Below are 72089 nucleotides of genomic sequence, written 5' to 3' on the forward strand. Positions count from 1 at the left end.
TATAGAGATGTTTAAAACGACTGAGACTCATAATAAAAAGCGGAAAATTTCTCCTAACACCTATCTTTGGCACCTCAGGCTTGGTCACATTAATCTCAATAGGATTGAGAAATTGGTAAAAAATGGTAATCTAAATCAGTTAGAAGACATTTCCTTACCACCATATGAATCATGTCTTGAGGAAAAAATGACAAAAAGATCTTTTTCTGACAAAGGTCTTCGCGCCAAAGTACCTCTCGAACTATACATTCAGACCTATGTGGTTCGATGAATGTTAAAGCTTGAGGAGGATATCAGTACTTCGTCAGTATTATTGACGATTGTTCTTGATATGGCTACATTTACTTAATCAGTCACAAGTCTGAAACTCTTGAAAAGTTCAAAGACTTTAAGTTGAAGACTGAAAATCAGTTAAATAAAAGAATTAAAACATTTCGATCTGGTCGAGGTGTGAGTATATGGATTTTCAATTCTAGAACTATCTAGTAAACCATGGAATTCAATCCCAACTCACAGAACCTTGAACACCACAACAAAATGACGTTGCAGAAAGGAGGAATCGAACCTTGTTGGACATGGTTCAGTCTATGATGATTTATGCTCATTTACCTCAATCCTTTGGGGGGTATGCAGTACAGATTGCAGTATTTATTCTGAACGTTGTTCCATCTAAAAGTCTTTCAGAAACACCATATGAATTATGGAAAGGACGCAAAATGATTTTATATCATTTCCATATCTGGGGTTGTCCAGCACACTTGTTGGTACAGAATCCTAAGAAATTATAAACACGTTTGAAATTATGCCTATTTGAAGGATACCCCAAAGAAATTAAAGGAGGATTGTTTGATGATCCCCTAAGAAGATAAAGTATTTGTATCGAAAAATGCTACGTTCTTGATAGAGGATCATATTAAAAATCATCTATCTTGTAGTAAACTAATATTGCAAGAACTGACTAAAGATACTACAGAATGATCAACAAGAGTTGTTGATCAAGCTGGTCCATCAAAAACGGTTTTTTTCCCATCACGTCCATCCCAAGAGTTAGGGATGCCTCGTCGTAGTGGGAGGGTTACTTAACAACTTGAACCCTACATGGGTTTAACAGAAACTCAAAACATCATACAAGATGATGGTTTAGAGGATTCATTAACCTTTAAAAAGGCAATGGAAGATGTCAACAGGGAACAATGGATAAAAGCCATGGACAATGAAATGGAGTCTATGTACTTCAACTCTGTCTGGGAACTTGTAGATCAACCACATAGGGTTACACCTATAGGTTGTAAATGGATCTACAAGAGAAAACAAGACCAAACTGGCAAGGTACAAACCTATAAAGGCAGACTCGTAGCAAAGGGTTTTATACAAAGAGAAGGAATTCATTAGGAAGAAACTTTTTCTCCTGTTGCCATGATCAAATCAATAAGAATACTTCTTGCCATTGCCACATATTATGACTATGATATATGGAAAATGGATGTTAAAACAGCTTTTCTGAATGGATATCTTGATGAAAGTATTTTTATGTCTCATCTAAAAGGGTTCATCGAAAAAAAACATGAACAAAAAGTCTATAAGCTTAATCGATCCATTTATGGATTGAAACGAGCATCCAAACCTTGGAATATAAGACTTGGCACTACGATCAAATCTTATGGCTTTGAACAGAATGTTGACGAACCTTGTGTATACAAGAAGATAGTCAACAAAACTTTAGCATTCTTAGTTCTATATATTGATGATATCTTGCTCATTGGGAATGAGACAAGTTTTCTTGCTAACGTAAAGAGATGGTTAGAAACACAATTCAAAATGAAAGATTTGGGTGATGCTCAGTATGTTCTAGGAATACAGAACTTTCGAAACCGAAAGAATAGAACATTGACACTATCTTAGGCATCTTATATTGACAAGATGTTGTCAAGGTATAATATGAAAAATTCCAAGAAAGGTTTATTACCTTTCAAGCATGGAATTCATTTGTCAAAGGAACAATGTCCTAAGACACCTCAAGAAGTTGAAGAGATGAACAGAATTCCATATGTATCTGCAGTTAGAAGTTTAATGTACGTTATGTTGTGTGCACACCCTGACATATGTTTTGCAATTGAAATCGTCAGTAGGTTCCAATCCAATCTAGGACATGCTCATTGGACTGCTGTAAAAAATATCCTCAAATATCTAAGGAGAACGAAGGACTATGTGCTTGTGTATGAACCTAAGGATTTGATCCTTATAGGATACATTGATTATGATTTTTAGATTGACGTAGATTCTAGGAAATCTACCTCAGGATCAGTTTTCATTCTTAACGGAGGCGCTATAGTTTGGACAAGCATCAAGCAAAGTTATATCGTTGGCTTCACAATAGAAGCGGAATACGTGGCTGCATACGAAGCTGCTAAAGAAGCAGTATGGCTATGTAAATTCTTGGCTGATTTGGAAATCGTTCCAGATATGCACCTGTCTATCACACTGTATTGTGAAAATAGTGGTGCATTTGCCAACTCAAAACAACCGAGGAGTCACAAACGTGGAAAACACATTCAAAGAAAGTACCATCTCATTCGGGAGATAATGCATAAAGAAGATGTGATCGTCACAAAGAGTTCCTCTGAAGACAACCTTGTTGATCCATTCACAAATTCCCTCTCGGCTAAAGTATTCAAGGCCACCTAGTTGGACTACGACTCTAAGTAGTGTAATCTAGGACAAGTTGGAGAATGTCTATGATATTAGAGATGCCCTAGTTTATTGTATTTTTCCCATTATGTTTCTCAACATTATATTGTATATATTTGTTCTCACTGGAGTTTTAGTCCAATTGGGAGATTGTTGGAAATGTCCTAGAACTCGCAATTTGTATTCAACATTCTATTTATCAATAATAATGACTTGTTGATTTTGCATCTTACTATGAAAATCCAATAAACATATCCATGGCTATAGTCTAAATACTATAACTTTATGTAGTGACATAAACAGGATCAAGTTGACAATATATAGCCTAAATGGTCTAATAAGTATATGGATGAAATTGGGTATCTCATCCTGATAACACTATTAGATGCGGCCTAGTCTGTAGTTGTTACAAGAAGTTGTAAAGTGTTACAAGCGATTTGATCCACAAATCGTTCATGTTGAGACATCATCCTATGCAATGAGTTTGCATATAGACTGACCACGAAAATAGTCACTTTTCTTTATAACGACCGTTTACTATTAAAACCGACTATTTCATTTATCAAATAACCTAGGTTAACTCGATCTTAATCTTGAGCTATGAACTCCTATTTGTTCGGGATTATCCTTTGATCTGCAAACGGTGAGAGTAGTAAAATAGCACTGCTCAATAAGCTTCCCATTTTAGGGATAAAACTGGATGAATAGCTGGGGACATAGCCTTGCAAGATAGAATTCACTCCTACCCAATTTAGGGTTAGAAGATAGGTTATTCTTTTAAGTACTAATTCCAGGTCTTAAACAATCGGGGCCTCACCTTTTCATGATAGAAAAAAGATTTGATTCATAGAGATTATGAATAAGAATTGTTCATTAGAGGGTCAGTAGAAACTTAAGGAACAAGATGTATTCATAGGGGTAAAACGGTAATTTTGACCTAGCTGTGATTACGAACAATCTGTAATGGATCAACTTGCTGATTATGGTTATAAAGTGGACATAATATATCTACAGTGAGGGGAGTTCAACTATGGGCTATAGTGGAGTGTCCCATTAGGTAACGAATGGGGTTTAAATCAGACTAATGAGTTTAGCCGATTCATCTCGAATCGTCGGAGCCCATGATCTGTAGGTCCCCGAGGTCCCCTACTAGCTCGTAAATGGTGAAGCTTTAGAGTAGCTTGAGAAATTTATTTCAAACATTCAAATTAAACGGAATAGGAGAATATATTAAAATATGATTTAAATATATGAAGATGATTATTGTGCAAAAATTAATTTAATATTCGATATTAAATTAATTAATTTATGAAATTAATTTTAGAAAATGATTTTCAGTTATTTAAAATCAAAATTGAATTTTGAAATCAAGATTTTGGTTTTAAAGAAAAATTGGAAAAATCAATTTGCATGCACAAAATGGAAAAACTTGATTTTCCAATATCATCTTCTTCATGCTCACACAAAGCCCACTTCCTTTTCTTCATTAATACTACAAGCATGAGTTGCAAGCCATACGTATCTCTTCTTTGCATGTTCATCTACAATAAATAAAGAAGATTGGTGTGAATTGAAGGCATGGATTACACAAAAATTTGGAGAGAAAATTTCAATTGGAAGAAGGTTTCTTCGAAGTGTGCTGCTGTGAGCTTTTCTCTGTTCTTCATCACTTCAAGCTGTTCATAGTCCCACGACTCAAGGTGGTTCAAGATGATCTTTGTTGAAGACTACTACTGATTGATCAAGTTCTTGAAGAGTTTTTCAAAGGTATGATCTAAAACCCTCTTATTTAGAAGAGCATACTTTAGTTTCTACCAAAATTAGTGAATTTGAATGCTTATGGATCCTTGATACTTCCACTGCATCACTCTAACAGTTTAGGGTTTCTTTTATTTAATATAAATGTTATATTAAATATTGAATTCCTTTGATGTATGTTGTGGATGTTTAGCATGTCTAAAAATTTTTAAGTTGTTATAAAATTGGGTTAGACATTTAAAATACATAACAAAAAAACAGTTGCATGCTCACGTAGGTTAACCACTCGTTTTAATATTTAAAATATGTCATTAAATTTCTAGACTCGAGTTACAAACTCAATCGGTATATAATCCTTTCGAAGGATGGAGGTATTTAAGTTGACGGTCTACGGAACACCTCCTACTTGGGGATAATGGCCGAATAATTGAGCGTTGTTAACCGATTTTATGAGAAATACGTGAGCGATGTGAGGTTTTAAAACTAGTTTATTACCTAGACATCGTAGGTTAAATACAAATATAAACGTTATACTTGGATAAACACCCAGACTTAGGTTGTTTTATTAGTTGGAACAAACCTAACGAAATGTATAGCTCGTTTAAACGTTAGAACACTTCAGTGGGAGTTTAATAACATATATGATATGCTATTAGAACACTTCATAAAAATAAAATAATGTATATGATATGTTAGAATGCTTCAATGGGAGATTAATAAACATATATGATATGATTGTTTTTAGATCTCATGTCCATAAGAGTTCACGATCGAAATTCATGTGGCACTTCGTGTCACCCTGGGAGTGACCTCCATTCGAAAAGTGTTTAAATGGATCAAGATTGGGGGAAGTTGTTCACCTTAAAATCAAATGTGATGTTTTGATTTTAAAATTTTCACATTCTCAAGATGTTCACACCGAAAGGTTCATGCAGCACTTCGTGTCACCCTGGGAGTGACCTCCATTCGGAAAGTGTTTACGTGAATTGAACATGGTGAATGAGGGTATATTGTTCAATGGAAAATAAAATATACGATATATTGATTTCAATTTTCACATCGCTAGATAATTCCCACCGAGATCTGTGCAGCACTTCGTGTCATCCTAGGAGTGGCCTCCATTCGGAAAGTGTTCGTCATGAGATCAAAACCAAAGTGAATGGGGAAGTAGTTAGTAACTGGGTAAAGGATATGTGTCAACATATCCTACGGTCTCTTATGTTGGTTTGAACTGTAAGATTCCTATGTTGCGCTTGTTTGTCGTCTTTAAGTCGGCCTCACTAGTCGTTTAACAATGGCTATCCACTCAGAGGGTTTTAACATAGGATTCAGAACAACTCAAACTCCAGAAATGGATAGGATTTCTATAGTCAGTTTCAACTTTGATTTTCCAACTTTGGGAGTATCGTTGGGGTCGGCTTCTGAAGTCTAAAAACAGAGGGTTACACTTATAAAATTACTAAAGAGTTAGTAATCTCTAACCAAAAACAGTAACTAAATGACTATCGAAATATGAGTTATTCTGGAGATAGTATTTAGTCAAGAATGTCTTGTTGTAGTATCGTTGCAACAAAAAAAAAAATCTTGGGTATATTATTACTTTGCTAAAACTTGATTGGGTTTAGAAAGAAATTCACTCATAAAATTTGTTTATATTTTTTAGAATGACAAGTTAACTAGTACAATTGTTGGCATCTGATAAACTGATTGGGGATAATTATGCCACTTTAAAATCAAACCTGAATACTATACTAGTGACAGACGATACACGGTTCGTTCTAACAAAGGATTGCCCTCCCATTTCTGGCTCAAATGTAAACCAAACTATTCGGGATGCATACGATAGATGGATTAGGGCGAATGATAAAGCCCGTGCCTATATCCTTGCGAGTATATCTAATATCTTGGCAAAGAAACATGAGAGTATAGGTACTACTAAAGAGATTATGGAATCTCTCCACGGGATGTTCGGACCGTCCTTCTCCCTAAGGCATGATGCTATTAAATATGTTTACAACTGTCGTATGAAAGAAGTGGTCTCTATTAGAGAACATGTCATGAACATGATGGTCCATTTCAATGTGGCGGAAGTAAATGGAGCTATCATTGATGAGAGAAGTCAAGTTAGTTTTATTCTATAATCTCTTCTGAAGAGTTTTCTGCAGTTTTGCATGAACGAGCTACAGGCTTGAATAAAATAGAATACAGCTTGACTACTCTTCTAAATAATCTATAGGCTTACCAAACTATGATGAGAGCTAAAGGTTTGGAACTGGGTTAGTACCCTAAGAAGAGAGGAACGTCCTCCAGAAAGCCTGATGTTGCTTTCTCTTCATAAAGTAAGACTATTCCTGTTAAGAAGAACAAAGGAAAAGGGAACGTCCTCCAAAGCTAACGCTGCAGACAAAGGAAAATTTTTCCACTGCAATGAGCAAAGGCACTGGAAGAGAAACTGCCCTCAGTACCTTGCTGAGAAAAGAGCAGAAAAAGCAAAATAGGCAAACTTGTTCCTAAAGATTGTTTGTTGTCCTCAACATAACTGGTAGTAGATGTTTCTGCCTGAAGATGATCTTATCAGCGTTTCTTATTGTAATAAAAGTTAATTTATCTTGTTTGTAAAGAACAAATTGTATATATTTTTGTAAATGAAATGTTCATTAGTGAAAGTTATGTTTGTTCTACTGCATAGCAACTTCTGTTAAGAAACAACGTAGTTAAAATCCATTTATAAATATTTAGATATTTAAAACGGCCAGAAATCAATAAAGGCAAATAGTTATTTAACTTAAGTGATAAGTTTAGAACACTTGAAAAGTTCAAAGTGTACAAAACTTGTTAGGTAAAATAAAACCGAAATACTTTGATTGGGTCAAAGTATAAAAGGTTTGAGATTTCTAGGTCTATTTGATAGAACATGAAATCCAATAAAAACTTTCTAATTGACTTAAATTGTTTTCTCAACATCATTCCAATTATTGGAATATTGTTCAAAAAGCACCATGTATTATTTGTTTCCATAAAAGCTTGCATATATCAATATAGAGTTATTAAACTGACATTGTAAACAAAAGTTGTTTAGACAGGTCAGATGCATCTTACTCAAAGAGTTGAGAGTACCTCAATGTAGTGGGAGGAATGTATGACTTCCTAGAGAAACTAGTGTTGTGAGAATAAGATGCATTCCCCATATAGTTAAATAAGAAGTTTATTGCATCCTTCCTAGTAAAACGCAGCGTGTTCGAATTCTGATCGCTTTTACGCGAGAAAGGGGGACCACCCTCTAAGCCTAAGTATTCCTCAATGACCGATAGCGTACAAGTACCATAAGGGAAAGGTGAAAAGAACCCTATTTAGGGAGTGCAATAGAGAACTTGAGATCCGATGCGAACAATCAGTCGAAGGAGCGGCAAGCCTTTACTTGAGATTCTCTTAGTAAAGCGCCTACACCTAATGGCTTAAGCCGCTGTTCCCATTTTCTCGTTGACCCATCATGTAAAAGGTACGTCGTACACTAACATGTTTACAGCGATTCTCTTGGCTAAAGTGTTTGAGAATCACCTAGTAAGACTAGGACTACCAAGTAAATAACCTAGGACAAGTGGAAAAAAACAAAGTATAGGATACCGAATAACCATGGGTATGTGATGCCCTAGTTTATTGTATTTCTCAGTAATACTCAAAAACTCAGTATTATATATTCGGATATATAAGTTATACTTGAGTTGTCCAAGTGGGAGTTTGTTGGGTTTTATGTCCTAAAACTCGTAGTTTGTAAACAATAAAACTTATTCTGAAAATTCAATAAGTTGTTATTGAATATATGAATTGCTTATTTCGTTTTATAAATAAATCCAATAAACTAAAAGGTCCATGACTATTACATGAAAACTTGATCTTTATATGAAGACATAAAAGTGGATCAAATTTGAGTAAATAGTCAAAATGATCTATAGTATATGGATAAGCTTAGGTGCCTTATTTTGGTAACACTATTGAATAGCCCACTTTGTAGTTGTTACAAGTAGTTGTAAAGTGCTATAAACGATGTGATCCTAATTTGTATATTTTATGACATGAGAAGTGGGGGCGTCTTGGGCAATGAGTTTGTACTAGATCGGACCATGAAATCAGTCAGTCTTACTTTATAACATTGTTTACTATTTAAGACTGACTATTTCAAAATGATGACCTAGGTAACTTGACCATTAAACCTAAGCTAACTATGAACTCCTACTTATTCGAGATTATCCTTTGATTTGCATAGATGAAGGTTGGCTCAACAACATCGGCTCAATAAACCTCCATTTGAAGGGTAAGAACGAGTAGATAGCTGGGGACACAGGGTGAAAAATGGAAGTCGCTCCTACCCACTTTTAGGGATAGTAAAGATGTTGATTCTTTAAGTGCTAATTTCTTAAACAAGGGGTCCCACCCTTTCATTGGCCTGAGAGGGACTCGATTTATAGATCATATCACAAACTAATTGTTCATTAAAGGATCAATGAGACTTAAAGAACAAGAGGTAATCTCAGGGGTAAAACAAACATTTGACCCAGCCGTTATTACGAACAACCTATGAAGGGTTAACTTATTGATCATGGTTATATCGAGTGGACATAATATATCTACAGTGAAGGGAATGCAACTACGGGCTTTAGTGGAGTGACCCATTAGTTAACGAATGGGGGTTAATTCGATATAGAGAGTTTAACCAATTAATCTCAGATCGTTGAAACCCATGATCTATAGGTCCACGAGGTCCCCTACTAGCTCATAAATGGATTAGCCTTAGAGTAGCGTGATAAGTTAATTTGAAACGTTCAAATTAGAATTAAGGGAATTAGTAATTATATGTGATATAATTACACGTTTAATTTTGGAATTAAATAGAGTTGGAGAATCAATTAATATTTAAATAAGATTTAAATATTAAATTCATAAAAAGAGATTCATGATTGTGGAATTTGTGTAAAATTAATTTAATATTTGATAGTGATTAATTAGAATTAATTAAATTATTAAATTATTTATTTATTATTAACTTTATTAGAAAATTAATTAACGAATTAATTTGTAAAATTAATAAAATTTTCAATTTTGAAAAAAAAATAGATTTTGGAAATAAATTTGAAAAAAAACAAAAATTGAAAAACAGAAAATTGAAAAAAGTGGGAGATCTCCACTATCCAACCATGTAGCTCACTCATTTTCCCACCTTCTTCTTGAGTCTATCTCCAAGCATGAGCTGCTCCTCATGCAGCAATTTTCATTGCATGATAGTCCTACAATAAATAGAGAAGATTGTGCTAAGAATCGAGCATGCAAACTGAAGCATTTGATGAGTTTTTGCTTAAAAAAATTATGGTTGCACTAGAAGAAATTCGGGCTTTAATGTCGGTTGGCAACTGACATTAAAGATAGTGTTATTAAAGCCCTTTAATGTTGGTTTTAAACCGACATTAAAGAGCTTCAATAACACCAATAACACAGCCTTCAATGTCGGTTGCAACCGACATTAAAGGTCTTTAGTGATTAAAGCTTGTCGGTTGCAACCGACATTAAAGCATTTTTTTTTTTTTGAATTCTTAACCGACATTGAAGCACGAATCTATCCGTTTTTATCAATTATTGTCTGTTTTTTAAAGTTCCCTTGCCAAATCCTTTTTTCGGTAAAAAAGTATAACATGACACATCATCATCGAACACTATGGCTATGACATTATTCATGTATGGATTGTAAATCTATTACATTTAATCTACAAATTCTGCTATAGAATTATAATTTAAAAGGCGTACAATAATTCAAGCCTTGAAAACACAAATTAAAAGTAATACAAAGATTATGATTTTACAAGGGCAATAGAATCTTCCATGTAAGGGCAACACAATTTTATTTGTCTACAAATTTGGGAGGGTTTGAGAGATTAAGAGATGTAATATACGTTGTTGGGATGGACTTCATTATCAGGATTCTTCTTCTTCAGCTCATCCAGCAACTACAGAAGAATTGGAAAGATTTGGAATTTAACTTCAACTTAACAAATAATGTGCCTGAGATTAAGAATTTAACCTCAGGCAGACTCTGATCCAAGGAGAAAAATTAATATTATAACCATAACCAAATTTATATAATCATATGAAAGGCCAAATGTTAATGAAACTTTAATCTATCACGCACATTGAAACGTGTTATAATGTGATCAGAATACAGAAAACAGAAGTGCCAACTCATATGTAACAGTAACACAATCAAGATAACCAGCTTCTGTCAGATTGCAAAAGTAATCTCCATTCAACAGAATGAATGCATAATCTGATTATATGAAATAGGTTTAGCCAAGTAAATATACCTTATTCGGTGTCATGCCAAGCTCTCTCTTGAACACTTCACACAATTGATTGTACGGGGATACTAGGCATAAAACTAACCTACAAGAACATAAGGACTGGTTTTCAGTATGAAATCCAAAGCAACAGAAGTTTCTGGATCAATATTAAACTGCATACCTTGAAACAGGAGGACAATAATGGTGTCGAAGACTATCAATTTCCCAAAGTGAACTTCCTGTACCAATAATTCTTGTTAACAAGGATCAATCACCAAATATTAAACCATCACACAATAAACATAAAGCGAGAGGGGATTTTATGTGCGAGAGCGAGAGTGGAGGTATGAGCGAGAACAAGATTAGTGAGAGCGAGAGCGAGAGTGGAGGGACGAGCGAGAGCGAGAGGGTTGCACTGCAGAGACTATTAGCGAGAGCGAGAGCGAGAGCAGATGGACTTTATAAGCAAGAGCTAGGGATTTGGGTGAGAAGGGAGGGATTTGGGCGAAAGCCGAGAGGGGAGGGATTTGGCCTTTATGAGCGAGAGCAAGAGGGATTTGGGCGAGAGGGGAGGGATTTGGGTGGAGATATATATCTAAATATATAAATAATATTTATGAAAACAAGAGAAGTACAGATCAATAAAGTCTTTCTCCAAATCTCTAATGCTCTAGTATTCCTCTCTCCCCTAAGAAGTACAGATGAATGACGAAACAAAAAATGTATCGCATTACCAAAACTCTTAAAACTTTTTGGTTTTTTTAGCTGGTTTATATTCAGAAACACTAAAATGTAGCCAAAGAGCATTACCTCATAAACAAATTCAAATCCTTCATATTACCTCAGAAACAGATTCAAATCCTTCATATTCAAATCCTTCATTACAGCTGGTGACAATCTGCAAGGAAAAAGCTCAAACCTAAATTAAAATTGATGCGAAAAATATCTAAAAAGGGGGGAATGAAATTGCAAATTGAATTACCTCAGAAACAGATTCAAATCCTTCATATCTCTACCGATCTCTCTGTTCTTTCTTCAATTTATTTTTTCAATCATCGTTGTAATCTTCTCAAAGCATCGACTATGACTCTCGCTGCTTGTTTATCAATGGCATCGGGAGTACGAAAGATGCAAAATCGATTTCAAATCGGTACTACATGGACCGGCATTGCCGACCTATCTACGGGTTCTGCCATTTCTCGTTGGCTCCACATATCTCTTACTTCTCTACCTCAGAAACAGATTCATCGAGTAGGTGTTTGAGGGAGTGATGATCCAAGAGATTGGCTTTTTTGGCATTTTTGGTCGCCATTTTTTATAGCTTTCGGTTTCAATTATCTTCGCCGTCTACGAAGGTTTGTCTGAAATCTGAGAGAGAAAGGAGAGAAACAAAATGTAACCTAATATCATTTTCGTAAGAAACAAAAATAGGGGGGATTGGGGAGGAGGTGGCTGATGGGGAAAATAGGGTTTAGAAAAGGGATAGATAGGATAGATAGGGATAGAAGCAGGAAATGTAAAAAAAATGGGGGGAATGAAAAAAAGAAAACCGGATCTTTAATGTCGGTTTTAAACCGACATTAAATGTATACCTACAATGTTGGTTTAAAACCGACATTAAATATCCGCTTTTTTTAAAAAAATAAAACCAATATTATACATCCGATTTCACTTTTTTCAACCGACATTAAAGCCTAAAATTCTTGTTGTGTTGAAGAAGGTGTTCTTCCAAGGTGTTACAGTGTGCCTTTTCTCCAAATTCCATTTATTCAAGCTTATTTTGAGTCTCACAACTCAATCTAAGACTCCAAGAGTATAGTAAGGAAGGCCTTGAGGTGGTTCACAAGAAGATTTGCAGTTGAATTCGAGTTTCAAGTGGTTTTATGAAGGTATGTCTTGAAACCCTCTTATTAGTTTATGAGCATGCCTAATTTATAGCCAAAATTAATGAATTAAATGCTTATTAATCCTTGTTGCTTCCGCTGCATGCTGATATAATCTAACAGTCCTAATTTCCTTGTAGTCTCGTAGTTTGTAAACTCTGTATAAATATGTTGTTGTTAATAAAATAAGTGTTATTTTATAAGCATATACTCAATTCAATAAACTAAGATCCGAGGTTATTTCATCTAATTTAAACAAGTATGTAGAGGCATACAAGTAGATCTTGTTTAAATAATAACCTAAACGATCTGTAGTAGATGGATAAGGCTGGGTACCTTATTCTGGTGACACTATGGATATAACCCGCTTTGTAGGCGTTACAAGTGTTGTAAAGTGCTACAAATGATCTAATCCTGATCATTCATGTGGAGATATTGTTACGCGTGATTTGTATATATGATATTCAATGCTCATGATGATGGGATACTACTACTATTTATGCATTAATTAGAGATGCTCAAGTAGTATGCCTTGCGTTGTCACAAGTTTCCTTACGATGGAACCAAGTGTAATTCCACCGCAAGTTTGTCGATATGATCCAAGGTCGAACACAGGGAAGTGGTGCCAGTTATTGCGGTATGTTCATGGTATATGTGACCGAGTTTTTCAATTCTTTATAAAATTGTGTACAGTATGTAAATTACAGTAAAATAAAGGAAAGCGGTAAAAATGCGATAAAACATAAAAATGCGATAAATCTAAGATACTAGGATTAAGACTGATCACTATTACAAGATACATGCTTTATGTGCAAGATACTAGGATTAAGACTGGCTGTGAATGTTCTGCAAAGACGTGGGATGCGGCGACAAGTCTTGTGAATAGATTAGAAAGATAAAGATAAGTATTACAAAAAACGTAAGCTCTTAATTGAATTAAGGCATAAATACTATTTTGTTCTTCTCTTGGCGTACACCTCTCAGTGATCGGCCGCGTTTCCCACATGTCTATAGTGAAACAGAGTTTAACGTAATGAATGCAAGGTTGCTTCCATGTCTGGAAGTACTACTCACTTTAGTTAACGCACTCTTCTGACCTTCTTTCGATAGATCAGAATGACATCTTCACTTCTGCTCTCACAGGTGAAGATGTCGTCCAGCATGCTTTAGCTAAACGTATTTTATAACTTTAATACATATTAAGTTCTTGGTGATTCATATTTATTATCAAGGGATTAAAAAAACATCATGGAGAAAGTGACTAATGGGTGAACGGAAATAGACAAAGAAAGGTACATGAAATCTATCGAAACATTCAATATTTCTACTAAGTGTTTGATACATGATGTGTGAATGAAGAGATAAAGAAAATATGGAATATAATGAAAGATAGATAGAACAGATACAATCCGATGCCAATGTCTTAGCACAGATTCGATGGAAATCTGCTTGTCGGATAGGATGGTTTCGATGGTAGGCAAAGCTTCCCTCTCAGGTTTGCTCCACCGATAGCAGGGGTCTCTGCACAGAGCTTCGATCGGGTATACAGCTGGTTGGATCTAAGATTTACCTCTCGACCTTATCTCTTTCTCTTCCTGGATTTCTTCTTTTCAGCACACAGCTCAGCCTTTTTCTCTCTAAAATCTTACAGCACTTAGCCCAGTATCAAATAGCATAATTTTCTCTGAATTCGCTAGGGTATTTATAGGAGCAGATCCTTTGACTCCGGCTTTGTGGTTCCCACTTTTGTTATGGAAATTCCGAAGATGGAGGGATATTATTCCTTCTGTTATGCAATCGGACCGTCAAATCTGCACAACAGTTAGTTGTACACGTATCTCAATCCTCCGCCTTTACGTTGCTCAGCTACATCTTTCGATCATAGGTTCGCATGCGGTGTTTGTTTTTATTACCGCATGCGGTCGAAGCATAACTCTGGACCAACTGTAGCATTGCGCCGTTACTTAAGTAATCATCTCTTCATGGTTGATCGATGGGCGCAATGTGATAAAGATGCATTGATTAGTTTCTCATGAGCCTTGAGCGCAAGCGGTGACTTGGTCTCCTACAAAACAGAGTAAAGTTTGGCTTGCCCTCCATCTTTTTGGCGTTAATGGGTATAATTGCAAACATTTATAATTATTGTCATACTAGGTTAATTTTCATACAATTGGCACATAATTACTAACTTTTGGCCGCAATATCTAGATAAGGTGGCATAAATAACTTGTATTTCTACAAGTTATCACACCCCCAAATCTAGATATATACTTGTCCTCAAGCATATCTTCTACTAAGGCAATCATGCCTCATTCCTATCCTATATTTCTGCGATGATTGGTTGCTCTGAATGTTACACTTAGGAACATTACCTGACATCGCACTTTCCTTCTATCCTTGCTAATTCTTAGCAAGCCTTACTTTATGCTTCTATGTAACAAAATTCTGCTCAAAGATACTTTTCGAGTTTTCAAAATAGAATGTTTATCTCTTCGTTATCAAAATAACTTGATGTATCTATATGCGGTGAGCAAAACTTTGCGTCATTTATTCACTTAGAGATTGTTGTTCATGGTTACACTCTTCGTTTTGGCTTGTCCCCACGGGTGTCATGCGAACATCCAACTACGGTAGTGTGTCAGTTTTAACTTTAACTCATGATAATCAGAGGAGTTGTCCCTTGCCTTCTTTTTCCCTTTTTTTGCTTATACTACATTGTTCTTGGATACCCACCTTCGTTTTGGCTTGCTCCTACGGGTGTCATACGAACATCCAACTACGAGTAGGTTTCTTTCACAACTAAACTCTTATCAGGTTGGGAATAGTTTTGAAATCTTTCCTTGCGCTGACATTGGAGTTTTGCATAAAAATTTTGTTTTTTTTTTTGTTTTTGTTTTTTTAACGAAAATGGACGCATTTTCTGAAAGACTACATACTTTTGATTTCATCTGCTTAGACCTTCCCCACTCCCAAATTTAAAGATGAGCAAGGTTTTCATTGCGTTGTTTGGATAGACTAGACAAATACTTAGAAGAAAATTCTAAAAAGAAGGTTTGAGCAAGACTTTGAAAGATAAAAGGTAAAGTACTGCTAAACTAAGAGTTAACTAAGTGTAGGACATGTTTCTAAGTGTAACATATAATACATCATAGCAACACAATGAAGATCGTAAAAATATAGCAAAGATTAACAAAGAAAGATAAAGAAAGAGGCACAGGCAAAGAGTAGAGTGGATTATGTACTTTGATTGTATTGACTATTAACAAAGTATGCGAATATATTACAAATGGTCGCAATACAAAATTTTCTCATGCCTGTACAAGAGTCAAAGAATTTAGTTAACTTACAAAATAATAAAAGAATTGAATACAATTAAAGAATGGCTGCATTAAATCTTAAAATTGAAGAAAGAATAAAAACTCAGGTTGAAGAGTAGGGGGATCTGGTGGAGGGTATTGAGGATGGTCCTTTGATTTGTATGGGTGAGAGTGGCCAGATTACAACTCAATAAACCTATCATTTTGGGGATTTATTTGATTGGGGAGCTAGAAACACAGCTACACAAGATGAAATTCACTCTTTTCCCGATGTAGGGGCAAGTAGATAAATTGCTCCCTTAAGGTCTGAATTCGGGTCTTGAACATAGTGCCCACACCTTCTCCTGACCCGAGAAGAACTTGGTCATAGTGGGACTATGACTTATTGTTCATTAGAGGGATCAGTGGTACTTAAGGAGTTAGATGTAACTATAGGGACAAAAATTGTATTTTAGCCTAGCTATACTTACGAGCAATTTGTGAAGGGTCTTCATATTGTTGATTGCTTATATCCAATGGACACAAAAAATTATCTGTAGTGCGAAGAGTATAGCTGTTGGTCTTTAATGGAGTGACCGGCAGTTAACGGATGTTGGGTAATTTGATTAAAGAGTTTAATTAATTATCCGAGTACCATTGGAGCTTCAATCTATAGGTCCATAAGGTCCCCACTATAACTCAATAGGGATCTAATCTTTGGATTAATTTGAAGTGTTCAAATTAATTGAGGGAATTAATTATATATGATATAATTAATTATAATGTATTTGGTACATTATATACAAGAGGAATTTCAATATGATTCAAATACCAATTATATGAATGAGATTAATGTAATTAAATATAAATATGATTTATATTGAGAGGAATAAAATACTTGGATATGATCAAAATATCATTTATATGAATGAGATTTATATAAGTGAATTTAATATAAATGTAATTTATATTAAATACCATGTATAGTTGAGAGAGAATAAAATCTATAGTTTATGTTGTATTTGATGAAATATAAAACTATAAGTTATATGTTATATTTGATATAACATATAGTGTATATATATAATTATGTAGTTATTATATATTTATTTATTTTATTAATTTAATTGAAATTAATAAAAGGGAAGGACTTATAACTCCTTCCCATTATTCTCTCAATGATATTTACCTGGGATTCAAATTATTTGTGGAAGATGATCTTCTTTCTCAATTCTCACATAAAGAAGAAGTGTTCTCTCCAAGAGAAAAGTTCTCTGTAGAAACATCCTTCTCAACCTCTCCATCTCCATCCCTCTTCCAAGGATTCAAGCAAAGCCCACAACTCTTGTTTAAATCCTTTAATCCCAAAGAGAATACAGAGGGTTTTCAAGTGGTAGTGTTCGTGCATGAAGAAGGAGATCCGCGAGGAAAGAGTTCTATTCGTGGCTTGTACGAGGGATTCCTTGAAGAAAGAGTTCTTCAAAGGTAATGGTTCCTGAAACCCTTTTTATTTATTTTTAAGCATGCTGTAATTTTAAGTAAATGCATATTTGCTTTTTGTTTTACTGTAAAACATTATGTTCAATAAAAATAGAATTTGGAACGATCTTTGCTTTTGCTCAATGGATTTTTTCCGAAAATTTTCTTCAATATCACCATTAATTCATTCTAAAATGCAGGTGATTCAGTCCCCACTTTAGCTAGTGATGGTCTAATTATCGATTTTTCTTGACAGTAAGCATCACATGATAATTCATTAGATTGAAGAATATTTTAGCTCTTCAATAGGTGTCCTTTGAATTCTCAATAATTCTCCTCATCATTATAGATCTTAGATGACCCAGTCGATCATGCCAAATTATAAATATGTCTGGATTCATGAACTTCAGGTTCATTATTGCATATGTTTCAATTACTCATATATGAGTATATTACAATCCAGAAGATAAAGCAGACAGCTTTTCCAATATACATTTTTCATTTGAGACAGTAGAGATAATATATAGATATTCCACATTATTTTTACTATCAGTCTCAATATGATAACTATTGTAATGTATACTTTTAAAATTTAGAATTTTCTCTTTGATTGACTAGAGAACAATGCATTGTCAATAGTAAGTTTTGTTCCTCTAGGCAAAATAATATTTACTTTTCCAAAACCTTTGATCAAATTTGCAGAACTTGATATTGTATTTACTTTTGCTTTTAGCATTGTCAATTTGGAAAAGTATTTTTTATTTGTAAATATTGTTTGTGTAGTTGCACTATCTGCCAAACATAGATCTTCTTACTCATTTTTTAGTCACCCAACATATGAAAATTATCCATGTTTCTTCATTAAAAAAAATACTTACAATAAGAAAAACAACACTTAAAATATACAAAAGTTACTAAAGAAAAACATGAAGATAGATAAAAGAAAACACTAACATTAAGTCTACATATTCTCAAAATCAAAAGAAACACTTGATGTTCTACCAATTACGCCAATCTTCTCTTCAGGAGATTCAAATATTCGAATTTGTCATGTAGGATGGGTCAAATATATCATTATCCTCGTATGCAAAATTTGTTTTCACATTTTCCCCTTTTTTTCCTTCAGGAAGGCTTGATAGAGGTCAACTAAGTGTTTAGATGTACGACAGGTATGTGACCAATGTCCAATCATTTCGTATCGGAAGCATTTATTTTCAACACTCTTTTAGCTCTTATCTTCTGGAGTTTTTCCTTTGTGATCATCATTTTGTGTGGTTCTTTTGAAATTTGAATGATTAAAATGACCATCACGAAAATAATAAATATTTCTTTCTCTGCCACAGTCACAACCTCGACCATGACCACGACGACGACCATGGTTATTATTAAAATTCACAACATTCACTTTAGGGAATAGTGTCATTCCGGTAGGACGAGATTTATGATTTCTCATCAATAACTCGTTATTTTGTTCGGTCACATGAAGACATGAAATTAATTCAAAATACTATTTAAAACCTTTCTCTTGATATTGCTACTACAAGAGCATATTTAAGACATGAAATGTAGAAAATTTCTTCTCAACATATCAAAATCAGTAATTTTCTCTCCACATAATAACAATTTTGAATTGATTTTAAATAATGCGGAGTTGTAATCACTTACTGATTTGAAATCTTGTAGCCTCAACTGCATCCACTGATAACGAGTTTTAGGAAGAATAACTGTTTTTTTTTTATAAGCATACCTCTCTTTCAAATTTTCCACAACATACAGGGATCTTTTATTGGAAGATACTCCATTTTCAATCACTCGTGAATATGATGACGAAGAAAAATCATAGCTTTTGTTTTGTCCTTACTAGATGTCATATTTCTTTTTTAATAGTCTCCTCAAGATTCATAGCATCTAAGTGGATTTCGGCATCAAGTACCCATGACAAATAATTATTGTTATTAGTATCAAGGGCGGCAAATTCTAATTTTGTATGATTTGTCATGGCATCACTATCATAAAATATTGTACTTATGTTAGAAATTTAATAGATATTGAATATGCAAAATAACATTAAATTTATTAATTATAACGAAGAGGGAAAAACCGATATACCTTTAGGACCTATCTTTAGGGGGGAAAACGACAAGAGCTCGTGCTGATAACGTGTTGTGAAATTGAGGAGCAAAATAGGAACACAGATATGGAGAAAATATAATATAATAATAATAAAAAATATATAATTTAAAATAAAATAACTAAAATCATAAAATAACTAAAATGATAAAATTGGGTAATAGAAAATTTAGTGCAATTCGAAATGGATTTCTTACCAATGTGTGTGTGATTTTAGGTTCCACCAAATGCTACTATTTATAGGCAAAGTGACAACAAATGGACAATATGAAGGGTGACACATGGTTTTTGGAACACTAAACAATAGGCATCTATTTATTATTATAATATTCATAATATTGTTTAGGTTTATTTTGCTTTGAATATTCTCTATTTCCCTTCATTCTACTTCTCTTTTTTTTCAACAAAAGAAAGTATTGATCTTTCTTATTTTTCTAATCCAAAAAAATAAAGATCGACTTAACTCGGTTCTAACTTGTTCTTGATCAAGTTAGATCAGGCTTTGTCCATACAGAATGAAGTCAGGTCGAAGGTCGATTCTAAGAGAAATTGACTCGACCCCATCCACTTAGACCCCAATAAAAAATTATTTAACTTAAATGGATTTTTTTTTTCTTTACTATCTTCCGTGAGGACATGGCACAAAAAAAAATCTTTTATGGATACTATTTTCGCTCATATTTTGTGATTCCCCAAAAAAAAAAGGAAGAAATTGTAAGCTAAAATTTGTCTGGTTCCTTTTTATTTTTGGGTTTGAAAATATGTGATAAATGGTTAGAGGGTTTTGGATATATATATATATATATTAAAAAAATTATATGTATATTTCTTTAAGGAAAAGGGAGGAGTTAGGGTTTAGTGGGGTACAATTGGTTAATGTGGAATTAAGAGACCTCGGTTTGCGTGCAGAGAAAAGAAAAAAAAAATTCCTATCCTCCTTCTTCCTTCCAGCCCCCACGCGCGAGATCCTTTTTCCCCAACTTGTTCTTCCACCAGTCGTACGTGGTTCGGCAGGTCACCGGCCGTCTGAACGCCGTCGCCTCCTCATTGTCACCGTCCGCGCCGCTCACACCTCAGCCCAGCTGCTCCACTCGCATATCAGTTTTCCGCCAGCTGCATCGCTCGACCTTTGCTTTCCGCCAGTCACATCGCACACCGACGTTTTCCACCAGCCGAGTTTCTTTGGTTTTCCGTTCCCTTCTTCACGCCCGCCAGTCGCTGATCTCTTCCATTTTGCCCGAAACTTGGAATTTTTTTTTTTTTTTTTTTTTTTGTGAGAGTTAGGTTTTATTTGGTTTTTAGTTATTGGGTTTTGAATGGCTATCGAATTTGGTCTAATTTAAGTCATGCTCAGGATGCATTGTTGCTCAATTTGGGGTTTCAAGATATTATTTTTCCGATACTATTCAGAAGCATCAAAGATTGTTGGAGCCACCTTTTGGTAAGCTATAATGGTTATTCTGGTTAAATCTTATTTTTCCCCGTTGGTTTGGTGAATATTTGAGTTAATTGAATTTTAGAATTGAGTTTTGAAACCTTTCAGTTTGGCTTATGACTGGTTTGGATTCCATACTTGAAGCTCAGGTGTAGTTCTAGTTAAGTCGACATTTTGGGTAAGTGGTTTGGAGACTTTTGGTGCATTTTAGTTGAGTTAGGTTGTGTTTATAAGGATTGACATTAAATTGGTTTATTCTAGGGCGATTCAAGCATTTGACTCAAGTCAAAGAGGGATTTGATTGATAGTTGGATTTTTGTTTGCTAATTGTTCGACATAAATTTGAGGTAAGTGATTTACTATTGGTTCGCCCTCGAACCCAAGCATGTATTATGGATTGGTCCCTATGTTGTATGGATATCTTGATATGCCTATTGGTCAGTTGAAAATTTTGGTAACTTACGCCTATGTCGTGGAATGTTGATGTTATGTGTTGTAATAGTGTATGGCATATGGATAAATTATGAACTGTTATGTGATCTTAGCATGATTTAAGACCTCGATTGTATGCTTATGACTTTATGAGATTGCAGTGATTGTTGGCACTTCTATTGGGCTATGCACATTGCATGATGTAAGCCTTTGAGCCCACATCTTATGCTTATGTACGATGTCCCCTTGCGACCACCACTTATGTTTATGTTTGTGCCCTCCAGAGTCACTTCTTATAAAAGCATGCCTTCGAGTTCACCCCTTATGCCTATGCCTTTGCCTACGCCTATGATGCCCTTGTGCACTTCTATCCCAATAGAAAGGCTAACAAATCACTGAGTGGGCCCAGTAGTGGGTCGCTTACTAAGTTTACTTTTATATCATCCTTTTCCTTTCATGTTTTTCAGGTAAGGGTAAAGATAGACCGGCGCATGACAAGAGAGATCCGTGACTTGGCCATTTGGACGAGTTGTTGCTTCCGCACTTAGGTTTCATGTACTAGAGTATGGTTTAGGAGTCAGGCATTTTAAAATTTTATGAAATATTCCTTGATTTTATTTATTGATTTATTTAATTGTTATTTATTTTAAAGTTGGGTTAGGGGTACCCCGAATGGTATTTTTGTTAGGTTTTCTCTTCTTTTCTTATTTGAGCATTATTTAATTAAATAAAATTTTTATCTCTTTTATTCAATTATTCTTTGAGAAAACGTATTGCCAAGCCTATGCATGCGTAAAGTAGCGTCCTAGAAACATACTAGAAAATTGGGTCGTTATAGTTGGTATCAAAGCCTAAGTTTTAGGTTCTATAGGCTGACTTACATCGTGAGCCCAAACTGATCCTTATGGCCACAAATGGATCTCTCATCATCACTAGGTATGTCGTTTAAAGTTCTTTAGGGAAATATGTATGAAATCTTATCTGTTGTGTAGTCGTTTGATGGTTTACCCTACTAGCGTTATTAAAGCATTACGTGTAGTTATAAGGTATGGCACCACGAACTAGAGGAATGGGCAGTCGAGGTAAGAAAGTAGTTGGGGAGCAGGACCCTAACATACAAGACTCTGAGGTACAGGGCCAAGAAGTGTGGGACCCGTCACCTCATGACCCTTCTGGGTCAACCTGGCAAAAGGTTAGGCCAAGAAGAGGGCCTCGAAGTTCGACTATGCCCCTGCCAGGACCGCCATCCTCCGAAATTCCAGTAGAGTATACTACCATGGCTGCAGCTATTGGGAATGTCGTCACACAGGTCGTAGTAGCACAGCTAAGGGATATGGTTGTCGAGCAGATAGCTCAGCACGCACAGTCGCAGCAGACACCATTCTTTTCGGTCTCGTTACCACAAGTTCAGAATTAAGATAGGGCCACGAACCGGACTGTGGCAGGCCCTTCCTTAGAGGTCGGATATCTACAGGACTTCAAGAAGTATGATCCCCCGACGTTTAACGGGTCCCTGAAAAACCCAACAAATGCAGAGTTATGGTTGTCCACTATGGAGGAGATTTTTCAATACATGAGGTGTCCAGAGGAGCAGAAGCTGCAGTGTGTCGCTTTTGTTCTCATCGATAATGCCAAAAGCTGTTGGCGCTCAACTAAGAGTATGATAGAAGCCAGTGGAGGCCAAGCCACGTAGGACCAGTTCAAGGAGCGATTTTACAAGAAGTACTTCTCTGCTCATGTGAGGTACAACAAGCAGCCTGAATTTATGAATCTGAAGCAAGGGACCATGACAGTAGAGGAACATGAGGAGGAGTTTAACAAGTTGTCTTGCTTCGTCCCTGATCTGGTGTCTACTGAAGCAAAAAGAGCTAAAAGATTTGTGCAAGGACTCTGGGATGGGGTGCGAGGTATTGTGCAAGCTCTAGAGCCTCCCACTTACGCTGTAGCATTCCGAGCGACAGCACGTATGGATTGTCCTTCGGGGATAGAGTTTCTGAAGTTCTTGACGGAGGAACCTGCCCCAGGCCAGAAGAGGAAAGTTCAGCAGAAAGCTCCGAGACCTCCGCAGAAGGTTCAGAGTATAGACAGGTCGCTAGGGCACGCCAAGCGGCAAGCTACTACTTCAAAAAGAGTTTGGAGGGAAAGATTGGTGTGCAAGTCGTGCGAGAAGCGTCATTGGAGACATTGTCTAATTGGCATGGGGATTTGTTTCAGATGTAAGCAGGCAGGCATACCACGGACCAATGCCTTAGTAGTGGTTCCGGAAGTGTAGGGGGTCAGCCTCTGAGTTAGCATCAAGGTAGTTCTAACCGATAGCAGCAGCAGGTCGGGTCTATGCCACCAGTCGTCGGGAAGTTGAGCATTCAGGAACAGTAGTGACAGGTACGCTCCCAATCTTGGGGCACTATGCCTTGACATTATTTGACTCTGGCTCGTCTCACTCTTTCATTTCATCATTGTTCGTAAAGCATGCTATGTTAGTTTTAGAACCCTTGGGTTATGTTTTATCAGTATCTACACCGTCAAGAGAAATTAAAGTAGTAAGTGAAAAGATAAAAGCGTGTTAGTTAGAAATGGCGAATCACACCCTTAATGTGACTCTAATAGTGTTAAACATGCGTGACTTTGATGTAATTCTGGGCATGGATTGGTTGGCTGCCAACCATGCCAGCATAGACTATTCTCGTAAGGAGGTAATTTTTAACCCCCCTAGAGAAGCCAGTTTTAAGTTCAAGAAGGTCGGGACGGTAGTTTTGCCCAAGGTGATTTCAACGGTAAAGGCTAAGAGGTTGATTAACCAAGTTGTCTGGAGTATCTATGCTAGCATAGTTGACACAAGAGAAATCGAGATTGCTCTAACCTCTGAGCCAGTTGTGAGAGATTATCCCGATGTGTTTCCGGAAGAACTTCCAAGATTGCCTCTACCAAGAGAGATTGATTTTGCGATCAAGCTGAAGTCGGGTACTATTCACATATCCAAAGCTCCATACAAAATGGCTCTAGCTGAATTGAAAGAACTAAAGGTCTAGTATTGTTTGTGAAGAAAAAGGATGGATCGTTACGTTATGTATAGACTACAGAGAGTTGAATAAGGTGACCATCAAGAACAATACCCGCTTCCTAGGATTGATGACCTGTTTGATCAGCTACAGGGTACTATTGTATTTTTCAAGATTGACCTATGGTCAGGTTACCATCAGCTGATGATCAGGGACAGTGATATCCCAAAGACTGCATTCCGATCCATATACGGACATTACGAGTTCATTGTAATGTCTTTTGGTTTGACCAATGCTCCAACTGTATTCATGGATTTGATGAAAAGGGTGTTCAAAGATTTCTTGGACACATTTGTAATTGTTTTCATTGATGACATCTTGGTCTATTCCAAGACAGAGGCGGAACACAAGGAACATCTTCGGAAAGTCCTAAGAACGCTGAGGGAAAAAAAACTGTATGAAAATTTTTCTAAGTGCGAGTTCCGGCTACGAAAGGTGTCCTTTTTTGGGCATGTGGTGTCGAAGGACGAAGTTTCAGTGGATCCAGCTAAGATTGAGGCCGTTACAAATTGGCCCCGCCTTACAACGGTCAGCAAGGTGTGCAGTTTCCTAGGGTTGGTCGGGTACTATCGTAGGTTTGTAGAGAATTTCCTTAGCATGGCCACACTGTTGACTCAGTTAACTCGAAAGGGAGCTTCATTTGTTTGGAGCAAAGCTTGTGAGGACAGTTTTCAAGACCTCAAGCAGAGGTTGGTTTCAGCATCAGTTCTCATGGTACCAGATGGCTTAGGGAATTTCGTGACCTACAATGATGCTTCTAAGAAGACTTTGGGTTGTGTGCTTATGCAGCATGGTAGAGTGGTCGCCTATGCCTCCTACCAGTTGAAAAACCATGAGCGAAACTATCCTAATCACGACATGGAACTAGCAGCGGTGGTGTTTGCCCTGAAGATCTAGAGGCACTACTTGTATGGGAAAAAGATCCAGGTTTTTACTGACCACAAGAGTCTGAAATACTTCTTCACCCAGAAAGAGTTAAACATGAAGTAATGCAGGTGGCTCGAGTTAATAAAGGATTACGACTGTGAGATCCTCTACCACCCAAGTAAGGTGAATGTGGTAGCCAATGCCCTCAGTCGAAAGACCACTCATTCGGCCGCCTTGATCACTAAGCAAGTTCAGTTGTGTAAGGATTTGGAGCGAGCAGAGATTGCAGTGGCAGTGGGGGAAGTCACTTCGCAGCTAGTTCAGTTGACAGTACAACCAACCTTGAGGCAGAGGATTATTGTTGCACAGTAGGGTGATTCGAATCTGGTTCAGAAATGTCATCAGGTAGGGTCAGGCCAGGCCAGTGAATTTTCTATGTCGGTGGACCAGGGCCTTCTGTATCAGGGATGGTTATGCGTTCCGACAGATGATGACTTGAAGGGGGAATTGTTGACAGAAGCTCACAACTCTCCATTCTCGATGCACCCAGGTAGTATTAAAATGTACCAAGATTTGAAGTAGTATTACTAGTGGCTCAATATGAAAAGGGAGATAGTCGACTATGTTAGCAGATGTTTAGTCTATCAACAGGTGAAGGCCTCAAGGTAGAAGATAGCAAGCTTGCTACAGCCATTGGATATGCCATAATGGAAATGAGAGAGCGTGGCTATAGATTTCATTATGGGTTTGCACAGGACAGCGAAGGGCTTCTCAGTTGTTTGGGTTGTGATAGACAGGCTCACCAAGATGTCGCATTTTATTCCAAGAAAGCCCACATACGCGGTAAGTAAGTGGGCTCAGGTATATATGAAGGAGATAGTAAGATTGCATGGTGTGCCAGTGTCAATAGTGTCCGACAGAGACCCTCGTTCCACCTTCAGCTTTTGGAAGATCCTCTAGGCAGCCTTAGGGACGCAGTTAAACTTTAGTACAACCTTCCACCCCCATACGGATGGGCAAACAGAGCACTTGAATCAAACATTTGAGAACATGTTGCGCACTTGTGCGTTGAAGTTTTCAGGGAGTTGGGACTCCCACTTGCATTTTGCAGAGTTTTCTTATAATAATAGCTATCAGGCCACTATTAGCATGTGGCCATTTGAAGCTTTTTATGGTAGAGGTTGCAGGTCTACTGTTTGCTAGGGTGAGGTTGGGGAGAGGAAACTGATGGGAACTAAGTTAGTGGAGTTGACGAATGAAGCCATACAGAAGATCAGGGCTCGAATGCTAGCAACGCAGAGTAGATAGAAAAGTTACGCTGATGTTAGGCATAAAGACCTTGGTGTTCCTGAAAGTGGCGCCAATGAAGGGTGTCCTGAGATTCGAAAAGAAGGGTAAGTTGAGTCCGTATTTTGTAGGGTCATTCAAGATCTTGGAGCAAGTTAGCCCTGTGGCTTACCATTTGGCTTTACCACCGCCTCTCTCTGCTGTCCATAATGTTTTTCATGTTTCCATGCTGAGGAAGTATTTAACGGACCCGTCTCATATGGTGGACTTTGAGCCCTTGCAGCTAAATGAAAACTTAAGCTACAAAGAAAAGCATGCGCAAATTATAGCCAAGGAGGTGAAAGTTTTGCGCAACAGGGAGGTGCCACTGATGAAGGTTTTGTGGCAGAATCATAAATTTGAGGAAGCAACTTGGGAGCGAGAGGACGAGATGAGAACACTACATCCAGAGCTCTTCCAGGATTAGAACTTTCGAGGACGAAAGTTTATTAAGGAGGGAAGAGTGTGACGCCCCAAAAAAAAAGGAAATTGTAAGGTAAAATTTGTCTTGTTCCTTTTTATTTTTAGGTTTGAAAATACGTGATAAGTGGTTAGGGGGTTTTGGAAATATATATATTTAAAAAAAATATATGTGTATATTTCTTTAAGGAAAATGGTGAAATTAGGGTTTATTGGGGTACAATTGATGGAAAAATTAAAAGGATATAGTACTTTTAGAAACTATTTAGGAAAATATTGTTTTTTTCAAACTATTTGTAAAAATATTGTTGTTTTAAATAAGTCGAGGGTTGAAAATTCGACCTAGATAGGTCGAATTTTGAACCCTCGACCTTCCTTTTTTTTTTTTAGGAAAATATTGTTGTTTTCAAACGGATTCTGTCTGACTAAATAACGAGCTAATGAATCTCCTTCTTTTTGCGGCTAACTAGCTAACGGGCTAATCAAATACAAGAGCGAGATTATGAGAGAGAGCGAGAGTTTGAGAGAGCGGGATTTTGAGCGAGAGCGAGATTTTGAGCGAGAGCGTGAGCATGAGCAAGAGTGAGAGCATGACCGTGAGCGAGAGTGAGAGCATGATCGTGAGCGAGAGCGAGAGTGAGAGCGAGATCGAGAGCGAGAGCGAGAGCGAGATCGAGAGCGAGAGCGTGAGCGTGAGCGAGAGCGAGAGAGAGAGCGAGATTTTGATAGAGAGCGAGAATACCGTACAAAATTCCCCTTTTTTCCTTTTTAATTATTACACATTCCACCTTCTTCTTTCATCTTTTTTTTAATTTTCCATTTTATTTAAAAAAACTCTAAAAATATTTATTATTTTATTTAAACTCTAAAAAGAATAATAACTCATAAAAATAAAAAAAATGTCAACTAAATATCTCATTTATATAAAAAATAATTACAAAAATCAATGTGTCCCCAAGGCGGACATCGTCGATTTCGAGCTGGTTGTTGTCGTCGACTTTAAACTTGAGGTTGCTCGAGTTCTTCTTGATGTTGCTCTGGTACCTCTGCAGGCGCTTCATAATATAAATATTCATTATACTCTCCACGACCCCAGCCATGTCCATGCACGTATGAAGACGAAGGACCAGCCTCTGAGTCATAATATCCTGAACCAAATGCTGGCATCATCATCATCGGACTAACATAATCAGTTTGACTCTAAGTCTGTGTCATAGGGGGTAATTCTTCCACATTATGTGCAACCTCATCAAACTCATTCTCTTCCCGAACAGGTCCTCTACGTCTAGGAGCTGGTGGAGGAACAATAGGTATATCGTACATATAATGAATTTCCTCCACATAGCTTTGTTTGTCACTACATATAGCAAGAACCTGGTTTGGATCATTCGCAACCTCATGGAGTCTACTGTTGTTCGATCTTTGTGGATTATAAAACAATTAGACAATATTTAAAATAAATTTAAATTAAAAAAAAATAGATAAATTCATTCATTTACTAGATGACCCACAGCTACTTCCGGACGAGTGACGTAGCGCCTTGTGATATTATTATACCAATGAATATATTTTGAGTGATATCTGTGTCAAACTGTTCAAGAGAAACTCCCACTGCAATAAACCTTGCACGATAGTGCCATCGCACTACCAAATGTGTAACTTTTTCGGACCAATCTCCAGTCCTTAGGTCAATATCATGCAGTACAGGTTCAGTATTACAAGGCGATGGGATATTCTGCTGAAAACCGAATTGTCTCATCATTCTATCAGGAAGATGCCACTCACCAATGTGAAAACATATGAGAGGACTCATCGTCCACCATATGTTTTGACCATTCGTACAAAAATTAGGCAAAGTATACACAATAATTTTGTACGGCTCCCAACCTGAAACACAAAATATTATATTAGAGAATATTAAAGACAAATACTAAAAAAATGTGAATAAAATAATCAATTAGGTTTAGTGTAATGTACCTGTTCAGATTGAAGCAGATCAAACATGTATCTATACTGGTTGACTACATTTGTGGCTGTCCTAGTCACACAAATTTTGTCTCTCCACCTAAATTTTTAAATTGATAATTTAGAATTTAAATTAACTAGATCAGTGATATAAAAATTAAATTGAATTAAAACAACATACTGAGAATCGTAGGCTCGTCCAACTAACTAAGCGTCATTACCATGATGTAGCTGTGGAGCCATTGTTGGAAATCGCTCCCAAGCCCATAGTTGCAAAAGTATGAGAGGCCCAACTATCTCTCGAACCTCAGATCTTGTTGCTTTGCATAGTTGTCTATACAATCATGCCAAGCATGCTCCACCTCACGAATACCGCCCTGCATCATGGAGGTTAGCTAATAGTGGCAGGAACATCGAGTGAACAAAATGACTTAATTTATCTGAAAACAGACTTCCACCCATCATTTGTAGTATATATGCTCGCGCATATCTTATGACGGTTTCCTCATCTGCATCATCAATGAGCTCACGAAATTGTGTTCCTAACCATATTAAACTTAACCTCGATCCTGTAATCTTGTCGGCAGGTGGGGTCGCACCGAGGTACAATTGACAAACTTCTAACAAGTCATCGTACATCACTCCCGTGACCGGCTCACCGTCAACAGGTAACCCCAAAAACACTTCTATGTCTTGTAGAGTGATAGTGCACTCTCCAACAGACATATGAAATGTATGCATCTCGGGCCTCCATCTCTTGACCAAGGCTGTGATCAGATGCCAGTCCAACTGAATAAATCCTGCCTCTCGACGTCTGCAAGATATTTCTCCAGTAGTACGATCTCGCCATACAACATATGATCAATGAATGGACTGGTCGTACAAAACATCGGGATCAACAGGTCCTGAGTTTATCTTGATGCTCCAATGCATCCTTTATTTCTGCTCTTCTTTTCTCGAAATAGTTCACGCATTTGAAGAATGTTATCTAAGTAAGAGCATTTATAGGCAACATTCGAGCTCCTTTGAGGACTCCATTTATGCACTCTGATAGATTTGTCGTCATCCACCCATATCTGAATCCTCCATCATGTGTAAGTCCATTGCTCTAAACTAATGTTGTCAAAAAAACTTAGACAGCTCCGATTTATTCCTTTGATATCTTCAATTGTTTTGTTGAACTTTTGAATTTGAAACTGACACCCGACACGATAAACATAAACTGACACCCGAAAAGTTCACGTTATCACAACAAGATGGATTGGACAGAACCAGCTACTCGACAACGATGTGGATTTTGTAACCAGTTAGGACATAATCAAAGGAAGTATCCTTCGTTACTAAGACGGGCTCCAGATAGTTAGGGATTGAATAATAAATAATTTTTTTATTATATATTCATTTTATTGTATATTCAATTTTTTTATTATAATTTATTGTATATTCAATTTTTTTATAATAATCTACTGTATATTCATTTTTTTTTGTAATCAATAAAGTTTTACATTATAATAATCTAATATATTCAATTTATAGTATAATAATCTAATATATTCAATTTATTCAATTTATTGTCTAATGATTATTCAATTATAGTATAATAATCTAATATATTCAATTTGTTGTCTAATGATTATTCAATTATAGTATAATAATCTAATATATTCAATTTGTTGTCTAATGATTATTCAATTATAGTATAATAATCTAATATATTCAATTTATTGTCTAATGATTATTCAATTATAGTATAATAATCTAATATATTCAATTATAGTCTAATGATTATTCAATTATAGTATGATTATTAGCTCTTTTTTCTCTTTTTTATATATATTTCTATGGAAAGTTCAAATAAAGTGAAGACTCTCGCTCTCTCAATCTCGCTCTCTCCTAAGATCTTGCTCTTTCACTCTCACTCTCTCCTAAGATCTCGTTCTCTCAGTATCACTCTCTCCTAAGATCTCGCTCTCTCGATCTCGATCTCGCTTTCGCTCTCTCACTCTCGCTCTCTCTCAATATCTCGCTCTCTCTGTTATTGTTGTTATTTTTCCATTAATGATTACTAGCTTTTATTTCTTCTGGAACAATCACAAACACTTTTTTGATTATGGATCTACTTTTTTCTTCGTAGACAAAGCTAATTCGGAATTGTCTTTCATTCCAAGGCATAACTTGTATCCATGCACTTCATATTCGTCTGGAGTTCGCTTCCAGAAATATAGTCATCCCCACCCCCTCACGTCAATCCCACAAGCCTCCGTCTAATTCGAAATGATAACAAAATGCATAGGTTGTTAGAAGCAACTCGAGTACACAGATACATATAGTATACCATCTCATTACTTTATTTCCTCTATGAGGGAAAAAGAAAAGTAATAAACCTGCAATCTCGAGGGTGGATGTGTGTCAAAACTTAACCTTCGACAACCTAAGCGAGATTCGCGAGATTTCCCTTGTTGAGGGTTGAAGTTTCGGCTTATGTATTGTTTCCAAGTTTTTCTTTGTTCATCGAGTTCTCAACGTTCGACCTCCACATTAGTCGAGTTCTCAACGTTCGACCTCTAGCCTCGGATTCCCAAAACAACAATATTTCTCTAATAAGTTTCAAAACAACAATATTTCTCTAATAAAATTTGAAAACAACAATATTAATATTAAAAGTCCTACAATTGATTGTAAATGTGGAATTAAGAGACATCGGTTTGCGTGTAGAGAAAAGAATATTAAATAATAAATAATAAAATTTTCTTTTCTCTGCACGCAAACCGAGGTCTCTTAATTCTACATTATAATCAATTCTACCCACTAAACCCTAACTTCTCCCTTTTCCTTAAAGAAATATACATATAATTATATATATATATATCAAAACTCGCTAACCACTTATATATATATATATATATATCCAAAATTCCTTAACCACTTATCACGTATTTTCAAACCCAAAAATAAAAAAGAACAAGAAGAATTTTACCTTACAATTTTTTTTTTGGAGCGTCACATATTTTGATATAATTAAATAAATATTATTTTATTTTATAGATTCATATTATTCTTAAATATATTGTTATGGCAAGCAATAAGTGAATTTTTTCCAAATTATAAATGCACTCCACCTCACAGTCTACATTACCTAATTAATATTTTCACATGGATGAGCCCCACGGGGACTCCCCTAAGGCCTAATGGGTGGGAATTTCTAGTTTAGACGGTAAATAGGAAAGGGAGTGTGGGTTAAATTTCCTAATAGGCTAAACAAGGGTGGGACATTCCCCATCCCTATCTTATCAACTTCTTTTTTATTTATTATAATAATTTAATGTTATGTTGTTGATATTATAATATAAATATAATATAAAATTTTTATGTTTTATTGTTTTGTGTTACGATGATGAATATGTTTGAATGGAACATTTAAATTTAGATTATATATTGAATACTTTGATTGGTAAATATCTTTTTTTTACTAGAAAATTTGAGTAATTTATTTTTAAATTTAAATTGTCTATGTGAAACAAACACATACAAAAATTTAGTGAGAAATTTAACTATTCAATTACAACTTTTTTCATGGTAGTAATTTAAGTTATTTAGGTCTTTTTTAAAAATTCAAACAGAGAAATTTGTCACAGAGAATTTGATGATCCTCTCGAATTTTTGTAGGGAATCCCCAACCTGATCTTCATGGACGGATGGTGAATGAAATGGGGAGCACAAATGAGAAAGTCATCCTTGACCGCCTTCCCATGGACATCTCTATAAGGATAATATGAAATTTATGTCGACATATCCATTGATATTTTTATAAGTTCGATATTAACGTAAGAAGTAAATTAAAACTTCTATTATATTGTTAAGAAAATCCATAAAAGATCAAAAAAAAAACAAAAAAACAAAAAAACAACCAACATAATGTCAATAATGTAAGCATAATTAATTAATAAACATGTTAAATTATATAAAGAATAGACTTTCTATAAAATATCAATCCTCTACGAAATTTGTACATGGGGAGACTTTCAACGTTTTAAACCTTATTTATAAATTTATAAGTAACTCCAAAATTAAGAATAAAGTGCAATTTTCTATTGATAATATTATGGAAAAAAATAGAGCGAGATTTATATTTTGACTTTAAATTGTTTTAATACAAGTTTACCAAAATAAAATAAAATAAAATAATAAAAAGGTAAAAATAAATGAAGAAGAAATGTTAAGTAGAAAATTAATAATTAAAACTTTTATAGGTATAGAAGTGCATTTAATAACTCTACAAAAATTTATCTAACCATTTACTGCATGAACATATCTTTTAAATTCCAACGGCAAAACTTGGAACATTCACATTCTATCTTAATAATTATGATGCACATTCCAATTTATATATATCTTAATCATCATGCATATTTCAATGCAGATATTTATTTTCATAGATATTAAAGACCTATTTAATAGATAATTTGAAAAAACATATTTATATATTCCATGTTTTTATATATGTGTTTGGTAGAAGATTCAAAATTTCAATTTCAATTTCAATTTAAATAATTTTTAAAAATTTGTTTGATAACATATCTACAAATTATAAGACAATTTATAGTTACATTGAAGATAAACTAACAGTAGTTAAATTTTTTTTTAGTACAATCGAGATTAGGAAATTTGAACAACACACCTCAAGCTAAGACACTCATATTTAATTGGGTTGTGTTTAGTTTGACTAGTACTAATTAATTTATGAATTTATTTTATGTTAAAAATTTTATATTTATTATTTTGTAATATCATAGAATATATAATATATAATGTATCAAACACTTTAATTTAACAAAAATAATTAAATTTATAACATGAAATGTTATATTTATTAATGTTTTTTTTTAACTATAATTCAACATTTTAAAATTCAACCTCTGAATCCCTTATTTGAATCACATAATCTTAAAACAATTTTCAGAAATTGAATGCGGTCTATATTCGCTAAATTTAATAAATCTGAAAACATAAAATCTGCTTGAATATCCATACCACAACAGATATGATATGATGTTGAAGAGTTGTTTGTCATTGAACTTCCGCATGGAAAGGAAAAGCAGAGAAATATTCAGAAATTCAGAACTTTTTGATGAAATCATAGATGAGGGAGCTTATATCATATGCTTTTTCTTGGTTAATGAAGTGAGCTGCTCCTTCTATCACCACCACTTCTTCCAGAAGCGGTACTTTCTTCTTGAATCCGCCGCCATGAATATACTCCTTCGCACCTGGTAAATGGTACACCATATCCAGATCCCCCACTATGAATTTCGTAGGAACTTTGATCTGTGCCCCAGTCCATGGCCCTGTAAGCTCCCAACTTCTGCAATGAATCAACAAAACACACAATATCGGTTCTTAAATAATCCATAACACAACAGGGAAATCGAAATTTGTGAATCCTCACAAGTCAGTAGCACGATAGTAGTTGAATCCGCCTGTGAAGCCAGTTTTGCCGAATTTGGAGGCGAAATAATCGATATCTTCTTCTGTTAACCATGGAGGTAATGTTTCTGGAGTCGCTAGTGTTTTAAATCCATTAGGTATAATCGGAGGGCTTGGATCTCTCATCGTCAGGAATTTCTTCATCATTGTAGCCGTATCTACAGATCCAAAATCGGCTTCCGCTACTCCAGGTTCCTGTTCCCAAATTCACAATTTCCGATTAATCAGTTCATTTAATGCGATTCGCCTCTTGCAATTTCAGGGATTACATTCCCAATTAGCGATTCGTCAGTTGACCTAATGAGATTACAAAAGAGTTCAAAGATTCAATCGGCTTCACCTGAAATTTACAAAAGTAGAAATTATCGCCGAGCAACAGGCGGACGCCGGCGAGAGGCGAGATTGACGGATTCCGAGGAGTGTAATGGACACTCAAGTTGACCAAAGCTTTGACTCGATCTGGCCTGAAAAGGCAAAAGTACCAAGCCATCATAGCGCCCCAATCGTGGCCAACCAAGAAAACTTGATCGATTCCGAGATGATCGAGGAGGCCAATGAGGTCGCCGACGATGTGGTGAGGGGTATAGGAGGAGGGAGACGGCAGGACATCGGAGTCGCCGAAGCCGCGGAGGTCAGGGGCTATGGCTCGGAAGCCTTTGGAAGCGAGAAAGAGGAGCTGGTGGCGCCATGAGTACCAGAGCTCCGGGAAGCCGTGGAGAAATAGAACCGCCGGACCGGAACCAATGGAAGCGACGTGGATGTTAATGCCATTGGTGGGGATGGTTGAGTGTTGGATCTTGTTCATTGATGAGTTTTGTTTTTGTTCATTATCTCTGTCTCTAGGTTGAGTTAAAATAGGAAGGTTTTTTGTGTGTGTGTATGTGGGGATGGCCTCATTTGGAAGGCCCAAATGAAAAATGAGAAAAAGTAATGAAAAATGGCTTATGATATCATCCACATGTGATTTTACCGCTTCGCCCTTGATGCATCCTACGTACTTGGACCAACCAAGGAACTTGATCCTCAATTACCCGTCACTCGATCCTTGATTATACATCACTCGTTTCTCTTTGGCTCATTATACGATCATTCGATACTTGGATGCATGATCATTCGATACCTATGCAATCCACACGTGTATACTCGATCATAGCCACGTCATACTCGATACTCGATCATTTTGAACTTTTTGAATTCTTAACCCATTTGAAGTCAAATATTTCACCATTTCAACTCATTTCTCAAACTATTCTCTCTCGTCTTTCGATTTTATATCCTTCAATGACTGCACCTCTACACACCAAACTCTTTCGATTCTCTCTGAAGGAACTCTTATTCAAGAGTACTTACGAGCGGAAGCGGGTCTTTCCAATTCATTGTGACAGAATTATCGCATATACATTCAAACATACTTTCATAATGCTAAAGGGATCAAGAAATCATACCAGATGAAGATTTCTTCTTCATAGCGAATCTGAAGCCCAACTGCCTACCTCGAACAGTCACCACTCATACAAAAGGAAACGAAGAAGACAACACCACCCAGAGCCCTCAGTATTCTTGGAGTGAGAATCTAAAGTGTGGGCTTTGTTCGGATTTGGTAGAGGGAAGGAGGAAGAGAGACCGTACACAACGATCAAGCAAGTGGGAGATGCGGTCGTCTATCGCATAGATAATATGCTTGATCGTTTAGGTGAAGTATATGATCGTGTAGTAAAAGTAAGCGATCGTCTAAACGATCGTGTAGGAAAAGATAAACGATCGTATAGGAAAAGGGTGAGCGATCGTCCAAACGATCGCATAGGAAAAACTAAGCGATCGTCTATACGATTGTTTAGTAAACATCAGGAGCTAAACGTTCGCTTAGGAAAAAGGTAAACGATCGTTTAGATAATAGCGCGCGACGGTGTAATCGGTATGCGATCGCTTAGTAATATCATATATGTAAGCGATTGTGTAGTCACTATCGTATAGGCACTGATTTTCTAAACGATGACACTACCTTTTTCATAATACCCGCGCACACGGAGATCAACACACTGTCTGCTATTTATAATGCACTCATCTAATATTTAGAACGAAGAGGCGTCTTCCCATTTCATTTATAACCGTCCAATGAATGTGATCTTATCACATTCATAACTTATAAATTAATATCATATATTAATTATAATATTTTTCCTCTTCTAGCTATAAATCATATTTTTATCTAATTTTTTATATCCAATTTCCTCCAAATTAATGTATCTCATACATAAAGTTAATTATATCATATTTAATTAACTCGTTCAATTATATCATATATAATCGAACTCCCTCTTGTCAATTTGAACATTTCAAATTGACCCAAAAACTGACTCTCAACTTGTATCCAAGCTACCAAGGGGTCCTTATGGACCTATGGCTCGAAACTCCAACGGTACGTGAATAGTTGGCTAAACTCTTTAGTCACAATATCCACCATCCATTAACTGCCAGGCATTACACTAAAGATCGACAATTGAACTCTTCTTGCCATAGATATATTTCTATGTCCATTGGATATAACCAATCATCAATACGATGATCCTTCACAGATGCTCGTAATTACAGCAAGCCAATTTACCATTTTGCCTCTGTAATTACATCTTCCTCCTTAAGTACCACTGATCCCTCTAATGAACAATACAACATAGTCCTACTATGTGTGAACACCTCTCAGGCCATGAGAAGGTGCGTGATGCCACATTGTTCAAGCCCTGGAATCAGTCCTTAAGGGAGCTATCTATCTACTTACCCCTACCTCGGGGAAGGAGTGAATTCCATCTTGTGAAGCTGAGTTCCTAATTCCCAAATCAAACGAATCCCCAAAATGGTAGGTTTGAGTCAGCGTTATGGCCACTCGCACCCATGCAAATCAAAGGACCGCCCTTAATGGCAGGAGTTCCCAACTCACTCAGGATTGAGGTCATGTTACCTATGGTCATCCTAGTGAAGTGAAGTCTCAGTTATGAATGGTGTTATATAACGAGACGTTAACACTTCGTGGTCAGATCTTATACAAACTCTTTGTATAGGATGCTCCCGCTCGCATGTTCCCTACACGAATGATCAGGATCAGACCATCTGTGACAAGTCACAACACTTGTGACTATTCCACAAACCTGGCCGCATCTGTAGCGTTACCAAGATAAAGTTTCCCTCCTATATCCATATACTACAGACCATTTTGGTTATCACTCAAGATATGATCCACTTGTATGTCACCACATACATGCTTAAGTTACATACAGATAACTAGGAATATTAAGTTTATTAGTTTGTGGTAAAATCTAAATGTGCAAAGTCAAGTAGTGAAGTAAATATCATTTATATTATACATCACAAGTGTTCGTACAAAGTTGTTTACAAACTACTGGATACGAGACTTTAAGGCACAAACCCCAACACTCTCTATATTAGATAACGTTATTCTCTTTGTTTATATTTTGGCATCATTCGTCTCTTTGTTTGTTATATTTTATCATCAAGCACTTGCATGTTCCTTGATATTCGACTGATAGGATTTTTATTTCGGTTTTCATGTCTTGCATGTTTGGCTAGAGCTCGAATTTTTTTCATTTCGGTTTTCATATTTCTGATATTTTGGACCAACTAGAGTTTAGGGTTTGAGTAAGATAAGTCATAAAGATGGAAAATCAAACCGAATGTTTTATAATCAACCATTTAGTCACATGTAATGTCGCGATTAAGGGATATTATGTAGCATATATCATGTGTCTGGTATCAAGCAAACATGTATTGTGTATCGAGTATTGTGTATCGTGCATTGTGTATCGTGAATCATACATCAAGTATTGAGTATTGAACATAATACTTAATTTTTGGTATCGCCTAGATTTGTCACACTCTAAACCCATTATTTCCTCTGTTGTTCGCCTCTCATGAAACCAACCTTGAAGTAGACTTCTTATGTATTCTAGCAATGAAGTTATTGGTAACACTTGGGCTTCTTTGGTAATAGCATTGATGCATTCGACGCTATTGTTGTTCATGTTATCATATCAGTTCCCAGATTGGTAACATCGTGCCCATGGCTCAACATCAGCATCCTCCAAATATCTTATAAGGGAACTATTGTTGTAGTTCACTATTTGGACCTAATGTTGCTTGAACTCTAATTCTCGGTACACTCTGCAAGCATCATGAAAAAAATTTCTAACGGATTTGTCTTTGAAGTATTTCTTCATGTTCCTTTTCAAATAGTAGGTAAAAAGTCTGTGGTAAGAACTAAGGAATGCGACATCAACGACATGAGCTATACTCTTTCCACGATGTGAGACGAATACGAGATTAAGGTATTCTCCAAATTTTTTTTAAGGTTTGTCATGAACCACTTTAGGGCTCGATCATTCTCACTATCAACAATTGCATATGTCAATGGGTACAGTTGGTTGTTACCATCTATTGCAATCCCAACTAGCATTGTTCCCTTACCCTTCAGATGAGTACCATCTACAATGATCACGGATCGAAAACTCTTAAAACCTCTTAAACTATTTGAAATATTCTGATTCTTCGTGCTCGATCTCAAATACAGTTCCAAGATTTTCTATCTTCAAAGCCTCACCATATGCATGCAAGTTGGCATATGATTCCTCTAGCGACCCCTTGTAAGAGCAAAAGTAGTTTCTCCCTCACACCATGCCTTGTCATAACTAATATTGACACTGTACTAATGCCACATATCCTCAATAATATGGTGCGGTTTGTCCCCCTGACCAATGTCGAACTTGTCCTTCATTAAGTGACCAATAATGAATGCACTGGTTTGCCTATGGTCATGATTCAATACTTCAATCGAGCATGTGTGATTAGGTGTACATTTTGTGATCTTGAAAATATCACATCCATCCATTTTAATTTCTCGAACGGCCCACTTACAAGTCAGGTGTAAACACCAAACAGTATGCATTTTTTGTTCGATTCTTTAATCTGCAACTTAAAGTTATTCTTAATGGCCAACATTTCTAACCTTACCTTCACGTCACTCTTATTGAAGAAAATTTGACCTACTTCAAGGAAATCCCCTAACCCTACGGACGACTATGGTTGCATGAACAAGTCCCCCGTTCTGGCATTACTACTAGATGGTACATTGCACAGATTTTGACAAGACACACTCCCAACAAAATAGCCAAAATCATTTGACAGAATCGGAGTTGGTTGTTCTTCATTCACAACAAAATGATCACTCCCTAAAATGACCTGGGTTGGCTGTTTTTCATTCCCAACCTCTTCTATTGTCACATTCGAAAGCAATACATTTGCTTATTAACATCGATATTGTCGTTTTCTAGTGAGACACCCGATGGACAAACATCACGGTCATTGACATCCACTCCACACATGGGTTGGTCTTCTCTTTTTAAGTAATCAAATGTTGCCTCGCGATGAATTTCTTCAATTTCCTAAAGACTTACAAATACCTGCATCTCGTAAGTTGTATTTTGAGAGGAGAAATTTAACATCAACATTGTCCATTATGCATATTGGAGGAGAATCAATACCAATTTTATATGTCACCCACATTTTAAATGTTATTTATGGCTAAAAGACAAAATTTCACAATGTATTAATTTTTTATTTTATTAGAATAACGTGTGGGACCAAAGCTTTTCAAGAAGAAAAACGAAATTGTCAAAGGAAAAACCATGGCTCCAAATTGTTTGACTAGCACTTAATTTAATTGAGGTTGTTGTAGCTTTTAAAAGAATGGTTACCAACTTATTTTTTAAAAAAATCAATTATGAAAAGAAGTAATAAATAGTATTCGATAATTTTTAATTTCAAATTAAAAAAAAAATAATAACAATGTTAGATAAATTATATTAAATTGATATGGTTTAATTACATGAACCATAATAGACAACTTTTTTACCTAGATAATTAATTTATAATTTTTGTAATATTTATTTTTTAAAATTTTATATGATTTAAATTTCAACCAATTTTATTTAATCTAAATTATCTTATAAAATTTTAAGAAAAATAATTATATTAAAAAATTGAATCAACTAAAATTTGAAAATATATATGGAAAATATATTAATATGGAATAAAAATATTATAATAGGTATATAAACTCCACAAATATAATATATGAACTCAATCATATTTTAACTCAACATCTCAAATAGCTTCTAAGAAAGTTATTATTGGACACTTGGACCAATTGCATAAGATTAATTATGGCGGTCTTCCAGGGGCCATGAAGTAGAAGAAGAAAAGATTATTCATCAGAATTTGTTGATGAAGTCATAAATGAGGGAGTTTATTTCATCTGCCTTCTCTTGGTTGATGAAATGAGCTGCTCCTTTTATGACCACCACTTCTTCCAGCAACGGCACGTCTTTCTTAAACCCTCCGCCGTGTATGTACTCTTTAGCACCTGGAAAATGATACACCAAATCATCTTCCCCAACTATGAATTTCACCGGCGCTTTTATCTTTGCTCCGGTCCATGCCGCCGTCAGTTCCCATGATCTGCACCCACAAACATATATGACAGTCGGAATCTCTTGAATCTGTTAAAAACTTAATTTTGACATCGGAAAAAAAACTCTCTTGTGGACCTTGTGGTTGCCATATATATACTCTCAAATTCTATTGAGATAGATTTCATGTCCGGAAAATTGTCAAAGTAACTTAAAAATGAATATCGTCTTTCATAACTAGCTCCCTTATAAAAGAGCAATACTATTAATGTATGAGAAAAGAATTAAGAAAATTTTGACACTGATAAATTTTAATTGCACAATCGGATGAAATGTGTTGTTTATGATGTACCTAAATATTTTTTCTTATAGAAACTTGTTGAGATCGACCACCAAAATTTGAATAAAAGATTAACATTTTCAGCTTGATAGAAGATAGTATATCTTTCCTATTCTTTCCTAAAATTTGATATTTTCCCAAATTGAAAAATCACGCTGCCATCCATTTGAAATTCAGGTGGAAAACCAGATTTGATATAAGATTTTAAAAAATAATAATTAGATAGAATTAGTAATAGGTGTGAACAATCAAAACATTTGAGATAATTTTTATATTGTATGCTTTACATAATTAACATAAAGACTCTTTTAGAAAATTGTTGAAATAGATTTTTCAATCATTCTCGACCGACCACCGAAATTTGAATAAAAAATTAACCTTTTCTCCTTACATCTAAACCATATATCCAAAATCCATTAACATCAAGATCTCCCTTTGAAAAATGCAATTGAAAATTTAGAAATTGTGGAACAAGAAATTATGCGTAAGCAATTTTTCCTTCATAATTCTTACAGGTTAAATGCTCGATAATAGTTGAATCCTCCGGTGAAACCTGTTTGGGTAAATTTGCTAGCATAATAATCAATATCCTCCTCTGTTAACCAAGCCGGCAAAGGATCTGGAGTTTCCAGAGCACTGAATCCCTTCTCTTTTGTAATCATCGGCGGTTCAGGATCTCTCATTGCGAGGAATTTCTTCAACATTGTCGCAGTATCAACAGAACCAAAATCCGCTTCTGCAAATCCAGGTTCCTAACGCTCAAATGTCGAACAAATCGGTTAAAACCAAACAATATAACTCAACTAAAATTGCGCCTAAATTTGTAATATCTGACCTGAAATTGACAGATGTAGAAATTATCGCCGAGCAAAGCTCTAAATCCGTCGACGAAATTGATGGATGGATGGCGTTGAAGATAATGAACACTCAAATTCACTAAAGCCTTAACTCTGTCGGGTCTGAACAAGCAGAAGTACCAGGCAATCATCGCGCCCCAATCGTGGCCGACTAAGAAAACTTGGTCGATTCCGAGATGATCGAGGAGGCCGATGAGGTCGCCGACGAGGTGGTGGCCGGTGTAGGAGGAAGGAGACGGCGGTGCGTCGGTGTCGCCGAAGCCGCGGAGATCAGGGGCCAGGGCTCGGAAGCCGTTGGAGGCGAGGAAAAGGAGCTGGTGGCGCCATGAGTACCAGAGCTCTGGAAAGCCGTGAAGGAAGAGCACCGCCGGGCCGGAGCCGATCGATGCAACGTGCATGTTGATGCCATTTGTTGGAATTGTTATGTGCTCTATCTTCTCCATTGTTATCTGTTTTTTTCTTTTTTTTTGTTTAATGTTTTATCAACTCCTTATCCTTATAGACGGCTTAATTAACGGCCTGTCTTTATAAGCCTATGAAATCTAATCATATTATTATCACGTTGGGGTGGTTATGCTTATGAAAAATTAAAAGGACATTCTCCTTTTAGAAACTATTTAGAAAAATATTGTTGTTTTTTATTTTTTTAAATAAATCGAAGGTTGAAAATTCGACCTACATAGGTCAAATTTTGAACCCTCAACCTTCTCCTTTCGTATTTTTTGTACGTCGAACTTTGAACCCTCGAGAGTCTATTTAATTATCATTCCGGAGACATTCTTCATAATTATTTGATGTGGAGAGAACGAAAGACTTTCCTCATTACACTCATAACTATTTGATGTGTTAAAAATAATTTTGTATTGGGAGAGAACGGAAGAGGGAAGAGTAAGAGAGAGAGTGAGATATTGAGAGAGAGCTGAGAGAGCGAGATATTGAGAGAGAGCGAGAGTTTCCAGTTTTTTTCTTTTTAACTTGGGAGTTTCCAGCTTGATATGTTATTCTTTCTAACCCATTCATTGGTGCATATCTGGCACGAAGCTTCTTAACTTGGGAGTTTCCAGTTTTTTTCTTTTTTGGTCTGATTTTTTTAAAAAAAAAACTTTATGAAGGGTAGTTTTTTCATCTCAAGTGATTTGATGTTGAGAGAACGAAAGACCTTCCTCATAACACTCATAATTATTTAATGTGTTATAAATAATTTTGTATTGAGAGAGAACGAAAGAGGGAAGAGTAAGAGAGAGCGAGATTATGAGAGAGAGCGAGAGTTTGAGAGAGCAAGATCCTGAGAAGAGAGCGAGAGCGAGATCCTGAGAACGAGAGCGAGATTTTGAGCGAGAGCGAGATGTTAGCGAGAGTGAGATATCCGTACAAATTTTCCTTTTTTTTCTTTATTTAATTCCTCATTCCACCTTCTTCTTTCTTCTTTTTTTTTTTTTTAATTTTCCATTTTATAAAAGTAATTTCTAAAAATATTTTATTATTATTTATAATTTTAAAAAAATCCAATCAAAATCTTGGTACCAAATGTACAAAAGGAATCCAAGATCATTATTGTAAAATCTTTTAAACTATTGACCTTACTACTGTGATTAAAATTTATGTTCTTTATATCAATTAGTCTTATTTATAGACTTGCATGTGAAGGTTTTGAATATTGATTTGATTTATTATATCTCCAAATTATTATATAAAATATGTAAATTTGAATATTGAAGTTTTTTTTACCTAACTTTTTAAATTTAGACTATCTGATGTTATTATTTATGTCAGTGACATTTAAAAGCTTCTATATCAAAATAATTACTATTCATAATATATAAAAATAATAAATTAAAAAATAATATCTCATAAAAATAAAAAAATGTAAATTAAATATCTCATTTATATAAAAATAATTACAAAAATCAATATGTCCCACAAGGCGGACATCGTTGATTTCGAGCTGGTTGTCGTTGTCGACTTCGAACTTGAGGTTGCTCGGGTTCTTCTTGATGTTGCTCTGGTACCTCTGCAAGCGCTTCATAATATAAATATTCACTATGCTCTCCACGACCCCACCCATGTCCATGCACATATGAAGACGAAGGACCAGCCTCTGAGTCATAATGTCCTCAACCAAATGCTGACATCATCATCATCGGACTAACATAATCAGTTTGACTCCATGTCTGCATCATAGGGGGCAACTCTTCCATATTATGTGCAACCTCATTAAACTCATCCTCTTCCCAAACAGGTCCTCTACGTCTAGGAGTTGGTGGAGGAACAATAGGTATATCGTACATATAACGAATTTCCTCCATATAGCTTTGGTTGTCACTACATATAGCAAGGACCTGGTTCGGATCATTCGCAACCTCACGGAGTCTACGGTTGTTCGATCTCTGTGAATTATAAAACAATTAGACAATATTTAAAATAAATTTAAATTAAAAATAATTAGATAATATTCATTTACCAAATGACCCACAGTTGCTCCCGGACGAGTGACGTAGCGCCTTGTGATATTATTATACCAATGAATATATTATGGAGTGACATATGTGTCAAACTGTTCAAGAGAAAACCCCATTGCAATAAACCTTGCACGATAGTGCCATCGCACTACCAAATGTGCAACTTTTTTGAACCAATCTCCAGTCCTTAGGTCAATATCATGCAGTACGGGTTCAGGATTACAAGGCGATAGGACGTCCTGCTAAAAACCGAATTGTCTCATCACCCTGTCAGGAAGATGCCACTCACCAATGTGAAAACATATGAGAGGACTCATCGTCCGCTATATGTTTTGACCATTTGTATAAAAATTAGGCAAAGTATGCATAATAATTTTGTACGGCTCCCAAATAACCTGAAACAAAAAATATTATATTAGAGAATATTAAAGACAAATACAATAAAAATGTGTATAAAATAATCAATTAGGTTCAGTGTAATGTACCTGTTCAGGTTGAAGCAGATCAAACATGTATCTATACTGGCTGACTACATGTGTGGCTGTCCTAGTCACACAAAATTTGTCTCTCCACCTAAATTTTTAAATTGATAATTTAGAATTTAAATTAACTAGATCAGTGATATAAAAATTAAATTGAATTAAAACAACATACCGAGAACCGTAGGCTCGTCCAACTAACTGAGCATCATTAACATGTAGCTGTGGAGCCATTGTTGGATATCGCTCCCAAGCCCATAGTTACAAAAGTATGAGAGGCCCAGCTATCTCTTGAACCTCAAGTCTTGTTGCTTTGCATAATTGTCTATACAATCATGTCAAGCATGCTCCACCCCACGAATACCGCCCCGCATCATGGAGATTAGCTAACAGTAGAAGGAACATCAAATGAACAAAATGGCTTGATTTATCTGAAAACAGACTTCCACCCATCATTTGTAGTATATATGCTCGCGCATATCTTATGACGATTACCTCGTCTACATCATCTGTGAGCTGACGAAATTGTGTTCCTAACCATATTAAACTTAACCTCAATCCTTTAATCTTGTCGGTAGGTGGGGTCGAACCGAGGTACAGTTGACAAACTTCTAACCAGTCATCGTACATCACTCCGGTGACCGACTCACCGTCAACAGGTAACCCCAACAATACTTCTATGTCTTGTAGAGTGATAGTGCACTCTTCAAAGACATATGGAATGTATGCGTCTCGGGCCACCATCTCTCAACCAAGGCTGTAATCAGATGCCAGTTCAACTAAATAAATACTAATCTAGCAATCCCATAGAATCCAGATGTGCGCAGTAGCGGTAGTATTCGAGGGTGGAGTAGGATAGTGAGCTGGAGAACTGCCTCTTGACGCCTACAAGATATTTCTCCAATAGTACGATCTCGCCATACAACAGATGATCGATGAATGGACTGGTCGTACAAAACATCGGGATCAACAGATTTTGGGTTTAAAGCCATGATCTGAAAAAAAAATCTTTATTTTTCAATTAAAAAAATATTTGTTTCTCAATTAGAAGAATAATGTACAACTTAATTAAAAGAATAATGTACAACTTAATTAAAAGAATAATGTACAACTTAATTAGAAGAATAATGTACAACTTAATTAGAAGAATAATGTACAAGACAAGTTAATTAAAAGTTATGTACAAGTTAATTAAAAGAATAATGTACAAGTTAATTAAAAGAATAATGTACAACTTAATTAAAATAATAATGTACAATTTAATTAAAAGAATAATGTACAACTTTATAATATAAAAAAATTGAATATACAATAGGAGAGAACGAGATGTTCAGCGAGATTGTAGGAGATAGCAAGATTGAGAGAGCGAGATGTTCAGCGAGATACTCTCAATCTCGCTCTCTCCTACAATATCTGAGAATGGAAGCTCCAATAGAAGTAATATACAAACCCATCTCTGAGAATCAATCTTTCGCCATTTTATTCGATCATTGAATTTATCTTAGTCGTTGCCTACTGAGAGAATTTATCATTATTTTCTCAGAATTTTGGTTATTTTATTTGTATGTAAATCATGTTAGATGAAAGTCCATTCTCGAGCGTGGTAACTTGCATAACTAAACCTTTGTTTTTAGTTTAATTATATAAAAGATGGAAGTTACCTTTATTTTTAGTTTAATTATATAAAAGATGGAAGTTTGAACATTTTACCTTACAGATATGTAACATCTTGAGTTAATTCAAAGTGTACTAATTAATGATAACATAGCATCCATTAATGATAGTTCTTATGGTTAAATTAATTAAAACCTTTTAACAACGTATGTATGAGAAATGCTGAGGATATGGGATGATTGCATAGGATTAATTAGACTAAGCTTATCCTGATTGTGTAAAGAGCATTAGTTATGGCTGCTCTCTCCTTCAATCTCGTTCTCTCCTACAATCTCGCTCTCTCAATCTCACTCTCTCCTACAATCTCGCTTTCTCTTACAATTTGCTTCACCCACTTATCTTCCTTGTCGATAGTTGAAGTTTCGACTTATGTATGTCAAGACTATATAAAATTAGCGAGATTCCCTTCTAGAGCGAGATCCTCATCACAAAATTAGCGAGATTTCCATGTATGTCGAAACTTCAACCCTCGACAACCCTAAAGTGCTTCTTTGTTTGTCGAAACTTCAACCCTCGACAACCCTAATTTACATATTGTTTCCAAGTTTTTGTTTATTTGTCAAGTTCTCAACGTTCGACCTCTACATTAGTCAAATCCTCAACCCTCGACTTCTAGCCTCGAACTCCCAAAACAACAATATTTCTCTAATAAGTTTCAAAACAACAATATATCTCTAATAAGTTTTGAAAACAATAATATTAATATTAAATGTCCGATCATCGTATATATTATAAAATGCAATAGTGTAATTTGATATAAGTATAAGACTACTCTTAATTTATTTATAATGATAGACTCTTAATCATTTAGGGACTAAGAAGTTTCATCCATATAAAAATCTCTACTTTCCATTATATTTTAATTTCAAAATGTATTTGTGAAAAGACTATTTTGGTTCATCATTTTTATTTTTATTTTTATTTTATTTTTACAGATCAAAATAGTAAAATTTTAAAATATAATAACTAAAATATATTAAAGTTGAAATTATAATGATTGAAATGAATATTTAAAAAGTATAGAGACCAAATAAATCAAAATTGAAACAAAAGGGACTAGTATAAACCTTTGGAAAGTAACTGAAGTATTCAAACCTTTTACTTTTGCGTTAAAGTTTTTTTCTTCATTATTTAATTTACTAATTTTTCCAAGAAAAGTTCAATTTGTTCTTTTCTTTTTTACAAGTTCAATTTGTTCTTTTCTTTTTTAGTACAAGAAAAGTTTAATTTGTTATGTTTGTTGTGAATTTGAGAGCAAAATGGGAATACGGATAGTAATAAAATATAATATAATATTAAAATAAATAAATATTAAATAAATAAAATATAATATATAAATAAAATAAAATAAAACAAAATAAGAAAATAAGAAATGAGAAAATTCTCAAATTTCTCAACTTTTTAATTTGTATGGAATTGGCCCAAAATGTGTGGAATTTTAAGATCCACTAAATATCACTATTTATAGGCAAAGTGGCAAGTATGATATGAACTTATATGGACCCAAACATGAATAATTACAAAGCACATGGACAACATAAGGGGTGACACATGACTTTTGGGACACTAAACAATGAGCATCTATTTATTATTATAATATTCATAATACTCCCCCTTAGATACCCATATATATATATATAATATGTCTCGTTAAAACCTTATTAGGAAAAACTCAATGAGAAAAAACCCTAGTGAATGAAGAAGAGTACATATTTCATATAATATATACTCCTAAAAGAATACAATATATTTACTCTCCCTCATGAAACCATCACTTAAGATGTCTGAATCGCCGTATTCTAATGTTGTGCGTCAATTTTTCAAAAGTTGTGGTTGGTAATGCTTTGTAAATAAGTCTGCTAGATTATCCTTCGAACAAATTTGTTGTACAATAATGTTGTTATTTTCTTCAAGATCATGAATGTAGAAAAGTTTCGGTAAAGTATGCTTTGTTCCATCTCCTTTAATATATTCTTATTTGACTTGAGCTATGGTTGTCTTTGTATAATATTGTTGGAAGATTTTTATTAGGAGACAAACCACACATTTCACGAATGTGCTGAGTCATTGAACTTAGCCATACACATTCTCGACTAGCCTCGTGAATTGCAAGAATTTCACCATGATTTAAGGAAGTGACCGTTATAGTCTGCTTCATTGATCGCCATGATATAGCAGTTTCTTCACATGTGAACAGATAACCTGTTTGAGATCTAGCTTTGTGTGGATCAGATAAATATCCAGAAACTGCATAACTAACTAGATCAAAATTTGATTTATTTGAATAAAACAAACCTCATATCGATTGTTCCTCGAAGATAACGGAGTATACGCTTAATTTCGCTCCAATGTCTTTTTGTAGGAGAAAAACTATATTTAGCTAATAAATTTACTAAAAATGCAATATTTAGTCTTGTATTATTAGCAAGATATATAAGTGCACCAATAGTACTAAGATATGGTACTTCAAGACCAATAAGTTCTTCATTATTTTCTCGAGGTTGAAATATATCTTTCTTTATATGACTTCCATTGGGATATTTAATGGATGTGTTTTGTCCATATAAAATCTTTTCAATTTTTTTTTCTGTATAAGTTGACTGATGAATAAATATTCCATCTGCTAAATGCTCAATTTGCAAACCAAGACAATTTTTTTTTCTCGAGATCTTTCATCTCAAATTCTTTCTTAAGATATTCTATTGTGTTTTCTTTATAAAAAAACACATGGACATATTAGATTATTTTGATACCCTTCTTTCAATAAATATCCACCCAGACAATTATATTACATCCGTCCGGATTATTTCAATCCATATAGTGATCTTTGTAACTTTATTGAATACCATTCCCGGAAATTTGATGTATATGTTTCAGGTACTTTAAATCATTTTGAGTTTATCATATAAATATCATTATCAAGAGATCCATATAAATATGTTGTGACTACATTCATAAGATACATATCCAAACTTTTAGGCATAATCAAGTCAATTAAATATCTTAATGTAATTGCATCCACCACCGTAGAATACGTCTCCTCAAAATCAATATCAGGTTTTTGTGAAAAAATTGTGCAACTAGCCTTGCTTTATATTTTGTGACCTCATTATTTTCATTTCTTTTCCTCACAAATACCATTTGTATCCCACAGGTTTAACATCTTCTGGTATTCGGACTATTGGTCCAAAAATCTGAGGTTTTGAAAGTAAGTTTAATTGTGCCTCGATTGCTTCTTTCCACTAAAGCCAATCTTTTTTATGTCTACATTCTTTAACAGATTTTGGTTCAGGATCTTCATTTTCAGATATAAGATCAAGAGATCAAATAAAATACAACAACTAAAATAAAATAAAATTATAATTATAATGATTAAAAAAATATTTAAAAAATATAGAGATCAAATAAACTAAAGTTGAAACAAAAAGGGCTAGTATAAGCATTTCGAAAGTAACCGAAATAAACCAAAATCATTAATAAAGTATTTAAACCTTTTACTTTTGTGTTAAAGTTTTTTTCTTTATTATTTAATTTACTAAATTTGAAAAGAAAAGTTCAATTTTTTCTTTCCTTTTTTAGTACAAGAAAAGTTGAATTTGTTAGGTTTGTTGTGAATTTGAGGAGCAAAATAGAAACACGGATAATAATAAAATATAATATAATATTAAAATAAATAAATATTAAATAAATAAAACATAATATATAAATAAAAAATAACAAAATAACAAAATGAGAAATGAGAAAATTCTCAAATTTCTCCACTTTTTAATTTATATGGAATTTGTTCAAAATGTGTGTAATTTTAGGACCACAAAATGCCACTATTTATAAATAAAGTGGCAAGTAGAATGCGAACTTACATAGACACCAAACATGAATTATTGAAGTTACATTGACAACATAAATGATGACACGTGACTTTTAAAACACTAAGCAATAAACATCTATTTATTATTATAATATTCATAATAATGTTCAAGTTTTTGAATCTTAAAACTTCAATAAATGTAATACACAAATTGAAATGACTTCAAATAGATACTACTATGAATATATTGGACTTTCTAAACCGTATACACATTTAAAAAGACAATTTAAATACACCCTTTAGCTAATTGTATTTTATTTTTACATAAAATTTGTGACTTTTAGGAGATCAATTTAAGTGGTCGATCTTCATCACGGCCTAATTATGTGTATTAATTCGTTGGGGCTTGATTTTTTTTTTTAAAAAAAACTATTTTCAAATATATGAAAAAGAATTAAAATATTTATAAATATAACACAAATTCTGTGTTATCTATTATTATCAATGGCACTATCATCTATCAACGATAGATACTGATAGATGTCTATCATTATCTGTCACCAATAGACGATGACATTTTGTTATAATTCAATTTTTTCCATAATTTTGTTGTTTAAAACAAATTTCTATTTTTTTTTATGAAATTAGTGAGTCGAAAGTTCAATCTCTGATCTCCATAATTGTTGTACAAAAATAAATATAAAAGAAGTCAAACACAAAGGAAAATGTGTTGATGCAGCAAAAAAGGTATTCAAGCCAAATCCATGTCCAGGCAAGGGAATCCATCCCTAAAGAGAAGAGAGATGCTCTAAAAAAACAATGTTCTATTTTAAAATGAATGATCAAGAGCTTTCTATTACAAACCCTAAAGTGGCTATTATAGTTTTACATGAAAATATGACAACTAACTAATTAGTTCTAATGGAACATTAATTAATCTAAATTAACAACTGAATTAAATATAAACTAAAATATACTAATTATTCTATCATCACTACAAGAATTTTGGACTTTAATGTAATGTCGGTTGGAAAAAGTGAAACCGGATGTATAATGTCGGTTTTTTTTTATAAAAAAAGTAGATCTTTAATGTCGGTTTTAAACCGACATTGTAGGTATACCTTTAATGTTGGTTTAAAACTGGCATTAATGATCCATTTTTTTATTAAAAAAAAGACCCATTTTCTTTCCTTTTTTTTTTTCCTTTCATTTCCCGCTTCACTTTCCCCCACATTTTCTTTTTCCTTTCATTCCCAGACTTCCACTCACCCACAACCTACGCAATCCACATTTAAAACAAAAAACAAAATTCGCTTCACGCTCTGGAGACTCGCTAACCCATTCGGTCTGTCTTCTTCTTCTTCGTCTCTCTGTTTGTTCAGTTCAAGAAAAAGGAAATTTGGTGGATCCACTTTTCTCTTTCCTCTTCCTAAAGGTGAATTTTTGCCACTCATTTTCTAGGGTTCCCTTTTCCCTTACCTTTTTTGCAGTTCATTCTTCTATTCAATGCCTATGTTACAGTTTTACCCTCTTTTTCTTTCTCTTCTTTCATTTTGAGTTGGGGGGTCTTTATTGTTTTCAATCTTTGTTACTTGGAGGTTTTTGGGAAATTTACTGAAATGGGTTCTGTTTGGATCTTTGTTAGGTGTCTTTGATTTGTTCCTATGGCCTATTTAGAGTGAAAATATTGAGTTGGGTTGTGCCTTTTCGTTGTGTGTAGCGAGAATTTTGATGTTGTGTTATTGTATGCTTGTATGGACTATGGAATATAGTTTCAATTTTCCTTTTCTTGCTCTGTATTTGGTGAAATGAGTCTCAACTTAGAGGAGAAATTAAGACCTCAACTAAGTTGAGACCCTTTATTTTTTTTATTTATTTTTTTATTTTTTTTGAAGAATTTGGCTAATTATATGGTGATTGTTGTGGCTGGTGTAGAATGTTTTTGTGACTTTTGGTGTGTTTTTTAGTTTGATGGGATTTGGACGTTTATGTGTTTAACTTTTTTGGTGTTTTGTTGGATGAATTTGGTATGATTCATGAGTCATTTTTTTAATATAGTTTTTAGAAGGTATAAGTTGTACCACTTTTTCGACATTGCAATTTGTCAACCTGAGTATAGTTCAAATGAAGGTTCGAATTTTCAACCTTTGATGATGCATGCATGGCTCAGACTTAAAGGTTGTTTATTTGCTTCGTACTCTTTATGTTTTTTTTTTTTTATTATTGATTTCACAAATAGGTTTTTAACATGTCACTGTTGGGGTTGATGCCCTAAAGTCTCGTGTCTTGTAGTTTGTAAACAGTTTGTACAAATGGTTGTATTGTATAATATATGATATTTACTTAATATCTTGTTTTTTTTTTGCTCTGTTGCATGTTTTATTTGCTTTATCACAAACCAATAAACATAAAATCCCTAGTTATCTGTATGTAACTTAAGCGTGTATATGGTGACATACAAGTGGATCATGTCTTGAGTGATAACCAAAATGGTTTGTAGTATATTGATATAGGAAGAAAATCTTATCCTGGTAACGCTATGGATGCGACCCTTGTGGAATGGTCACAAGTGTTGTGACTTATCACAGATGGTCTGATCTTGATCATTCGTGTTGGGAACATGCGAGCGGGATCGTCATATACAAAGAGTTTGTATAAGACCTGACCATGAAGTGTTAATGTCTCGTTATATAACACCGTTCATGACAGAGACTTCACTTCACTAGGATGACCATAGGTAACATAACCTCAATCCTGAGCGAGTTGGGAACTCCTGCCATTGAGGGCGGTTCTTTGATTTGTATGGGTGCGAGTGGCTAGGTCGCTGATTCAAACCTACCATTTTGGGGATTTGTCTAATTTGGGAGCTGGGAACTCAGCTACACAAGATGAAATTCACTCCTTTCCCGAGGCAGAGGTAAGTAGATAGATAGCTCCCTTAAGGACTGATTTCGGGGCTTGAACCTTCTCTTGGCTCGAGAGGTGTTCACACATAGTGTTCATTAGAGGAATCAGTGGTACTTAAGAAGTGAGATGTGACAAACAAAATTTGATAGGTTTTATAACCAAATTTGAAATCAAAACTTCTACATGAATAAGGTTTAATTTAACTATTTATAGAACAAATTTAGATTTCGAATGTTAATTTTATTTGATTTTTTGATTTTTAATTTTTATATAACATGATTTTTTTTCTTTTAGATTTAGAAAATACATGAAAAGCCAAATTTGATAGATTTCGGGTAAAAAAAATCAAATAAAACCCCAATTTGAAATCAAATCTATGTGAGTGATAAAGTAAACTACTTAAATGAGATTTTTATAGTTGATTTAATTGTCAAATTATCCAAGATAACCCTATAACCATCATCTAAAAGAGACAAAAGGGAAAACAAATGTTTCTCGTCATAGCTTCTTCTAGATAGTATAGAAGATAATTTAAAAATTTTATGAGCCAATACAATTATACAGGATATGTAGTGGCAAATCCATAACTTCAACTGAGGGGGACACAAATACATATAATGTTTGAAATTTAGTCCATTAACTTATAATTTTGTGTTTATGTATAACTCATGGACTTAAAAATTGTCTAACAAATCTTTTAATTTTGAATTTTTGTGTTTTACAGATACTTAAAATATCAAGTTCGCATCTAATACATATCTTACGTATTAGAAAATATTAAAAATTAAATGTTATATTAGAGTTCAAATTTAATTTATGCTTAATTGGTTCAATCAGACATCTTTTGAAAATTAATTTATCAATTAGCTACAAAATTTAAAATTTAAGATTCAAACAGACACACAACAATTTTTTTTGTCGTATAACAATCACTTATTTAACATTTTAGTATTTATGAGATCTATAAGAAACAAATTGGAAGTAATTTATAGGTACATTAGATCTTTTTAAGGAACTATAGTTAGAATTGAAAGTTTAAAGATTTATTAATCACACTTTTCAAATTTTAGGGACTAAACTCGTAATTTAATCTTTCAATAAATGTAATTTTAAATGCATTAACATGTATTGTCTTTACTAATAATACTAACTACAAATTATTATAAACCATTATAGAATTATTCATTTAGATACATACACAAAAAATCATTCCATTAATTTTTGTAAAATAATTTTATAAAGATCTAAAAATATTTGTATATTACATATATGAGAAAAATCAATATTGAATTAAGTTTTTCTAACATGTATTAAATGTACTAAAAGTTAAATATTATTATATATTTTTCAAAATAAAACATAAAGAAATATAAATATTTGTGGTGAACTATAAAACACAGATACTTCATGTTTGACAAATAATTTGCATCAGATACGTATCAGATATCGATACTTCTAGATACTTCTGAGATAAGTATCTGACACGTGATTTGACGTATCTATTTCTATGACTTTTTTTTAAAAAAAAAAAAAAAAAAAGGCAAACAACTCATCTAATCTTTTCCAATCCAAAACTAAACAACCTATTTAAAAATCTCACTAGAGTCCAAAACTAAAAGGAAAAAAATAAATAATGGACCAAACCCTAGATTAGAATCATCTAATCTCCATCTTCACATTTGAGACCTCACAAAGTTGACCAAAATATAAACCATTTGGATATCTTCAACAATTCAATGAAGTTATTTATTTATCTTCATACTTCTCCCTCTAATCTTCTTCTTCTTCTTCTTCTTTTTTTTTTTTTTTTGTAATATGAGTCACTTTTCTATTGCATTTTTATTAACTATTGTATTTCAACATCTTAGATGTTACTTTTTTTGTCTTGTATTTTAGTGTTTGTATTCTATTTTGTGTTATTGTTATTAACTTGTATGCTAAATTTATCTATATCCTAGATTTTTTTAATAGAAAAAGAAAATGTATCTTCAACATATCAGTATCCTCGTTTTTTAAAAATATATATAAAATAAATGATGCATCCTTAGATGTATTCGTATCTTAGTTTTTTAAAAATTGACGAATTATCGTATCCGATTGTATCTATATCGTATAATCATATTTGTATCTATGCTTTATAGGTGGTGAATAAATCTACTAGCTAACAAAATAAAAAATTAACTTTTAGTATATATATTTAAAGATTAATAATAAAACAAAATTACCGGTACGGTCGCAAAGTTTGACCCTTAGTCTGGTGAGTGAAAGCATACCCCCAACTACGAAAGCTTCATGGAGTTTTTGGAATTTTCTGGGAAACTTATATATTTACTATATAATTAAATACAATTTTTTTTTATATTTAATAAAAAATGATATATAAAAATATAGACCGTCATCCGTTGAGGGGCACGTGCCTCCCTGAACCCTTTATCCATCCGCCTCTGGATCCACGTCATACTCAACCCAATCACGAAGATGAATGGCGACAAACAACTTAGAACATAAAAGAATGGACAGCACACAACAATGTTAATATATTTGGTTTATCTTTTGAGTCATTTGTCTACATTTGTCTACATTTGGTTTCTCTTCAATTTTATAATTTTGTCTACATTTTCAATTTCAATGGACCTAATTTATCATTTTTCATTGCATTATATTATCACTAATATGAGCTTGAGTCCAGGCTTATTATCACTGGCCTAATTTATTTAAGAGAATTTTCCCTGTATATCTAAATCGGATGAATGCTTTTAAAAAATTGTCTAATTTGATTTTTTACTACAGTTAGAAGCTTGGATAATCCATTGAATTTGGTTTCCATTTTGGAAAAATCCCATACATGACTCAAAATAAAAGGCACAAATAAAAAATACATATCATTTTGAAAACTAATGAAATTTGGCCTTTTACTTGTGTCGTCATGGTGTAAAATTCTACTTTAACCCTAAATGCATTATTCTTATATTTTCTTTATTTTGCACCATTTTTTTTCTTTCTTCAATTTTTTTTTGAGTTTCTTCTCTTTTTTTTTGCATTTTTCGTTTTGCATTTCGTTTTGCATTTCTTCTTTGTTTTTTCTTTTGTTCTTTTTTTGTGCATTTTTTTTTCCATTTCTTTGCATTTTTTTTATATTTCTTTGAATCGAGCATCAAACATATAGTATATAACATTAGAGCATCAAACATTAAGTGAACTTCTGAATCAAGCATAGAGCATATAACATAGAGTCTAGAGTATCGAGGATCGAGTAACATGTAGCTAGTATATAGCATAGAGCATATGACATAGAACATAAAGTATAATGCATCAAGAATGGGCATCAAGTATCGAGGATCGAGGATTGAGTAGCATGTAGCTAGCATATAGCATAAATCATATAACATAAAGCATAGAGTGTAGAGCATCAAGCATTGAACGTCAAGTATCGAGGATCGAGGAACGAGTATCGCATATCAAGGATCGAGGAATGAGTATCGCATATCAAAGATCGAGTATCAAGTATCGTGTATCAAGTATCAAATATTAAGTATCAAGAAAACTTATAATTCACAGCGCACAGATGAATTTTAGGATTGAATAAGTAAATTCATAGGATACTGACATAAGCAAAAGATCAATCTTGTATGAGGGATGGTGAGAAGAGTATAATTGATACCATGACTTCAATTCATCTTCTTCCATCGCCTCCCAATATATCAACTCTAGTTTGAACACTTTAGAGAGTATGTGTATCAGTAGAAGGTTGTGCTTTGGTGGTAACAATGTCAATAATTGTCTAGTTATGTATAAGAATGGGTCGAATAATTCCAACCTAATTACAATTAAATGATGATACATTTTTTTTTATTTATGTCAATTATTATTATGGGGGTTTGTCAAGTGATTTTTATGTAATCGTGGAGTTTGACAATATTCTTAAATACACTATCCTTGCATGCTAACAACGATGATACAATTGTTAGACCTACAAATACATTATTGAGTTGTGTTAATAAAGGAGACACGATGTTGGACTTACAAATTCATTGTCACTAGAAAATGATGGAGATTTCTACGAGGAGTCTATTTTGGGAAGTACTCATAAGTATTTAGTATCATAGAAACTCAAGTTCTTTTTATTGGATTTTGTTGGATCGATATGACAACACTTGAGGGGTGAATAGGATTTAATTAAACTTTTTTCTAAATTAACCCAATTAAACTAATTAATATACCTTTTATAAATAATAAGAAAAATTCAATTTATGCAACAAATAAGATGATAAAAAAATGTGATAATTTAATTCTATTAAATTTTAGCAAATAAATAAGAACAAACTAAAACATACAATAAATTGCTTAAATTAATTGCAAATAAAAAGAAAAGAGTTAGAGAAGAAGACACAACAATTTTTAGAGTGGTTCGGTCAAACTCGACCTACTCCACTCTCCAAGTGCCTCTTGGGAATTTGAATAAAATGTTTCCGACTCATTCCACGGATTAGAGCCCAACCGTTACACCACCGCTCCTTTTACGGGTTCAAGAGCAAACTCGATCCTTTTTACGGTTTAGGATCAAACCGTTACAAATGTTAGAATTTTTGAAGAACATAATACAACTCTCACTAGAGTGGATTTACAAGTTTAAGTACTCAACAAATTTATCTTCACAATACAATAACACTCTCTCAAGAATAAGATGAAAAGAAAAAAAATTGGGAACTTAGATAGAGCAACAATATAAAATGTAAAATTTGTTGGCTTAAAATTTGGAGAAGAAATGGTTTATATAGAGATCAAAAAATTTTTAGAAACCACAATTAATTTGGATAATTGAATTTTGGAAACAAACAAAATATAATATTAAATTTCTTTTCTTTTCAAAGTCATTTTCTTTTTAAAATTAATAAAAAAAACATACCATGTGTCAAAAACTAGCCGTTAGGCACAAATATAAAATAATATTAAATTCATTTTCCTTTTAATTCATTTTCTTTTTAATTCATTTTCTTTTTAAATTCATTTTTTTAAAGTCAATCCAAAAATAAGAAAACATACCATGTGTAAAAAACTAGTCGTTAGACACAAACATAAAATAATATTAAATTTATTTTTCCTTTTAAATTTCTTTTAAATTTCATTTTTTTTAAATCAATCCAAAAATAAAAAATCCATCATATGTTAATCTCTTAATGATCTACCATTCAACCAATATGCTGCCACATGTCTACATGCAAATGGTCTGGTTATGCCACGTCATTCATCACCGTATTTTCTTTATAGACTTGTTTTGGTCATATCGTCTTCGTTTTAGCTCCGATTTGAGTGATTCAAGAGGTGTTGGAATCGTTGTTCCGAGCTCTACGCTATGAACATATTAAAACAATAAAATTTTCAGTAATTAAAAATTGAGTTTGTTATCATCAAAATATTGATTAATTAATTAATTTGAGATTAAGAGCCAAAAAGCCAACAATCTCCCCCTTTTTGATGATGACAAACCATTCAAGAAAAATAGATTGAAATACATGTAAACCATATATAGCACATAATAAAATTCAACATATCACCATAAAGATCATTCATGAAATTCACTCAAAAAAAATAAATTCTCCCCCTAATTAATACAATCAAAATCATAACAAATTTATAGCATATTTTTCTTAAACTTCTCCTCCTTTGGAATCATCAACATGAAAAATTAAGAAAAATTTAGAACTACATAAATGTTTCCCTTAAAAACATGAACATAAATTTAGCATAACTCCCTCTAAGAATATTAACACATGCTTTCCATATCTCCCCTATCAAAATGCCTTCTAAAAGATTTAACAAGTAAAATATAAAATCAAGAGGTATCATAACGAATAATACTAAGCTCAAGCCTATTTTTCCAAAAGTTTTCTTCATTCAAAGGCTTGTTAAAAATATCCGCTAATTGATTATTAGAGCCTACAAATTCAAGAGTAATATTATCATTTTGCACATGCTCTCTAATAAAGTGATGTCTAATATCAATATGCTTAGTCCTAGAATGATGTATAGGATTTTTAGTCAAATTAGTAGTACTAGTATTATCACAAAATATAGGCACATTATCAAACTTTAATCCAAAATCACAAAGAGTTTGTTTCATCCAAAGAATTTGAGCACAACAACTGGCAATTGCAATATATTCCGCTTCGGTAGTGGATAAGGCAACCGAATTTTGCTTTTTACTAAACCAAGAGACTAAGGAACTACTAAGAAATTGACAAGTCCCACTAGTATTCTTACGGTCAAGTAAACTACCCGCAAAATCTGCATCGGAATATCCTACCAAATTAAATTCTACATTTCTAGGATACCATAAGCCTAAATAAATAGTACCAAGCAAATATTTATAAATTCTTTTAACGGCATGTAAATGTGATTCCTTAGGACAAGAATGAAATCTAGCACAAAGATATACACTAAACATAATATCGGGTCTACTAGCGATTAAATAAAGTAAAGATCCAATCATACCTCTATAAGTTTTTATATCTACACACTTACCTTTTTCATCATTGTCAAGCTTAGTGGATGTGCTCATAGGAGTTTTTGCAATTTTACCTTCATTGAATTTGAACCTTTTGAGCAAATCCCTTGTATATTTTTCTTGACTTATGAAAATACCATCCTTGAGTTGTTTGATTTGGAGTCCAAGGAAGAAGCTAAGTTCTCCCATCATACTCATCTCAAATTCATTATGCATACACTTAGAAAATTCTTCACACAAAGATGGATTAGTAGAACCAAAAATAATATCATCCACATATATTTGTACTAAAAACATGTCATTTTCTTTAGTTTTAATAAAGAGAGTAGTATCAATTTTACCCATTTTAAATAAATTCTCAAGCAAGAAATTACTAAGTCTATCATACCAAGCTCTTGGAGCTTGTTTTAAGCCATAAAGAGTCTTTTTCAACTTATAGACATGATTAGGAAAATCAAAACTTTCATACCCCAGAGGTTGTTCTACATAAACTTCTTCCATGATATAACCATTTAAAAATGCATTTTTCACATCCATTTGATACAAAATGAAATTCTTATAAAAAAGCAAAAGCAAGCAACATTCTAGTAGCTTCTAATCTAGCAACGGGTGCAAAAGTTTCTTCATAATCTATTCCTTCCTCTTGACAATAACCTTGAGCTACAAGTCTAGCTTTATTTCTAATGATATTTCTATTTTCATCAATTTTATTTCTAAATACCCATTTATTTCCAATTATAGAAGCATGAGAGGGCCTAAGGACTAACTCCTAGACTTTATTCTTTTCAAATTGATTTAATTCTTCTTGCATAGCTAAAATCCAAAATTCATCATTTTCGACATCTTTAAAACTTTTTGGTTCAATTTGAGAAACAAATGCAAGATTATTAAACATATTAAGAGAGAACGAGTTTTCACACCTTGTTCGGGATCACCAAGAATTAATTCTTTGGGATGGGAAGTAGCATACCTCTACTCTTTAGGCATGGATGAAGAACCAACTTCGTTCTTTTTTATTAAGCTCACCTCTTGCTTACTTGAAACAATTTTCTTGCCTTTGTCACTAACAAGTAAATCTCCAAAATTTCCTTCTAAAACAACACTATAAATAGGCTCATTAGAAATAACATTGCAAGATTCATCAAATACTACATGCATAGATTCTTCAATTACTAAAGTTCTTTTATTGAAAACTCTATAAGCTTTACTAGTAGAGGAATAGTCAAGGAAAATACCAACATCCGTTTTAGAATCAAATTTTCCAAGTTTTTCTTTGTTATTCAAAATAAAACATTTGCAATAAAAAACTTTGAAATACCCAATATTTGGAATTTTGTTATGCCAAAGTTCATAAGGAGTTTTATCCAAAGAAGGTCTAATTAAAACTCTATTTAAAATATAACAAGCGGTGTTAACGGCTTCCGTCCAAAAGTATGTTGGTAAACCATACTTATGCAACATTGATCTAGCAAATTCTTGCAAAGTATGATTTTTCCTTTCAACTACACCGTTTTGTTGGGGAGTTCTTGGAGTGGATAAATTATGAGAAAAACCATTTTCTTCACAAAAAGTTTCAAATGCATTGCTATCAAATTTTCCTCCATGATCACTCCTAATTTTAGAAATCAAAAAACTTTTTTCATTTTGAACTCTTTTTGCAAAACTATAAAAGTTTTTCAAAGCATCATCCTTATGTTTTAGCATCAAAACCCAAGTAAATCTTGAAAAATCGTCAACTATCACAAAGGCATAATAGTTCCCTCCAAAACTAGCAATTCTAGAATGACCAAATAAGTCCATGTGTAATAGTTGAAGGGGTCTAGTTGTAGAGATTACATTTTTAGATTTGAAAGAGGATTTAGTTTGCTTACCCATTTGACAAGCATCAAAAACTTTGTCTTTTTCAAATTTAAATTTGGGAAGACCTCTAACCAAAGAATTCTTTGAAATATTTGAAATTAAGTGCATGCTAGCATGTCCTAGTCTTCTATGCCATAACCAAGAATCATTATGCAAAGCCGATAAACATTTCATTAATAGGACAATCATTCAAATCAATAGTATAAACATTTTCATCTCTATTTCCAACAAATATAACTTTTCTATCACTAGCATTTTCAATGATGCAATTCTTTTTATCAAACACAACTCTAAAGCCTTTATCACACAATTGACTAATACTAAGTAAATCATGCTTCAAACCATCAACCAAAAGTACATTTTCAATTAAAATAGAAGATTCATTACCTATACTACCTTTACCAATTATTTTACCTTTCTTGTTGTCACCAAAGGTTAGAAGACCTCCATCCTTTTTGGAGAGAGAGACAAACTTGGACGGGTCTCCCATCATGTGCCTCGAGTAACCACTATCCAAGTACCACTTGTTTTTCTTAGAGGCTTTCAAAAAACCTACAAACACAAATGTTCAAGTTTGATTCTTTGGTACCCACACTTGTTTGGGTCCTAGATGGTTATCATTGACAAACTTGGGAATCCATTTCATTTTTGCATAGACATTTAAGGCATTAGATTTAGACAAGTAACAAGAATAAGTTGTATGTCCAAACTTGCCACATGAGAAACAAACAACATTATGCAAAGATTTATCTCTTACAACAAATTTATGCACTCTACTTTTCTTGGAGAAATTATTCCTTGGAGCATTGTGAAACTTTTCCCTTTGAGAAAAATTTCTTCTTGGAGAAGTAGTATGAGCATATTTCAATTTAAATCACTTAGGTCTAATATGGCCTTCAACACCACAATAATGACAATAGGCACAAAGTTAGATTTAACATGCTTAGACACAACCTTAGGCATATTAAGTTTAGGCATACTATGAGATGCTTTAACAAAGATAGTTTTAGAACTTGAAGGAGTAGAACAATATAACTTGAAGGAGTAGAACAATATAACTTGAAGGAGTAGAACATTCATCAATATAGCCTAAACCTCTTTTATCACCAAAAGACTTGCCTACTTCAATTATCTTGTCTAATCTTTGAGCACCTATTGTCAATTTTTTAATAGATTCTTTAGTCTTATCAAGTTCTTGCAAAACACTAAATTCCTTTTCTTTGAGTAATTTAATCAAATTATCTTTTTCACAACTATCATGCTCAAGAAATTTAACTTTGTCAAGCAAGGTATTTTTCTCATCACAATCAAAAGCATGCTTGTCACAAGAGATATTCATTTCATCAATATGCATAGCATCATGCTCATTCTCTTTTAAGCAAGCAATTTCTTCAAGTAAAGACTTATTTTTACTAGATAAAACATTGTATTTCTTTTTAAGCACAACATACTTAGAACTAAGTTTTTCTAAATCATTTTGCATATTTTCAAAAGCTTCGAACAATTCATTATAAGAAAGAGGTTCTAGAGTTACCTCATCATTTTGTTCATCCTCTTTGTCACTATGAGCCATGAAGCAAAAATTGGCCACTTCTTCATTATCACTCACACTTTCGCTTTCATCGCTATCATCCCAAGTAGCTTTCATTGCTTTCTTCTTGGATTTCTTGGATGATTTGAGAAAAGGACAATCGGTTCTAATATGACCCGACTTCTTGCATTCATAGCATATTACCTCATCCTTTTTGCTCTTTTGACCTTTTGACTCTTTTTGGTTGGAGAGATGCTTCTTGAATTGCTTCTTTCTCTTGATGAAGTTCTTATACTTACGTGAAAGGTAGGCAACATCATCTTCATCAAGGTCATCTTCATCTTGGGAGTCTAACTTCTAAAGAGATGGTCTTTAAAGCTATACTCTTTTCTTTCGTTTTCTTCTCATCCTCCATGTTTTTCTTGATCTTTATCTCATGCGTCAACAACGAGCCCATGAGTTCATCAAAGGAGAGAGATTTGAGATCCTTTGCCTCTTGAATGGTGGTGACTTTAGGCTCCCATTGTTTAGGCAAAGACCACAATAGCTTCTTTATCTTCTCAAGATTTGAGTACTTTTTCCCAAGTCCTTCTAAAGCATTGACAATGTTAGTAAATCTAATAAACATATCGGAAATAGCTTCATTTTCATCAATTTTAAACATTTCATATTGATGAACTAACAAGTCAATCTTTGTTTCTTTTACTTGATTAGTTCCTTCATGAGTAATTTCAAATTTATCTCATATCTCTTTAGCGGTTTTGCAAATAGACACTCTATTATACTCAACTTCATTCAAAGCACAAAATAAGTAATTAATAGCTTTTGGCATTTAAAGAGCATGTTTTCTTTTCATTTATTGACCATTCTTCCTTAGGTTTTATAGTGCTAACACCATCAACATATTTTGTTGGAATTTTAAAACCTTCCTCAACAATATCCCATAAATCATAATCAATAGAAAGCAAGAAAAATCTCATTCTATTTTTCCAATAACTATAATTAGTACCATTAAAGAAAGGAGGCTTTGTAATAAATTGACTAACGGTAAAAGGGATAAAACCTAAAGTTGTCATAGCTAAAAAACAATTAAGTTTATCAAGAAATAAATATTCAAGAAGAGCCACCCGCTCTGATACCAATTGTTGGATCTATATGGCAACCCTAGAGAGAGGTGAATAAGGTTTAATTAAACTTTTTTCTAAATTAACCCAATTAAACTAATTAATACACCTTTTATAAATAATAAGAAAAATTCAATTTATGCAACAAATAAGATGACAAAAAATATGATAATTTAATTCTATCAAATTCTAGCAAATAAATAAGAACAAATTAAAACATACAATAAATTGCTTAAATTAATTGCAAAAATAAAAAGGAAAGAGTTAGAGAAGAAGACACCGTAATTTTTATAGTGGTTCGGTCAAACTCGACCTACTCCACTCCCCAAGCGCCTCTTGGGAATTTGAATAAAATCTTTCCGACTCTTTCTAGGATTAAAGTTCAACCGTTACACCACCGCCCCTTTTACGGGTTCAAGAGCAAACCCGATCCTTTCCACGGTTTAGGATCGAACCGTTACAAATGTTGGAATTTTTGAAGAATACAATACAACTCTCACTAGAGTGGAGTTATAAGTTTAAGCACTCAACAAATTTATTCTCACAATACAATAATACTCTCTCAAGAATAAGATGAAAAGAAAAAAAAATTGGGAACTTAGATAGAGCAACAATGGAACTTTTGAGCTTTGGAGAATTATGAAATATAAAATTTGTTGCCATAAAATTTGGAGAGGAAGATGGTTTATATAGAGATGAAAATTTTTTTAGAAACCATAATTAATTTGGACCATTGGATTTTGGAAACAAACAAAATATAATATTAAATTTCTTTTCTTTTGAAATTCATTTTCTTTTTAAAATTAATAAAAAAAAACATACCATGTGTAAAAAACTAGCCGTTAGACACAAATATAAAATAATATTAAATTTATTTTTCCTTTTAAATTTCTTTTAAATTTCATTTTTTTTAAATCAATCCAAAAATCAAAAGTCCATCATATGTTAATCTCTTAATGATCCACCATTCAACCAATATGCTGCCACATGTCTACATGCAAATGGTCTGGTTATATTACGTCATCCACCACGGTATTTTCTTTATAGATTTGTTTCGGTCGTATCGTCTTCGTTTTTACTCGATTTGAGTGATTCAAAAGGTGTTGGAATCGTTATTTTGAGTTTTATGCTATGGACATATTAAAACACTAAAATTTTCAGTAATTAAAAATTGAGTTTGTTATTATCAAAATATTGATTATTAATTAATTAAAATTAATTAATTTGATATTAAGGGTCAAAAAGCCAACAGGTTTTACACTAACTCGTAAACATTGTATATGTGTTTATGGCCATTTTGTTTTATTTTTTAAATTTTGTTTTTTGGAAATAAATTATGATTTTTTTTCCTTCATGTCTCCAATTTTTTTCCACTTATTCGTTTATGTTTCTTAGATGTGTAAGCTTTTTTTTTTTTTTTTCATTTTAATTTTATAATCTAGAAATTTAGATTTGATTTGTTTGTTTTGATTTGGTTGTATTAGATTTTTTTGTTTAAATGTCTTTGAATATTATGGATTTTAGTAGGGGTATAATTGTTTATTTTAGATTAAACAAAGTACATGTTTTATGCATTTAAGCATTTTTGAAGTGAAACATAGACTTAAAGACATTTTTAAAAAAAGTATGGACTTGAAATATGAAGAAAAAACACTCAAGTGAAAATAAATTGGGGAGAAAATAACATTGCAGTGAGTTGAACACATGATATTCTGAACCAACTTGTTTTGAGACTGTCTTAAATTACCTATTGACCCAAAAATTTATAGACGTAAATTTAATTATATCACCTATTGATCCAAAAATTTAAGTTAATAGGTAAAGATATATTTAATTATATCATTTAACAGTGTCAATTAAACTATACTTGTATTGCCTCAAAATCCTAATTCGCATTTAAAAGATACAATTTAAATCTAATTTATCACAAAGATATATATACACACACGATGATTATGGGTGTATTTAAAAAATAAGTCATTTTGGAAGAAATTAGAATATTTGACAACCATTCAAAATAGTTTTTCAATTGTATTATAATCAATTTTTTTTAATAAAAAATGTTTAAATAAAAATGGGTTTATTGAAAAAATTTTTTTTCTTAAGTCAATCGAAACAGACTCTACATTATTATGCATATTCATCAATAAATAAAAGTATCAAAATTGGCCAATTTTATTCGCAAATCACGGGTGGAAGAGGGATAACATATTGTATTGTACATAACCTAATTATTAGAAAAGCCAAAAGAATTTTGAAAATAACAAAACTTGCCAACATTATTGACCATGGAAGTTACATAATCAAATGTATTTGAATGATAAAAATCAATCCTCATTTCAAATTATATATGCAACACAAAATTTCATTTATTGTATATGTTTAAGTCATAATATATTATGCAAATCCCCAAAAAGATTATCTATTTAGGCCGTGAGAAGTCAGAAAAATCATAATTTATAAGATTGCATAGTCCAATTATAAAAGATGCATGTACCTTGTTCCAAAATAAATAATAAAATAATGAAATAAAATAAAATAAAACAAACAAGAGATGCATGTACCTTCTATCAAAGATTTGTAAACGTTTTTGCTAAAAAAAAGGGAAATATGAAAGTGGATGTAAATGATGGACATCACCCAAGAAAACTATGAATGTAATTAGGTATGCAATACATTTTAATTAATAAAGTACATTGATTACAATTATTGACTAAAAAAAATTCTTTTACATTTGCAAAATAAATAAATAAATATATTTACTAAAGTATATCAAAATTGCAATAGATAGTAGGTAATATTTTTTATAAAATTATAAATATAGTCAAATCTATCAGTAGTAGGCTCCACCAATGATAAGCTCCATTGTTGATAAACTCATATTAGCGATACAGCTGATCATTGGACTTTAAGATTAAATATAAATTTTGCTATATCAGCAATTTTTTTTTATATTGTGGTATATTTGTTAATACTTAGGGTCTGATTACTATATTTGTAATTGTTCCTAAAATCTTTTTAAAATTTATATTTTATTTCAAAAGTACTTATGAACTTTTGAAAGTTTTAATAACATTTTTAAACTTTTAAAAGAAAAGTTTAGAAATATTCATACGATTAGTTTTTAACGAAAATATTAGTTTTCTTTCTATCTAAAAATATCGTTAGAACTTTCAAAAATTTTACTAACACCCTTAAATTTTTCAAAAGTTTAAAAATATTTACTATATGTATATGAATGGTAACGATTGGTACCTTGTCTTAAAAATAACATTAAACTTTTAAAAGTTGCAAACTAATACCCTAACCCTTAAAAAATAAAGTCAAAGTTTTTTTGGTTAGTAAGGACATAATGTTTGTCAATAGCTCGTCACCTCCCTCCTTCCCTCACTTCTTCAATACGCCTCTTAATTCCCCTTTTTCCATTCCTTAAATTTCTAAGTTGCATATCAAAACATTAAATAAACAAGATAACTCTTTTATTTCTTAGCAACCCCGAATATAAATATAAGAAATCTCAACACCTAAACAATCAATTTCTTTGAATTATTTTGAAGGGAGAAAGAATCAATATATAGACATCTAGTTTTTTCATATAAATGTATTATATAAATTGTAGGTGTATGCACAAATAAAAAAGATAAAACAAAGTACATTAATCAGGCCTATGGCCCACTTTTTTTTTTTTCTACAAAAATGTCAAGAATGAAGCATAACTCATATATAAAAGATATAAAATGTCACAAATGTCCTCACTACTGATATACATTTAATACACTCGACTGATATGTTTGATATACTTGATAATGATGCGCTTGACTGATATACTTGATATATTTGTCAATTATGCACCTGTTCATACTGTTGATAAACTTGATACACATGATTGATCTACTTGATACTTGATAATGATGCACTTGATTGATAAACTGTTGATAAATATATCAATCATTTATTCGTTTATATTACTGATGTACTTGATACACTTAACTGATGGACTTGATAATGATAAACTTAATTGATATACTGCTAATAAACTTGATAATGATGCACTCTTATAATGGTGAAACACCTAACTGATACATTGTTGATACGCACATGTGATTGATTTATTGCCGATAAACTTGATAATGTACAATTAGTTACATTGTTGATGCATTTGACTGAGTCAATATACTTTATGTTGATATATTTTGATTAAAAAATGGAACTTCTTCTTTGCACGCAATAAACCCCCTCTAACATCTCTCTTTCACCAACTAGCATTGCTCCACACCATCTACCATTATCCACTACTCCACCTCCCTCGCTGCTTACCTCCATCAACCACCACACATCCGGCCTCCGGTTACCGGTTTTCTCTCTTAATTGTTTATGGCAAATATGAAATGAAAGATAAATAGAAATTCATATTTGAAGTTTTTGTTATATTTGCAAAATACCAAATATGGATGAAACACTTGCAAAATAGCATATTCAAATTGTCACCAATTTCAATTTTCCTAAATTTTGTAATATCCATGTTTTCTTTCTTTTCCCTCCCACTTAGAGATATTCAATTTCCCCATGGGGATGGGGACTGTGGGGTCCCGCCCCGAATGGGGCGGGGAATGGGAGAAGTAGTGGTGGAAAAAATTGCACGTGAGCTAAACGGGGACGGGGACGAGGACGGGGAATGCCAGCCCCCGGCCCTGGCCCCAGCCCCGACCCCGCCCTATTCCCCGTCCCCACCCCAATTAGTTTTTACATATTTATTTAGTATAGTTATCTAATGTTATGTTATTATTATTATTATATAAATATTACATTTAAATTTCAAATTTGATTATTTATTGGGAAACATAATGAATATGTTTAAATTGAATATTTAAGTTCAGATTATATATGTGAATAATTTAATTTATATTTATTTCTTTCTACTAAAAAAAATTAATTAGCTTTTTTAGAGCAAAATTTGAGTAATTTATCTTTAATCAAATTGTCATATAAAACTAACCATAATAGGTGAATTAGTGATAAGGTGAATTATTTAACGAAAATTTTCTCATATTTAGTGATTTAAATTAATTAGTTTGTTTTAAAAAAAAAGTAACGGGGAAAAATTCCTCGCAGGGAACCCGATCCCCATCCCGATTCTCGTGGAGAATTTCACGGAGATGGGAAATGGAATGGGGAGCGGGGATGGGGAATGACATCCCCGACCCCGCTTCGTGAACATCTCTACTCCCACCTTAAAGTTACGATCCAAATTCATAATGTGCTTTTTTTAATTAACTATAAGCGTATTACTCACATTCAACTACTAACAACATTAGTTCTCTTCATTTCATCATTTTAAGCCAAAGTAATTGCCTAAAATTCAATTCAAGTATGCTTTTCGATCTATGAAATTTGTTACATCCATACGCTACTCAAATAAAATGGCCCATCACGAGTTATGAAGCTAATTCTAAATATTCGGGAATTACAGAAAAAGATTGAAAATCTTATAAGCATAAATTAAGGAAATGTGGGCAAAATATATGAATTAACTCATTTTAGTTACAAAGTAATTTTTATAATCATAGTTTCGTTATTAAATTATCTCTAATTATCTTTAAAATATAAATTATAGAACACAATTTTAACAATAGGAAAAAAGTATTCCTTCCAAAAAAAAAAAAATAGTCCAACAAGAAAACAAAAGGAAATAAAAGACAGTACTAACAATTAGGAAGACACATCATTTAAAAGTAAAATATGTATCTATTATATTCTCTTTCTTTGTTATATATTGTATAGTCTAAATTATAAAAAATGTCTCTGAATTTTGTCTTAAAAATATCTTTGAATCTTCTAAAGTTTAAAAAATATCTTTAAACTTTCAAACAGAGTTTAAAATACCCTTTAGTATTAATTTTGGATGGAAAATAGGAGCGTTTACTTTTGAAATTTTTGAAAAATCTCCTAAACTTAAAAAAAATGTTCAAATATATCTTTAAACTATTTATTTTCTGTAGATCGACATTTGTTCCAACATAATTTATGACCAAAATTCGAAATATTGATGTCCCGATTTTATGGAAATATCAATGAAATTTATGAAACATTTGTTGATGTTACCAAACATTTGTTTTAACAAGCAATTCATGAAACCAAATGACTGTGTTAATTCACCGATTGACACCTAAAATTTTAAGCTGATGGATGAAGACAAATATCTAATACTTTCGTTCACTCATGGACTTAAGATATATCAAAGACTCAATAAATTGAAACCAATTAATTGGGGGAGGAAATAACATTATAAGGATTTGAACACATGACCTTAATAAATTGAATTAAAAGCTTAAACAAATGAGTGAAGGCAAATATCTAAAATAGCAAACTTAAGCATATTTATTTTTCCTTATTAAAATCCTTATTATTTGATACACAAATGTAAAAGAAAAGGGGAAAGAGAGACACAAATCAATCCCACAGAAATTAGCATATTTAAAACATAGAACTTGAAAAAGAAACAGAAACAGAATCAACAAAATTTGTTGAAGAAATCATGGATATGGCAGTTGATTTCATGAGGTCTTTCTTGGTTGATGAAATGAGAAGCGTCTTTCATAACAATCACTTCGTCCAAACCAGGCACGTCCTTTTTGAAGGCGTCGCCATGGATGTACTTTTGAGCTCCTGGAAAATGGTAAGTCAGATCCAAATCCCCCACTATGAACTTTACTGGTACCTCTATTTGTGCTCCTGTCCATGGCGCTGTCAGCTCCCAAGTCCTGCATTTCAATCTCAAAACATTCATTCACTTCCCTTTCAATCTTCATGAAACCATGCTTTATAATTTTTCAAACTCGTAGAGTTGGGTTGAACTGACTTAAGTGAAATTCCATAAATTGTAATCTTAAAGATATTACACCTTAATGACTAAATTGTTATATCTTTTAAAATAATTGTTCGCAAAGAATAGTTTTAAAACAATCAACTAAATATCAAGTAGAATGATGGTCCATGTTAAACTGGCATGTGAAATCTAGTTAAGATTATATTCTGTCTCTCTAAATTATTATGCACTAAGAGAACATAAATATAATATAAATAATAAATAGATTAATTTATTTAAATCAATTTTTCTAAAATTAAGATACGCGGGAGAATGGTGATTACCGGTCAAAAGCCCGGTAGTAATTGAGGCTGCCGGTGAAGCCGGTGTGGGAGAACTTTTGGGCATAAAAGTCGATATCTTCGGGAGTGAGCCACGGTGCTAGCGGCGGCGGTGGAACACCTTCAAATTTGACCTCACCAGGCAAATATGGAGCACGTGGGTCCCGATTTGACAATGTGTTCTTGAAAAACTCTCTTATATCCACCGTCGCAAACTCTTCCTCTGCCTTCCCTGGTTCCTATTTAACACCAAACACACATTGATAATTACATAGAGATACAGCTTTTATCAGCTTTTTAGCTAAGATCAAAACCTGTTGAAAATTAAAGAAAAAGATTGGGTGCAGCCTGGGTGCAGCCCAATGCATCTTAGCC

The 72089-nt window shown here is 33.4% G+C and overlaps 3 protein-coding genes and 1 long non-coding RNA gene across 4 annotated transcripts in view; 1 reads left to right on the plus strand and 3 right to left on the minus strand.

Annotated features, from left to right (window-relative positions):
- The first annotated feature begins 20356 nt into the window (after positions 1 to 20356).
- On the plus strand, positions 20357 to 22180 carry LOC120091517 (uncharacterized). Its single transcript, XR_005485727.2, has 4 exons — positions 20357 to 21001; positions 21104 to 21173; positions 21257 to 21342; positions 21895 to 22180. It is a non-coding gene; the product is annotated as an uncharacterized LOC120091517 (long non-coding RNA).
- An 11837-nt stretch (positions 22181 to 34017) lies between these two features.
- On the minus strand, positions 34018 to 35595 carry LOC120091215 (epoxide hydrolase 1). Its single transcript, XM_039049136.2, has 3 exons — positions 34889 to 35595; positions 34511 to 34743; positions 34018 to 34426 (listed from the first exon to the last, which is right to left on the minus strand). The coding sequence occupies exons 1-3, from the start codon at positions 35351 to 35353 to the stop codon at positions 34180 to 34182; spliced, it is 945 nt and encodes a 314-aa protein (XP_038905064.1). The 5' UTR covers positions 35354 to 35595; the 3' UTR covers positions 34018 to 34179.
- A 5015-nt stretch (positions 35596 to 40610) lies between these two features.
- On the minus strand, positions 40611 to 42896 carry LOC120091214 (epoxide hydrolase 2). The gene is made up of 3 exons (XM_039049135.2): positions 42200 to 42896; positions 41878 to 42116; positions 40611 to 41073 (listed from the first exon to the last, which is right to left on the minus strand). Exons 1-3 carry the CDS (start codon positions 42662 to 42664, stop codon positions 40827 to 40829), a joined length of 951 nt encoding a protein of 316 aa, XP_038905063.2. The 5' UTR covers positions 42665 to 42896; the 3' UTR covers positions 40611 to 40826.
- Positions 42897 to 70923: 28027 nt separating this feature from the next.
- The window catches only part of LOC120091282 (epoxide hydrolase 3-like), a 1963-nt gene continuing 797 nt past the window's right edge, over positions 70924 to 72089 (minus strand). The window contains exons 2-3 of the mRNA XM_039049245.2: positions 71718 to 71953; positions 70924 to 71329 (exon numbers count right to left, since the gene is read on the minus strand). Of these exons, the coding sequence (XP_038905173.1) occupies positions 71080 to 71329; positions 71718 to 71953 (486 nt within the window). The 3' untranslated portion in view covers positions 70924 to 71079. The remainder of the gene's footprint in view (positions 71330 to 71717; positions 71954 to 72089) is intronic.

Source organism: Benincasa hispida, chromosome 11, assembly GCF_027475165.1.
Source record: "Benincasa hispida cultivar pf3 chromosome 11, pf3_genome.v1.1, whole genome shotgun sequence".
Classification (NCBI taxonomy): Eukaryota; Viridiplantae; Streptophyta; class Magnoliopsida; order Cucurbitales; family Cucurbitaceae; genus Benincasa; species Benincasa hispida.

Coding starts and splice junctions, on each gene's coding strand:
- LOC120091214 (XM_039049135.2), bottom strand. CDS start 42,664: ATGGAGAAGATAGAGCACATAACAATTCCAACAAATGGCATCAACATG. Junction 42,117..42,199: donor TCTACATCTGTCAATTTCAG/GTCAGATATTAC, acceptor TTTGAGCGTTAG/GAACCTGGATTTGCAGAAGC. Junction 41,074..41,877: donor TATTATCGAGCATTTAACCT/GTAAGAATTATG, acceptor TTGTGGGTGCAG/ATCATGGGAACTGACGGCGG.
- LOC120091215 (XM_039049136.2), bottom strand. CDS start 35,353: ATGAACAAGATCCAACACTCAACCATCCCCACCAATGGCATTAACATC. Junction 34,744..34,888: donor TCTACTTTTGTAAATTTCAG/GTGAAGCCGATT, acceptor ATTTGGGAACAG/GAACCTGGAGTAGCGGAAGC. Junction 34,427..34,510: donor TACTATCGTGCTACTGACTT/GTGAGGATTCAC, acceptor GATTCATTGCAG/AAGTTGGGAGCTTACAGGGC.